This window comes from Synchiropus splendidus, chromosome 16, assembly GCF_027744825.2.
Source record: "Synchiropus splendidus isolate RoL2022-P1 chromosome 16, RoL_Sspl_1.0, whole genome shotgun sequence".
In the NCBI taxonomy this organism is placed as follows: Eukaryota; Metazoa; Chordata; class Actinopteri; order Syngnathiformes; family Callionymidae; genus Synchiropus; species Synchiropus splendidus.
In genome coordinates this window covers 4,990,666-5,062,754 of record NC_071349.1, presented here as the reverse complement: position 1 = coordinate 5,062,754, position 72,089 = coordinate 4,990,666, and the positions used below count along the sequence as shown (strand labels likewise).

Here is a 72,089-nt window from a genome sequence, read left to right as displayed (position 1 = left end):
AGTTATGGCCGTATACTCAGTGAACTTAGGCAGCAGTACTCAGCCAATGACTCGGCTGCAGTATGGAGAGGGCTCAAGGTGGTCACAAACCACAGGCCGCGTGAGCCACTCTGAACAACCTCACTCTTGCGCAGGACTTGAACGACTATTATTGTCGTTTCGAGCTGCCGTTTTGCCTGCACCTCGTGGATTCTCCAGCCCAGTCTCCTTGTGACATAACCAAGAAGCAGAACCTTTGGAAAGCTGCAGGTCCGGACACAGTTTCCCCTGCCATCCTGAAGCATTGTGCCATGGACATTGTGTTCATGGACATCTTCAATGCATCCTTGGAGTCCTGTCAACTTCCTGTCCCAAAGAAACCTTGGATCACACGACTGAACGACTACTGACCGCTGCCAGTGAAATGAAGTGTCATGAACTGTCATGAAGTCTTTTGAGCACCTGCTTCTATCCCACCTGAAATGTATCACTGCCTCCGTCCTGTACGCAATGCAGTTTGTCTACAAAACCAACAGATCTGTAGATGATACAGGTAACCAATCCGATGAACAGATGGAGATGAGTTGGCTTACAGGAGGGAGGTAGACTGGCTGGTGTCCTGGTGCAGTCACAACAACCTGTAGCTGAATGCCCAGAATACAGTGGAGATGATCATGGACCTCAGGAGAGTCAGAGTTTCTCCTTCCCTCCTCAGGATGGCTGAGTCGCCCATTTCCATTGTGGACTCCTTCTGCTTTCAGTGGCCATCAGTTCCTTCATCCAGACGGCTGAGCAGGGAGTGTTCTTCTTGCAGCAGCTGAAGAACTGCAACTGCAGACTAAGATGCTGGTGCAGTTCTGCATCGCCTTCATCAAGTCCATCCCACCGTCTCTATCACCGTGTGGTACAAAAGCGCCACCTCTAATCAGTTGGCTGTGAGTCTGGCGTTGCTCGTTTCAGACGAAACATCATTGTTTAAACTGCCTCAGCTTGATCAGCTGCAACAAAAACCTGCACCACCCTGGCACTTCAAGGACCGGAGTGTTTCTTATGATGATTCCAAGTTTGTGACCACTCCAGTGGGAATCTCTGTCTTGAACGTGGTGCTGTTTGAAATGTTTGGGAGTGTCCTCTGCAGCAAGACCTTGTAAAGGTCAGGATAGCTTGAATTGGTGTTGATGGGATGTCCCATGGGTGACTATTGGAAGGGAAATGAATTGAATAATTTATGCAGATTGTTCATGTTTAAGCACTGCAATCATCACCAAAAAGTTAGTGCCAGGGGGCAAACAATTTGGTTTTCCAATGTAGATTTTTGTTGTCAGTCTTAGCCACAGCAAAAATACAGACTTTCAGACTTTTATTGTTTTTCTCTCTCTCCTTCCCTACTCCTAAAAATAATTTCTCTCAAATATACTGACTTCATTGTTGACTGTGTTTTATGTGGTACCTGGAAAGTGAAGCATCCGGACCCACTGCTGCGCTTGTGCAGCATTGCAAAGATTTTGATCATGAATTTAGAAATTCTCTTTTAAATTTGCAAATAAAGATACATTCTCGACAAATTTACATTTCAATCACCCCAAAACTAGTGATGTGCACAGCTTCCACAGAGAGCTATGTCCAGATGGAATTGGATTGGATTGGAAATAGTGGTTTTGTATTGTCTGTATGAGGTATAGACATCGTTTAGTTGTTCCCACAATGCCCTCCCTACGACAAGAAAAAAAATGATGCTGGACTGTGAGATGAGACTGTAAGTAATGAAGGAAGCAAAGATTCTGACAACCAAACATGAGGTAGATTGTCATCACGGAAGTCACAACTGTATTTAATCATATTGACAGAGACCAAGCAGATGGATATTGGTGCCAACTTGCAGGTCCCAACCTGAATTCCTCGCTGTTTTCGCAATGAATCTTTGTTTTCTGAAAAGGAGTATTCCAAGAATGAGGATACATTAAGTGTCAAATAACATGTTGTTTTATGCTCAGTGTTTCTGATTCTACTAATAAATAAGTTGTCACTGGAAGATAAATAAATGCGGTACGCATCTTTGCAGTTGTCCTGATGACAGCGGTGGTGCTATCTGCAGTGCAAACAGCGGGGTGTGTGTTTTCAATTGGCTTCTCTCAACAGAACATTCCACAGCCAAACAGCTTAACCACAATACAACTTCTTTTCATGAGATGAAACAAAGGAGGTTTGTGCTGTCTGTCTTCTCGGGGCAGATGAAGCGCCTCAGGCATATACTCTGCATGTCTGACGCACTGTTATTGTTTAAACAAGTATATACGAAATACTTGTAGATATGAATAACTGGAGAGGGGACTATCAGGATTAATGATAAAATCAAACTTAGGTTACACTCTGTATTGAGGTCTCATCCATATTGCATCATTTGTACATTCATTACATTGCAACATGTCTGTCTTTGTGCTTAACAGTGGCTAGAAAATATTAAAAATAATAATAATAAAAATCCATGGAATCAATTCTATAGGGATTAGCTCTGGATTATGGATCAAGTGAATTTACAAACATTTGGGAAAACACACATCAATAGGGAAGGGTTGCAGTAATGAACTTTCTTGTTATTGAATGTTGTTAACCATAAACATTTTAGCTTTGGAAGCTTTGTTAACTTTATTAATTATGTTGAAACTGTTGATAGAGGTTGTCAGTATAAATGCCATCAGTGCTCTTTGCGGACTAGGACATGAGACGCTGACTGCGGGGACTACACTACTTTAGGATGTACTGCCAGACAGCCACCTATATTTTTTTTGGCATCATTTTTTTTGGTACAATCTTACTACTTAGGCAAAAAGTGTATGAGGCTGACGGAATACTTCTAAATTTGATCTTATGTACTTCTTGTTAGGCCTCTCATGGATGTGTCATGAATTTAGATATGTACTAAAACACTAGCAACATATCAAGTCCATCCATATTGCCATTCCCTTAGGAAACAAATTACCATTATGCTGTTGAACAAAATGAAGCAAACACTGAATCAGACTTTGACTACCTCTATTGAGATCTTATTTTACCAAGGAAATTCATAAATATATTGTCTTGAATTGAAGTCTCTTGACAGGCAACAGCATTTCGGAATTGGTGAGCTCCGTTCATTACTAGGAGTCAAAGCATGGTAGTCTAGGCAATAAGACCTTTGCTACTCACATATATCCTGTACTTTGGACACCAGAAGTAGCATCATTCTCCCAGTTTACTACATTTGAATGTGTTCTAGTCAGTCATGATCAATGCCCCGGACCACCCATCATCTCTCTGACCACCCCTGTGGTTCTCAATAAACGTTCCAAAAATTTAAGTATTATTGATTGGATATCTTTTTTTTGGTAGTTTTTAATGTGGCTAAGTGATAGAACCTTAGTCCCACATTGGCACCTGCAGACAAAAAATGTCTATGATCTCCATGGCTCACTTCAAAAGGATTTTCTTTCTTTCTTTTTTTGAGATTGGGAGCCATGAAATAATCCAGGAATTGCCTCTGGTGGGTGAGCTGCATGTCATCCTGATGAACATTGCGGATTAAGAAGTCATGTGAAAACAGTAAGCTTCTGAAGGCAACCCCTGACATGCGCCTGCAGAATAAAACCATTGTTCAACCATCACTAGAATCTGCTGTGACACTTTTTAGCTGCCAAGCTGAGACACATAGACAAGAGTTCACTGCCCCTGCTGATATGTGTAAGTGATCCTGGAGTACAAAAAAACAACCGAGCCTGAAAAGACAAGGTGTTTCCCAACTGCACGTCCTTGACAGATAAGCATTGTTTAAATTTGGCACGTGAATTGTTTCCAACTTCAGCGACTGCTTTTTTATGACGCATCAATTGCAAGTGACAAGTCAAGACAGCCATTTTGTGTCGCAAACATGAGAATACCTGTAAAAGGAATGAAATGGTAATTTACACTGATATTCTTTGTCAATTTAATCAGGATGCATCGACACTCTGGAATGTTGATTTTACTGAAGGAGAGGCACTTATCACCCTCCTCACTAGTCAGGTTACTGTTGCAAATAGACTTCCTCTTCCCCAGACAACACTAGCTCTTCAGGGGAAAATTTGAGGTGTTCCGAGTGTAGTGGAGGTATTTCCTGTACAGCATGTTCTAGGTAAAAGACTGCACTAAGCGCTGTATTAATATTACGCTAGTTAATCACTTGGTCATGACAGTAATGGATTTTGGGGAAGATTTGTGTTCGATTTTCATCTTGATGTCGGAACATGTGTCCGCATGTGACATTGTTTGGAAATAATGTGGCCAAAATGTCCTGGGCTACACAGGATAATAAACTTGAAAAATACTTTGATATCTTGATATTCATATGATAGGACATCAATAGCTTCTCGATGCTTTGCTCTCAGATGCCTGAGCGATTATATAAGTATTCTAACGCTCATGTGATTGATTGAATTTACATTTGTCCTCAATCTCAACCATTTCTCGATGCACCTGGGAGAAAACACCTGTCCTAATTGTAACAGACGTTTTGATCATCTCTTCTGAGAGGTGTCCATGTGGCATCCCAACAAGATGCAAGAGTCACTTTAAGGTCCCCTTTAACATGAATTTTTAGATATCCGAATTATGTTGATCAACAAATGAATAAAAATTATCCACATGAAACCTCTTTTGTGTTTTCCATTCAGTATCTCAGTTCACAGATATGTGAATTAGTAACTGGCAAACTTCACTTTGACTAAAGTAGGACACTTTTTATAGTGGTAACTGAAAATGCTGCATTATCAAGGACATCTTTCCAAGGTCTTTTGTATTACTTTTTGCACTTTATAATATTTCTTTGTGTATGTTGTGTACAGAGCAGGTTACGAACATCATTTTCCTTGGGATTTTTAAAGTTTTCTGATTCTGATGACTCTGATTTCTGATCTCCAAATACCCGCCCCTCAGGGATTGGAAACACCCTAAAACGTCTCGGTTCAGAGGTCTTAAAAGATGGCTTACTGTACCTTGTATGTAACATTTAGAATTGTTGAATAACAAACTTGACGGGGCAATTTACAAAGTTCCTTGACAGCAGTGACCCTGCCATAAGCACAAAATCTGGTCGAATGGAACACATCACATGAAAGAAATCAAAGAAAACTTTCGAGTGAAATAAATAGATAATATATATTTCTCAAGACACAACAGAGAGATGATTAATTCGAAAAAAAAAAAAAAAAAAAGGAAAGTTGTGCTATATGATTATTGATGCGACAATGCAACCTTTCAGCCATCCGAATGACATCAGCCACACTGTCACTCTTGGGCCATTTTAGCATCAGTAGTGCTCATGCTGTGCTGTCCAGTCAAGTCCTGCCTTGGATGTGGACCTTGTCCTCGTCTGGAGTCAAGCCAAAGTTAGAGAAACTCAGATGGATTGGACATATGGCGACGAGAGGCAGGCGACAAGTCGGATGACCAATATCAGAAATGCAAGTACATGTTTAAACAAGAAGAAGAAGACACCCAATGAGATTCATGATTGATGTTGAAAGAGGACATGGGGAGGATCGCTGTGGCTACAGTCAAGACAGGTAAGGTGGAGGAAGCTGACTTGCTGTGGTAACACGTTCCGTTCATGTGAATGATGACGCTGAGGTAAATGAGGAGAAACCCAACAAATTGTTTAGCTGATATTAAAAGGAAAAAAAAGACAGACATCTCACTTGTTCCTGTCAGGATTGATTTTTGGCAAATCTACTCAGTGCTTCAGCTCATATTATGATCCTTGGCAAGTCTGTGTTTTCATGAGTATTTCATTATTTCGTTGACTGGCTACAAAGACACCTTTTTTTTGCGGAAGCAAACATAGCTAGCAATCAAGCTAAATACAAATGTAAACATATCCAAGTAGATTAAAACCTGCCTTGTCGCCAAAACTGAAGCCCTGTTTGTTCAACTTCCTCCAAAAATGATTATCACAATATTGCAGTACAGTTTCTCCGTGTTTCACCACAGACAGGTGAAGAAGTGACCATTCCAGGGACAGTGTGAATGAGCTGCAAATCTGGGGTTGGTGTGACCAAAAAAGCAGGTGAATCAAACTAGTTTCTCAAGCTCAACCTGACTTACTTCAGGAATGCAGGACATGGCATGTGCCCAGTCAGCCAGATTCCACTCTTCCTCATGGCTTACCTATGACACCAATCCTAAATGTAATTCCCTGTTGCCTGTGAGATTATCTGTCACTGGTCACATTAGGACACAACTAATCTAATCCATGACACTTTTTGTTTCAGCTCTTTTCAAAAATGAAAACGCAAACTCTCCTAATGAGTTTTCTGTTTTTGAGTCGACCACGGCAGTTCTTGTCTTTGAGGGACCCAAAAGTCACTGACAACTCTCTGGAGTATGCAGAATGAATCAATCAGTTCGTTGGTTTGGTTGAATGACAACTCTAAGTAAGTGGACAACGTGAGCCTTTGTGACGTGACAGAAGTCCTGTTTGGCACCCCATCAAAATGCATGCAAAATTCAGTATCAGACTGTAACCAGAATCACAAGGCGTATCCATACATGACAACTTTGTTTTTGATACACTGAATGAAAACAAAGTATTTCTTCTTTGTGTAATGGTTGAATCGATGTCTCAATTTTTTCTTTTTCTTTTTTTTTGCATTTACTTTCCAATGTAGCCTTTTTTATGATTCTCAACTCACATCCAATAGAGGTCAATGATGAGGCATTAAGCTGTAATTCCATTAATTCCAAGGTCACTTTCCCGAGATCACCAAGGTTTGTTTTCATATTTGTATCTATGGGGTTCACATGAGCATGAAAGCGCAACACAATGTGCAAAGCAGATGTAAAACTGCTTGAGTGACTTTAAAGACTTAGGAGATATGTCTACAGGACAGGAACAAATGTCAAAAACATTTTTCCTTCCTTAACTATATTTGTGTATTTGGCAACATGTCGTCTCACTGGTTCAGTCATGGTGAGTTAATGACTAGACAAAAAGTAAGGTGTGTTTTGCTTTATTTGACTGATGACTGTCTGGTGGCTGGAGAATGTCGCGATGGTGGGAGCTTGTGAGTTCACTGGCCAAACCTGGGATCAAAGTGTCTAGCACTGTGTTCGAGATAGCAGTGGAGAAGGAAGTAAAGCGAATCATTGCAAACTAAAATCAGGCACGCATCCATGAACTTCCAGCTTTCCTGCATGACCCTCCTCACCACCCTTGATCATTTTAATGAAGTGTCAGGTGAATCAATTGCAATGAAAGATGTTCAACAAATAAATAACTATAAAAAGTACAATGAAATATCAGGAAACTTAAAATTTACAGAGTTCCAAATCCGCAATGACTGCAAACAGTCCAAACTCTCAGCTGTCCACAAGTGAAAAAACTTCCCCCAAACATAACATAGCACATGAGGTGAGCTAAAGAAAACACAGTTATGGTAACTCTTCCACAGGAGGCTGAGCTTTGTTGGATTTTCAACAAACTTGATTCATTCAGAAACTCTGGGTGAAATAAATGCACAAGAATGTGAGGGGATTTCTTTATGGTTGCCCAAGTTACTGTTGGCGGGAGATCAAACCATGCGGAGGCCCTTCATCACGTTGTTCCTCCCTGCTGCTCTTCTTTAGATAAACTCCACCTCTGCAGGCAGAGTGCTACACTGTTCCTGGGAGTTTTGATATTCTTGTTTTTATTAAAACTCATATCGAAAGGAGTTTCTGTGTTGGTCAGTTCTGAGAGGTCAGTTTGGAGCACGTCAGTCACCACCATTAAACCAATCAAAAAACACCGGAAAGGCATTAAAGCAGCTCTACATATTTCAACAATAGTTGTAATTGTTGCCACCACTGGTACAAGAGTGTAATTCCATACTGTCATAAAAGGGGTCTCAGTCATGCCCCACAGTGCTCATCAGTGAACAAGGAAACTGGACTGCGAAACTACGAATCCCAGCTGGCAATATACACAACCTCAAAGTCAACCATATACTGCACAATACTTGCAACAGGAATTCTTGAAATGGTATGGTATTCAACCCTGGCCTGAATACAAATGGTGGAGGAAAGAGAGGCAGAGGAAGATGGTCTGAGGACTTGGGAGCTCAAACAACAACACCGCCTAATTTACTTAATGGCTTGTGTGACTCATTTGCAGCCTCAAGGTGGAGTGGTGCCAGTGTACACGATCCCAGACTGCTGAAGGAACTGCTGCGGAGGGGCTCACGACAAGAACCGAGTGGCAGCAATACGTGTTTTTCACAAGAACTGCAACTGCCATTAAGTCGGTCAAATTGTTCCCAGTTGCTTTTCAAAATATCATTCAGCTGATGGAAATATTGTCCACCATCGCCAAACTCTCTGTGCTGCCCTGATACCAGCCTCGGTCCATCGTCCTAAAACCTTACTCCTAGAATACCAAATCTTGGCACCTTCATTTGATCCTAACAGAAAAAAGAAGGCTCCAGTTAAAAAGTGATTTCCAAAACTGAAGCTCATCCCGGAACAGCAAAGCTCCTCACTTCCATTTCACAGAGACATTAAGCCAACCATATTCATGTCTCGGTGCAAGTTTACTGGGCCATAATCGCATGCAGTTTAACCAATCATGTGCAGGAGAAACAAACAGCACCAGACTGACAATAAACAGATTATAGTCTTCAGACATCTCATTGGTGAAAAGGCGACCGGTTGGAACAAAAAAACCGATTGGAGAAGCCTGGTGTATTAAGTGATAACACACGTTTTTTTTTCATCTTTATGTTGTTGTCACTGTGCATTAAGTTTTTTTTAATGTTGTGCTGGTAAGGGAGGGACCTACATATGTGCAAAATAGACAAGTTACAGGTTGTGTACAGGTGGATCAAGGTGCCATAGTCAGGTTGTTGAAATCACACGAGGAAGTGCATCTGCAAAGCATTTTACACGTTGCACAGTTGAACAGCCTCAGCATAAAGGCCAGTCAGCACTGTTTGTGAGTTCCCAGTGACTGTCATAACAGTGGATCTTAATTAATAAAATTTAGTTTTGGACATATAGTTTTGTTTTTGGAAACCGGAGGCCCCAGACCGAAATTTCGTTGTGATAATATAGTGATATGTTTTTGTGCAATGACAATAAAGAAAGTCTAAGTCTAAGTCTAATTCTTAATAGAGAACACCATCTCTTTTCTCTTGCCTCTTTGAGTCGCTAACTACAGAGATCTGATGTATCTGTAGCAGATGCTATACCTTTAATTGCAGCAAACTACAGAATGAAAACAATTAAAAATATGCAACCTTTCAGTACACAGAGAAGAGGAGGGAGTACATCTGGAGAAGTGCGCTTTGATCAAAATTTAAACACAAGCACAGTAAATTTCACCTTTATTATTTGGTTTCCTCATTCCGATGGCCAAGAATCTCTAAAATTTCCTGCCAGAAAATGAATGCAAACTATTCGGATGACTCCTGAAACATGAAGCCATCCAAAACATTTTGCAGTGAACTAAACTGACCCATTTGGAATCCGTTTTGGAATGCGTGAGTTTCGGATGGTAACTGTTATTTCAACGTTACTACCTGAAGGGGGTGGACTAGCCAACCTGGACACGTTTTTTTGGTATGCCTTGCTTGAGGTGCTAAGGGGTGTAGAAAAGGCTGCCTGTGACACACCCACAGACGCCACTCAACGGACGAGAGTGAGCAAGAAATATCAAAGCTGAGTTGTAACGGCAGACGTTAGCGTGGGTGATTTATAGACTGAAATACTCTCTCGGTGAATTCCTCTTCAGATTGAGTGGAGCTGTGTGTGTGTGTGGCTTGATGCGGACACTAATATTAATTTATAAATACAAATACAATACAAATTATTGGAGTCTTGTCCATCGGTACCCCAAAACACTTGAATTAATGCTTTCTCCGCTTAACTTTTGAGCAGAGCGGTTTCTCCTGTAAGTCTCCAGACATCCACACATCGCAACAGTGAGCTTTAGCTCCTCATTAAATCAATGAACAACTGACATATTTGGTAAATAGGTGATATATTTCTTTAATGCAAATCCAATCCTTTTTGGAGGTCAGATGCGTCCTCTTACTTCCTATCCAGCCAAGTGTGTGGGTATAATCAAGTGGACAGACTGTTGCACCATTATTTATATTTCAATAATTACAAACTTTCAATGTCTTGAACCAATTGGGGCTCAAACTACTAGAAAAAATGAAGTGAGCGAAGGGCTAGTGAGCCAGACATTGCAGCAGTATCCCCTTCTCAAATGCAACATTGGCATTATTGAATCAGTCACATTTATGATTTTCAAACAATAGAAACGTCAACTCTGTTTCTTGCACGAACCAGCATGTCAAAATGATTGTTTTTAGCCATTTTATTTATATATGTGAACTAAATGATCTGATTGATTTTGCACACCATCACATGATCAGTTTCGTACTACATCGCACTGTTCTCCAGTGTTGCCATTAGCCACAACCCGAGCAAGAATGCTAACAACTCTGCCGCTGAAACAATAAATGAAGCAGCCCAATGTCATGATGTCATCACCCACTGCCCTGCTCACCAAAAAGAGCACTGAACTGGATGGAGACACAAGGCTCGCCTTGGGGGAAAGGGATCCGACCCATACAGACCACTCGGTATAAATGCGCCTCTAGAATGCAATGGAGACAAATGCGATGGAGAAAATGAACTACTATTGTAATCCACTATTATAAGCTCAACATGATTTCTGACCACCAGATGGTGTTTTCTGATTCAATCTTAGCATGACTATGCTAGTTTTGACCCCAAATCCTCACACAACAGCAGCACTCCAGCCTGAACACTTCCAGTCAATTTTAGGGGATCATCCAACAATGTCTGTGTTTATTATGTAGACACTCACTGTTCCTGAAGAAACTGAGTGAGAACCAGAAGCCTTTTCATTACAATACAGGTTCAGTAGTGTCTGGTGATGACAGACAAATGGCCTGTAGCACTCCCAAGAAAACACAGGCAGCCAACTGCGGACACTGATGCTTTCAGAATGAGTGATGAGGATGGAACGATATGGTGCAGTTGTAAGTACACAGCAGAGAAAAGGATCAGTCATCTCCCTGCATACCCAGCAATAATCCCCTCTGATCTCACCTAGGAACACAATTTTAAATAACCTAGAGTGCTAGACCACCAGATATTCAGAATGCTCTAATACTATAAAGACATGAGATATTTTTGGGAACCTAATCGCATAAAAGTACTGCCATTTTTTGTACAGCTCTACAAGACAAAGCACATCACTTATCAAACTCACCTGCTTTGATTTTATTTTGTGTCCATTTTTTTTTTTTACAAAATGCCACTGTTCTTGATGTGTAACTGCTGTCCTATATGACAGACTAGATAGTCAACATTCAATATCAAATATGATAAAGTACAAAAAATTAACAGAGCATAAAACTTTTTTTTTACTCACTCGTATTTTGGATATAGTGCAAGAAAACCTATTGATTTGGAGTTGTCTTTTGTTAAAATTCACTTGATAATTTATTGAAGTGTTGTATATGTAATGTGTTGCGCCATATAAGTCACAATTTCCTCTTTCTTGTTTTGGCTGTATTTGTTTGATGTTTTATGTTTGTTTTGTTCTCTAGATGTTTGCTGGTGGGTTGGCCCTCCACCATTATCTTCGAATGACTGCTGCAAGGAGCAAGATTTGAGTAGAGGGGAGACAAAAGCCATAAGGAACTATGACTTTTGAACAGATAATGATCACTATGGGTGTCAGTTTAGATAAGGCAATGATAAAAGCATAGACGACGTGGGCTTTTGTTTTTTTATGTTTAATGTTTTAAGAGGTATATCCCTTTTTTTAAAAACTCCCCTTAAATGTTTATCCTTTCTTAAGAATCCTTTTTAAGTGAGACTTGATTTTTGTCCATTTCAGGTCACCGAAGATCAAGCTTGCCTGTTTCAGCTGATCAAGCTGAAATAATAGACAAATTGTCCTGATCTACGTCTGCATTCTAATGCGTTGTGCCGGTCGGCACTTTCTCATGACAGCTGGAAGCAGAATAATACAATTTTATTCATGATTTATTTAAAACGTGCCTTTAACATGTGTTGAGCGATTGCGTCTGAAGTGATGTGTCGGGCATCTTATACCTAGAATCCAGAATATTCGGTTCCTCTTTGGGACTTCTGAGGTTGGTTTTGTGATTTTTCTCTCAAGCCAATGTTTATCTGAAGCAATCGGGCACCAAGTTATTTTTTTTCCTTTTTTTAAGTATGGTCATTTGTCCGGTGCAGGATTGAAAAAGGTCACCAAAAAAACTGTGGCGAGCTACAGTTCTGAATTGAATCAGTCTCAGGCAGAGGCTTCTTCTGGTTTTAATAGCAACTCGTACGTGCGCTTGTGTGTGTCTTCTTCACCCACTTCCACTACAAGGTACTTGCTTCTATCCTTTTCACAGTCATACAGTACCTCCCAAATCAGACTGCCGCTTTCGCCCAACTTTTGCCGTCACCATCAAGCTACTCAGCAACTAGCAACTTCAATTTTGAGTTGCCGCACCTTTCAGACAGCTGTCCTCTTTATGCAATAAATTAGCAAATAAAAACAACAAACATTTTCACGAATTATAGTTTGTTAATTTAGTAAACAGATGACTGAATGAGATTCAGTTATTTTTATTTTAATTTCAGTATACAAAAACATTTTCATAATTCTAGTTTCCCTTTTTTTTCCGTTATCTTTTCGTCGGTTGGAAAATGATGCTGCTCAAGGTCCATTATGCTAAAGCAGGCTGCGTGATAGCTCTGGTGAATCCGTCACAACCGATGACCATGTTGATAGCATTGCACCACAAACATTTACACCCTCTCATCGGACAAAGTGCCGACCCAGTTTGCAAAGGAGACTGCTGTGTGTGTAATTTCTTTAGTCTTTTGTGACTTTGATCACGGCTGTGATCGTCCTATGTTCTCACGATAAATGCATCCTCTCCCTGCCAACCCTTTGTCCATGTGTCTCCCCCAGTGCCATGTACAAGAACACCTTTTCCAATTCTGAGGAAGTGTACTGGTAATTGTGGACACAATGACTGTTGAAGCAGGGCTTTTTTTCACGGCAAACATACTTATGGACGGCACGTTTGAGCCGGTGTGACTGCACCCTGATCCTGCGCACAGTCGGGCTAAATGGAGATGACAAACAAAAAACTGGTCCTCTACATTTTTGCCACTATATCTGAAAAATTGCTTAAATAATGGTGGAGCGTTGTTGATGTTTTTCAGGCTTGCATCCACTGCCAATTGAATGGACACATTCAGAAATGTATTGCATTCTAGTTGTTAAGGAAACTGAACAAGGAAACAAATTATCACCTTATTTGGAATGTAAGATGTGTGGAACGCTATGTTTATTTTTCTGCCAAAGCCATGGGGGAGGTCTGGCATAACCGCTATACAGATACGTATCTGTACAGTGTGTCTCTATATAACCCAAAGGGTGTTAAATGTCCACCCCAAAAGACAGATGTTGTATGTGTTTAATTTTTTGGTGTAGAAAGAGCAAGGTTAAAAATAGCAAACATCAAGACAAGACTATAATATCGCTCAGCTGATGACGAATGTCCTGGAGCCATGATTCTTTATGCATCCGAACCAACCATGTAAGGGACAATCCTCAGGTTGCTTGTCAAGGAAACAAAAAACAACCCCGTCAAATTCTATGAGATACATTTTGCCATTTGGGGGCCCTCCTTTTTGTTATTTAATATCTTTGAAATCCTAGATTTGACCATGAACTCCACAAGTTACATGAAATTGTACTCTGGCTCAATCAAAGTCAACAGATTCCCAGGGAACTGAACCAAAATCCACAAGAACAAAGTTTGGTTACACACCTGTGAAGACCTTAAGCCCAAAACACAACATTCCATGAGTTTTGGGGTGTTTGAGAAAAGATTAAAGTGAATTTCAGTTACAAATCCTGTCATCCATCTAAAGTCCTGGCACCCTGTCACGCTGATCCATTCCTTCACTTCCTCTTCCTTTCATGCTCGGGGTCAGAGGTGCTCTCTGTTTACAGTGAGACTTAAAAAAAATCCTGACATGTTTCATCGTCTCTTGTTTATAGGAATAGTTCAGGTCTGACTCTGTATGTGTGTGGGGGGAGGTGATGAGTAGATACGGTGTCTGATACACTCTTTTAGACTTTTATCATGAGCAGTTCACAGTGGTGCACTGAGAGGTTCATTGTCACTAGTGAAAATATTTCAAGATGTCAGGGAAGCACACACGCATGTATCTCCTGCCTGTGCTTCCTAAAAACCTTGTTCAATTCTGAACTGGGACCAACATTAAGTTTATATTTATGATGTTTGGAAAATACAGTTGTTTGTTCAGAGTAATGGCACAAATGAGTTTTGCTTTACTAAATACTTGAGACTTGACATCATCCGTCGTTGACAACTGGCTGATTGACCATATTCCTCTCCATTTACAACATTAGGTCGAGTCAATTTGCTAAGACAACTGTGCCTTGAAGGCAACAATTTACCAGTCACCAACATTCAAAGTCAAATTCATGGTCATTTTTACTTCAGTTTCTGAACTGATTTTCTGAATCGAAATGGCCACATTTTCATGCAGAGTGTTGCAATAGCTTGGATAAGTCACTCAATTGCAGCTCTTTGACCCGGTTTGCTTGCAGAGAACTGAATTATTAACCTCCGGTACGAGAGGTGGCACCATAATAATAATAATATATATACTTTTTAATCCGTAATATGCATTCTGCCTCAAAGGATTGACTGTAATGTCCTCGGGCTGCAGTAATCAGAGGGATTTCTCCTCAGTTGAGGTCAAAATGTTCAGTTAAGCTTGAGGGTGTCATGAATTGTACAAAGATCAAATAGCCAAATCACCTGTTGTGTTTCTTGTTTTCTTCTCCCTACCTGTTCATCACTCACTACTGAAATAAAAACGAAACGTGGAAACGCTGCCAAAGAGAGCAGGAAGACACTTAGGAAACCAAGCACAGGTTTGATGTTCAGACTGTGCTTTCAAACACTGTAGGGGGGGAGTGCAGAGTAACCAAGGCAGATCAGTTTGATTTCCCAAACGTTCATAATTAAACGTTTTTTATTTGAGCAGGCAGCAGGGAACACCAAGTCTTATGTTTTCCTACTGGCAATTGTGTTTGTGGAACCAAATATTGGAAACTTTGATACTGAATCCCCTGGTGTATGTTAACTTTGGCAGCAACCAAAGGATTCTGGGGATGCTTTTCCTGCACATTTGTGCCTCCACTGTCCACCACCCACCATCTAGGGTCATGGAGTTCCCTGCAGCCACTGCTCCCCGTGTTGAGCAGGATGGGGAAGCATAGCGAGCACATTGTAATGCATCTTGGCGTGAAGACTTATTTCAAGTGTCTCTGGTGGTTTTCTCTGAAAACATTTCAATAAGGGAGTCATTTTGGTGTGGCCTGCCCTCTCTGGTTGATCTTTGCTTTGACATCACTTATACGTTGCAGAGCTTCTTACCTCAGCCTTTTAACACCTCAAGATAGAATCCAGGCTGTGTTGCATGTCTTCCGAATGACACTGTCAACTTAGAGGCTCCCCCTCTTCACAGAAGAAAAGCAGTGTTCAGACTACTGTAGAAACAATGGCCTGGGTAAAGCTCCTTTGGCTGATCTCCGTGCAACACAGGATGAGTCCTGGCTGGATGGGAATGTGAGCTTCAGGCCGCACAGGAGGAGAGGCAGTGTCAGCAAACAAGGGCCCGAGCAAATAAGCCACACATACTGTATGTTATGAAGTTCTCTTTTTACGTCTGCATGTGCTTTATTGGCAGTGAAGGTCCAGCACTAGAGAGACACCAATTCTGGTGGATACTGACCTCAATCCACTGAACTTGTGTGTAATCATGGATAATGTTTTGTAGAATTTTTTTGACAATATCTCACATTTATCCTTGTTTAAAAACAATAGACTAGTTACTTTACTGATTACTTGAATTTAAAAGTAACTAAGTTAGATTACAAGTTACTTGTCAAGTTACATTTGGCAGCTGACTATAGCTCTCATTGACTAAACAACATCCTTTATGTCAATTTTGAGGTTGGAGTTCTTTGGGTTCCAGTGTTTTTCCATGTCCATCCCTTTTTTTAAGCACAATCTCAGTTATGTGCATGTACAGTCGATGATTTACTTTGTCGCAGTCTAACCCATTGGAGCGAAAACCACACACAAAACTCAACAAGAAAGAAAAACAAAACAAAGTGATATATTGTCATTTATATAATAAAATGTAGGGAATGTCCCATTAATTTTATTATTATTTAACTTTTTTTTTTTTTTTTTTCACTATAAGGCAGACGTTTAAGTCTCTGTGTGTCACGTCTCCTGTGGCCACCTGGAGACAATAGTTGCCCTTAAGTGGCTGCTGTGACTCGCCTCTGTGCTCTGTCGCACTGGAGGATGATTTTATTTCTGACTTTCGGGAGAAAATGCAGCATCAATACATGACATCAGACCCGTTTCTTCCTCCACGAAAGAAAAAAAAATCTTTGAAAGTCTAAAAATCTATCATAAGTGTTGACCTATGAAGAGGATAAAAAAAAAACAGGTACATAGTTTTTTGGGTCCGCACTTTGGACACATTTGCGAGGCTCCTTTATTTCACTCTCTTTCTGTGGAAACTGCTGGGTTAATACCATCATCTATAGCATCATCGACAAACGTGCATCTCTCTCTCCTCACGCCACTATTATTTACTGCCATGTAGCTGCCTGCGTGTTGAAAACATCACTGACTTGTCCCGCACATGAAGTCATGCCCAAAGATGCAGTTGTAGAAAGCGAATGATAATATTTTGCTTCCCGACAATGGCAACAATAGTAGCACACGGTGACTTTGATAAGTAACTCTAATTTGATTACTTTGTTTGAAATGTGTTAGATTACTCAACTGAAAAAGGTTGCGCCATAAGAGCAGCGTGTAACACGTTAACTAACCATGATATCACATGCTTGGTAAAGTTCAAAGCCGGAGCACATGGTGAACTGAGGCATGGTCCAACTGAAGATGTTCACTGTCAGGATATATACATAACATGAAAACTAACAGGCAGGAACCAGCATTCTCACCAGAGCTACTGAATTATGCCGAATAGCTCCAAGAGTCAGATATGTCTCAACTGCTTCCAAAATTCACACTGGCTTTAATAATTTATTTATTATTTAAACATATTTCGTAATTTGTGATTACCACAGTAATGCAGAATAATCATGAGCTGTTGAATGGCATTCAAACTAGGAATGGACAATGATTTTATTGTTTTTATAACAGTTACAATTATGGATTCAGAATCAGAATCAGAATCTAATTTATATAAATTTATATAAAATTTAATAAAAATAAATCAATCAATCAATAAATTGACAAAGGCTGTTCACGAATTCGACAGTCTGATGGCTGAGGGGAAGAAGCTGTTCGTGTGACAGGAGGTTCTGGTCTGGATCGACTGCAGTCTCCTGCCAACGAAATGAAATGAAAACATCATCATGAGAGAATTATTTAGGTCTCCCCAGCCACTCTCATTCTGTCCCACTACACTGCAAACACCACACCATGCCGCACCCCTGGGATGTGTGGCTAGGGTAAATTGCACGGATGGAACCCTTCTGCGGAAGGCTAAGAGAGCGAAGAGAGATCTCAACCTTATGTTTACACAGATTGGTGGGAGCTAGTATAACACACACGTTTTGTGTGGACATGGTCCTCTGTACAATGCCAGCATCATTTTTATTGTCAGAACCTCACAGGATTAAGGCCCATTCATCTTCCCTTTATATATGAAAATGTACCCGTCCTTTTCAAATGATGTTAAATGATGTTAGCGCCACATATACACATTTAAACATGCACGTTACTCATTACTTCACATTCACAACACTTAAAAAAAATAAAAAGCAGTGTAATAATAATACACATTAAAAACTCCTGTGTCGGATGTGAAGCCCACATTAGTCACGTGACGCAGCGCAGGGCATGTGAAAAAGGTAATGGCTGCAATTGATGACGATGCAGGTGTGGGATTCTTATTGTGGATATATTGTCATTATTGTTCCTTTTTAGCTGTAAAAGACCAGAGAAATATTGAAGTGGCGTGCAAGCTATGTGGAGGCTTGAAAACACTGTGCACGTCCAAAAAGAGCAATTCCATCTGGGGAAAAATCTTCAGAAAGTACACACATCAACCAGGCTCGTGCAACAAGAGCCTGAAGCAGACGCTGCTAATGTTCGCTCGCCTGACACCACAGGAGAGGCCACTGCAGCCAAACAGTTGCACAGCCTTTTTCTCTGAAGAAGGTGAACACACTAGTAGCAAGGTATGTTGTGGAAGTTGTCACTGCAGCTCATGTTTCCAGTTGGTATAGTAGTGTTGCTGTTGAGATGATCACCAGGATTGTTCTGTTCCTGCTACTACTAAGTGGTCTGTAAAAGAGTTGTTTTGTTTTGCACTGCTAAAAGTAGAGTTTGAAATCTAAATGATTACAATAAATATGCTCATCACAATATTGTCATTCTTTCATTTGAACTCACACTGCCATTGCACCTTTAGGTCACTAAGTGGCGACTTAGTAATGGGATTGCACTTGAAGTGTTTAGGGCTTATAGATGTATAGAGAGCCTGACTGTCTAGTTTCGCAGGCCTCACAAATAAGGATAATTCTGTCCCAATGTTGCTTGTTCCCGACCCAGCCCGATGATCGTCACTGTTATAATATGATTATGTTTGACCTCCGCTATAATATAGTTTTTAAAAACTTACTTTTGCTTGTAACTAGTTCCTTTGAAAGTAATAAGTAACTTAAAGTAACAAAGTTATTTTTGAATGAGGTAACTAGTAACTGTAACTAAGATGCTAATTTAAAGTAACTTGCCCAACACTGGCAATGATAATGTCCCGCTTGTAGTGAAGTAGATCCAACATTGTGGAAAGTGGTGGTAGTTGAGGCTGTCATATATGTACTGTACTGTATATCGTGACTTGCGGCATTGTTATGGCTTCTTCGTGTTAAAGCTACATATCGATTGTTAACACCAACACTGCCCTCATGGTTTGTGCTGGTACTGCTCGGTTTCGCCCTTATTTGCAAGCTTTGTGGAAAAGCTTAGCAATATTGATAAAATGAATACAGAGCATGGACAGAAGGTGTTGTCCGTATCCGGATCTGTATGCAACATGGGCAAATCACCATCACGTTTCGAGACAAAACATGAGCGAGAACACAGCGTTAATGTTCAACTGCGTTACTGAAATGTGTCTCCAAAATCAATCTTTCATCACGTCTATTAACATGTATCTAACGTTGTACATAGGTCAACCTGCTCATCTAACTAGGCAGGCATTTTTCATTTATACTTTTCTTTCACATTTTGCAGGAGAAAAGGTGAGCAACAGATCAGAGTATTTTAACATATTCTCATTAAGATTAGATAGTAAATAAGAAACACTATGCTAAAACTATGAGTGAAAGTTGGACTGCAAAATAAGCTTCATTGTTGCATTACAGCATATTTTTTGATAAGATATATTGTTTGTGCAAATATATTTCACTGGATGTGAATTTTGACTGTATTAATAAATCCAACAATTACAATTCACAACTATCTTTTGTTCCTCTGACCTCCTTGATGTTTATTTGAATGTTATTCAAAATCGCTACACATTCTTCCAACCTATTCTCCATGTACAACAATACAACATATAAAAACACAATTTGCTCCCATGTTTGCAGATGTATGTTTTAACCTTGGTTAATTTTTTTTGTGACAAGGTTGACATCTTTTATCATGAGAAGTGTGTGCTGCAATCCTGAGCCGCCAAAGGCACCAAGTTGGTATGAGGAATATATATATATATATATATATATGATGAGCCATCCTAAATTGCAATGTATGGCTCAGTAACTGTAACTACAACAAACGTACAGACACTTCAACTTTTCGCACAATTGAAACCTGGTGTCCAACTAATGTGACCACCTGCTTTTACAGCAGTAATAAGTTCTCACTCAGGACACGTCACCCTGTCCAGGTAGAGAAAACAAGAAACCGACTGAGTGAGAGCCAACTCCGACAGCTAGTGATGGGCTGGTGAGGTGATGTGAAAAGTAGAATGAGCAGTTACTGCACCTTAAGAAGACAGTAGCTCTCTGAGTGCAGGTATATGATTTTCAGAACTGATGGAATTCATCTTCAAGGCCCAAATGTGTATTGCAATGTCTAAGCTTTACAAGGTTTTGTTTTGTTTTGCTTTTGAAATGCAGTTTTCACATTCAATTGCAACCAACTCAAAGCAAAGCAGTTGTATCTATCTCCATAGATGTTCGTACTTTGAGAAAATCAAATGTCTCTGGACCTGGATTAAATGGTCAGTCCCACAAAGACCACCGTCACGACGCTGATCTGCTCCATTTTAGTCTGAAGTACACGCTAACATCTTAGCATGAGTGCTTGCAGCCGAGAGTCCTAGCCATGCATTTGAGTCAAGTTGGATTTTGATTCGGGTTTGAAATTCCCTCAAAGATCCAGTGATCACGCTTCTGAACGCCTCCATGATCCCTTCAAGAAATGTGGATGGCCCATGTTCTATTAAAACTGAATCGGAAATGCTACAAATCACGTCATTGTGATTAAAAATACGTATAATATCAATTTTGGAACGAAATATCATAGCACCACTGGCGACACATACTGATTTTTGACAGCCCACACAAGACAGGAAAAAATGTATTGTGGAACTGGATGTCTGGATGGCTTCCAGTGTTACTGACAGAGGCGGGACCAAGTCATTGTTTTGCAAGCAACAATTAAGTCTCAAATGAAAAGAGATTAAAGACACCGGATGGGACGGTCGCAAAAGGCCAGAGCTTCAGGGATCTAACAGGATATGGAGACAAAAACGAAGGTGCGACACCGTTTTCGAGACCAGTGGTAGGAGACCTTGTTGGGATCACTGAGGAAAGGAAATTACTGATCTGAGAACTGTGAGTTATCAGAATTATGCGGAAAAAGCCACCCAAACCAAGCACTGTCTGAAACAAATTCCACGGAAGAAAGCACAACGTGCTCGGCAGGGAGTCAGCAATATTGGCACAACTACAAATCAGGTCGGAAGAAATGAATGATATGGAGGAAGAATGGTGAGAATTTAATATGGCAGTGATAAAGACTTAACTCTAAAGTCAGCCAGAGGAAATAAGCTGACAAACTTGACAAAGCTAGGGAATTGTCAAAATAAAGGCAGCTCTTGAAATAATATTCATCGGAGATGAGGAGTGTGACAGACTTGTGAGTTACACATTCAAAAACCTTCTGAAGTCTCAGAAAATGATCAAGGAACAGGGTCAAAAAGATTTATGACTCATTTGCATGTTTAAATGATCAGTATCAATCTACACTTAAGTATACTTGCAGGACTCTGGAGATCCAAATGGTCTGCAGTACGAGGCACCTTATCCTGTCTGGGAAAAGAAAATATAAAAAACCGGACAGAAATTATAAGAATTGTTCTTCTCTCTGCTCCTTTTTGATCCCTCAGCTCAAGTCAATAATGAAAGAGTCATTGTTGTAGGTATGTTTGATGTGGATTGGAATGAATATCCATACATTCAAGTCAAGACAGCTAAAGTCCAAGTCAAACCCCAAGTCATAGACTGACAACTCTCAAATCACTTCCAAGTCCTACCGTTCAAATTTCATATTCTTCCACTTACACATGATCATGAGAAAAATCTGCATGAATTTATTGAGAACATTCTTCATACACAACCGAAAACAGTCAAATAGAATTATTAGAATATAAAATAAAAAAGAACAGTGCAATATGCAGCAATGCATTTACATAATATTACCTTTTCCACAAGTCTGTCATTTGTGCATGACAAGGAAGCAAAGACAGAAGTAGTTACCTCTGGTATCACTGGTGCTTACCACCATGCTGTTTGACAGTTCCACTCTGCTAGATTCCCTGCAGTTTGGTTGATGTCTAAAAAAATTGGAAACAGTTTCTCCGGAGTTGTTTTAGTCACCACAGTGACCAGCCAAGGGAGATTTTTCTTATGCACTTATCCACTTTCAAGTTAATATTTGTTTTCGGAACATCTCCAATAAGCAATTTTGTTGTGAAAGTTCTTTTGCAGATGGAGGCAAAGCTCCCGCATCCACAACATAGTTATAGATGGAGTAGTGGTCATTCTATGCAGTCGGCTTCCTGTCACAGATTTGCTTCCCTCTGTAAATTTTTCCATAAACATAGTTCAACTGCTGTGTTGATGCAACTTCTGCAGTATTTTTGGACAAACAATGAAGATCATAATTTTGAAGGAATGTTGGAGTTTTTCTCCCACTGTGGAGGCGATCCATGATCCTATAGTGGAGACTCCCGGAACTGAACTACAAATCGACAGGGACACGACAAGAGTGTGTCTAGGACCTGCGTAGTATTGTAGCATACATTTGTTAGCTGCCAATAACTGTATGCTTCTGTGTGAAATGAAATTGTGCACTTATATTATAACAGTTGGCTGTGGCCAGTTTTAATATACAATAATTAGGTGGCTTGGCAGAACCTGCGCCTGCAATTACTGTACACCCAACAGTGGAGAAAATGCTTCAGAATTCATATCACTATTTTGGAGTGCAGATTTCACATGTAACACTTAAACATGTGGTGCAAATGAAACCCCTGTCAATCAAGTTTTTCTTACTTGAGGCCTATATAACCAACTTTTCCCTTCAAATGTCAACGTTGTAATTTGTACTAACCATGTCTGGTGCCATCAAAGTTCCCTGCAGTGAATGGCAGTGCATTTCTATAAGTGCAGCCTGCCTGTTTAATTCCACTGTGATGTAATAGTTGGAGGATGTTTATTGCGCATTCAACTGTGCATGTCGACTATTTTGCAAGCACAGGTCAACACTCTGACTGAGGTCAAAACGTGAACTTTGAAGAAAGGTTTGACAACATAATCAGCAAATCACCATTACAGAGATTACACCTACTTATTCAATATGAAACACTCAATCCTTGGTGGATTTCCAAGACATATTTTGGAGGTGTGGGCTAAAACGTCTTTATCTTTATCAAAGCTGTTCGTTCCCTTCATTTACAGTCTTAGTGTTCGGTAACAACATGGAAAGCTTTTACACGAGGCTGTAGCTTGCTCCTTAAAAAATAAATACAAAGAAGGAAAAAAAAGAAGTATATTTTGAATTTATTAATATATATTTTAATAAGGATATAACCTTAGTACACTTGAGATCACCACAGCAATCTCTACCAATTTCTGAAGCCCTAATGGAATCTACAATATAGTTCCCGAACTCTTGGGAGTCAAGACCGTCAACATCAGGTTCTGATATGGAGGCTGCTGGGCAAGCTGCCAGCTGGACCGGCCAGAAGCCTTACAGTTTTTGATGGGGTGGAGGCAGCCTATGGGGCATTACAGAATGCACCAGAATGAAATAATGGCAGTGTCATGCTTGCGCACTTATTAGAATCGGGTTTCCCATGAGCTCAGTGAAAACCTGTCCTCTTATTGTTGGAGCTTAATGCAACAAATGAAGCAAACTATTTTGGACTAAGTGTGGGGCTTTCAGGGCTTTTACTTGACTATGTACTTCACTCTATGCCAAGTTTTTTTTTTATTTAACATTTATATGCCTCTGTGACTTTCTGTTGTGCTGGGAACTACATTTTAGTTACTGTATACATTTACTGTATATTGATGCCTCGTATGTCATTTACATTGTAGTGCAAAAAAATTAAAAGGCTGCATCGATCTGTACATGGTTTGAAAATGTTTCTCAAGACCACAACTCGTGGAGTGAATCAGATTATGAGAAAGGTCGTAATGGATTGAATCATGGTAGTGCCAGCAAGGTCCCCCTGCTCAAGGAAGCACATGTACTGTTCAAACCCATCTGAGGTTTCAATAAGCAACTGGATGATTCAGATGAGGCTTGGGAGACAGTACTATGGTCAGGTGACACTAAAATGGAGCTCTTTGGCATCAACTGGACTTGTCATGTTTGGAGGGAGAAAAACGCTGACTAGGTCCCCAAGAACACCATCCTAACCGACATGCCATGCTTGTTGTTGGCTTTCTTTTGGGCTGTTTTTCAGGTACAGGATGACTTCACCTGGTCGAGGAGAGGATGATGGGGGCTATGTACCAAGAAATCTTGGATGAGAACCTCCTTCTCTCAGCCAGGATATTGAAAATGGGTTGTGGATGGATCTTTCAATGACCCAAAACATACATTTAAGGCAACAAAGGAGTGGCTCAAGAAGAAGCACATTAAGGCCAGGGAGTGGTAAAGTCAGTCTCCAGACCTTAATCCGATAGAGAATCTGTGGAGGGAGCTGAAGCTTCAAGTTGCGAAGGAACAGCCTTGAAATCTTCAGGATTTGGACAGGATCTGCAAAGAGGAGTGGGACAAAATCCCTCCTGGGATCTGCACAAACCTGGTGACCAACTACAAGAAACCAACAAAGGTTTCTCCACCAATCACTAGTCATGTCACAACTAAATGTTTAGAATTAATAGAATGTGATTTTCTGGGATTGTTTTTATAATATTCTGCCTCTCACTGTTAAGATGGACCTACCATAAAAATTAAAGACCGTTCCCTTCTTTGTAAGAGGACCGTGTTCATTAATATTGACCGCTGTGAGTATGCATGTATGCAGTGTCGTTCAACGTCCGAGAGGTGTGTTACTTCATTTTAATAAAATACAAAGCAGTCTTGATTTGGAAATCAAGCATGTTTTTTCATCTTTGTGAAGAGAGCACCAGTGACATAAAGCTCATCATGTGCTGCTTTTAATACACCATATGTTCAGCGATAGCTGAATTTAACAAGAAAAACTGGCTCTTGTGTCAGTTGCTATTTAAAAATTTTGTGTGGCTGTCCTCCTTACAGGAAGTCACCATGAAACTTGAAAAAACAACTGAGACGTTGTTAAGTGTAGAACAAAAGGAACACCATCCCAAGGCTTACCAAACCCAAATTTCTTTTCCGTGATATCCACTCACGGAAGGTGGATCACTTACTGGCAGTTGAATCGATTCTTGTGTCTTAGGATCGGTGTTGATGTTTGGGCATAAGTTCCCCTGATTGTGTCTCCTTGATCTGCATTGTTTCGGGGCAATGGCATCAGCCTGTCAGGTTGAGTTGTTGCTGGTTGACCATCAGCTAATGGAAGCCCAATGATCTGTGCGTTCACCAGTGCTGTCTCCTGTATGGGCCTGATAGATCTGGGGCTTGAGGCCTACACAATGCTCCCTCCATCCTGGAGCCCCCAGTTGCTTTTCACCCATCGATGTGTGCTAGTGCTCTAGTTTGCTTGGTAGCAGCTGTTACGTGGACACATCTTACAATTGGTCTTAAGTTTAGTTTAGAGTCATGATTAAGTTTAGCCATTTGTTCTGGATGGTTAGGCTTAGGGTGAGAGGCTAAAGAAAGCATGATGTCAATTTGTGTCCTCACAAAGTCCTGACAAGGAGATAAACATGAATGCCATTGTTTGTGCTTTTAAATGACAGTAAGCCAGATGTGCAGCCCAAAGACCATCTATCACGTCATTCATGCTATATCCTCCACAACTTCTGTGAGACAGTCAGGGGACTGGCTGTGGACACTATCTGTCTTCTCCAAGAAGTTGGGGTCATGAGTCACAGACCAGCTGTGCTTTCTAGGGCTTTAGAGCAAAGCAGAACACCATTCTGTTTCAATCGAATGGGAATGAGATGTTGCGCAAAGCTCTGTACATATATGTATATATATATATATATATATATATATATATATATATATATATATATATATATATATATATATATATATATATATATATATATATGTCTGTGTGTGTGTGTGCATCAGCATTTACTGTGTTGGAATCACGAGGTCATTTGTGAAAACAGTGCAATGTACAAGACATCTAATTTAATCGCGCATGACTGCTCCAACTTAATTTGCCTGCAAGGCCAGTTCAGCAGAGGAGATATTAATATAGCCCCAGCTTTTTCATAGAGTGGGTTGTTGGGAAATGAGATAAGGCATGACACTCAAATCCAATGCGTCCAAGTCTTTCATAAGAAGCAGAACTTGCTGACTGAGTCCACCAAGCGAGGGGTCAGATAACAAATATTTCCCATCCTGCGGGACACCTCTGAGCAATGCAGCAGAATACTCAATTGTCCCCGTTTACATACAAACGTATTGTGATATATTTCTTATTACTCAACTGGCAGTAACATGGAGCTCCACTGGGGCCCATCTGTGTGCATGAAGACCCTGTTGGGATTGAAAACCTGTTGTTGCTCTTGCAGGCCAGATAGGAAAACTATGTAAAACATTTTGTTCTGGAGGTTTCGCCAGTGTAGAAACCATAACTGATGACAAGGGGGAAGGTGAAGTATCACATAGCTAATGCAGAAAGACAAGCATAAACATCTTGATGCACGTGAATGATTAGCAGGAAGTGGGTCCTCATATTAACTGGTGTGACCAATTCCAATTAACCACGTTGAAGTGGAGGGATTACAGAAATGACTGTGTGGATTATTAGGGATACAGTGAGGAAATCAGACATTGGATGGACTTTTTTTTTTTTAGGATTTTAAGACTTTTTCTTGTGTGTTCAGTGTCACATGTTTTCCTGTATCAGTGAAGAAATAAGAGCCTTACCACTGATAGATGACCAGGATGATGGTTTGGACAGTTTTCAATACTGGTGAGTTTTTAGACCTGAAGGATGTTGAAAGAGTGAAAAAGACCAGCCCCACACAAAACCCATGTTCTGGTGCAAAGCATAACACGTACCGGCCCTTTTCCCCAAACCCGCAGTCATAGTATGTTGCAAGAGTTCGACTGAGATTGTATCGTCTCTTGATCATTTTGGGAACTTGAGGCTGTCCAAACCAACAAGGTGTTGTCTTTGATATGTGTCAGGACAATTCTTTCCAAGTGCTCCATGATCTCCAAGGTCAGTTCAACGTGACTTTATAGGATGTGGCATTGATGATGGAAGACTTCCTGTGAGAAGAACGCTGAAGGAACAAGTTAAAGTGTTAGTGTTAATTCTTTAAAGCTGATCTGTCAGACAGGGTAGGAGTGCGCTAAATCTACTGAACACTGACCTTAATAATAATGAGTTATCTGGAAAAAAAAAAAAGAACAGTTGGAGAACAGTTGCACATGATCCACTTCTATCTATCTATCTATCTAGTTACAGCTTTATTTAGCACAAATCTAAACACAATGACTCACTGAGAGTTTGGTAAAAGAGTATGTCATGATTTTCTTCTCACTCTGATAATGTTGGGAGATAAAAATGAAACAAATTAAGTCATATCAATAAATCTGTAATGAAGCAGAGAGTGCTGTTTTCCTTTTCGTACAGTTTCTACGCTGCTTGTCTGTGTAGTGTGTGTGCGTGTGTGTTCAACTGAGATAGAGAGAGAACTCAAACCCAGTCCCTTTTCATTATATATACAATTGAGCCAAAACTTTGCCGTGCTTAGGTTCAGATAATCATGGTTTCTTAAAAACACTTTTAATGCACAGCGAACACTGAAGGACTTCATGTGAATAAAAAAAAACCCTCTTTTGTGGCAATTTTTCGATCTGCTTTGAACTTTTTCTTTGTTGTCCTTGAACAGCATAGAAGTGGAGGACGTAATGCTGTCAGACAAGAAAGATAGTTTCTGACTCGTTCCTCCTCTGTCCTGAGTGTTTCCGTTTTCATCGTTCTCAACAGCACATCCGTACGAATATATTTTCCCCGAGCTTCTCTCCGACGGGAATCAAAAACGTAAAAAAAACAAACTGAAGCTTGTACCGTGGAACTTGATTCTTCATTATTGAAAGTAACAAACTTTCATGGTCTCAGGAACATCCAGAAATCCAAACTTAACGGTCAAAAACCTATATGTTCACGCCGTACCATCACCACGAACGAATCTTGCGCATGCGCTGTTTTCCCCAAAAGACAATACTGGCCTTCAAATTAAAACCCACATATATAAATATAAAGTACTAAACAACTACCTAACAGTGTAAACAATATCAAATTAAACGCAGCAACTAAACACTTTGGCTCTTACACACAGACACACACACACACACACACACACACACACACACACACACACACACACACACACACACACACACACACACATACATATATACATATTTTTTATTTTTGCTCTCCATTAGCTCCACCAATCATCCAAGGATCATCCCTGCATCATCCTCCATTCATTTTCCTTGACGGAGAAGTCACTGACATCCGGTCCGGTCCAAATGTCATACGTCTTGGCCGATGTCAAAGTTAGAAGGAGAATCGTCTTCAGAGACAACATGGTGTAGAAGCAGTTAAAGGTTCGAATGGAGGTTTACCAACTCCTCAAGAACCACTTGCAATCTCCATCGCGGAATCAGACTCCTGACCGTAGACCTGATACGCCAAACACCAAGGAGGAACCGTTTAATAACTGTCAGTTGATAATGGCGAACACATTTAAGGTTAAAGCCGCACGACCATTGTCCAGCTATTCCTGAAGAAAGGACAAAATCTCTGTAACCGGACAGCTGGTCGGTGAAAGCCCTCTAGCTCTGCACCGGTTTGAAAACACCCGCCACCTGGTGACATAAGCTCTATTAGTTGCCGGCGCACGAACATTCAGCACAGTGACGATGACTGCGTCCGACAAGCCCGAGTCAAGCAGTTTCACCCTCTTACCATCCAGATCTTGAGAAATCATTCCAGAATCTTGTAGGACCCCCCAGCCTGTCTGACCTGATTGTCATGTGATCACCGTTCAGATGTGCTGAGCCACCTTTTCTGGGGGCAGAAGAGGAGAAATGCCTCTCGCCTTTATTGACATATGCCAGGGCCTCGCCTCAAAAGGGCTGCAATATGTTAGGCACCCTCACCGTATTCCCAGTGGAACCAATTCCATAAACCGCAGTGACCGCAGGGGCTGATGGGAAGTGCAGTCCACCAGTCACCATCTGACTCTGCCATCATGTGAGCACTTGGGGAAGTAGCACTGGTAATCCCTGACGCAGGCAGTGCAAAATATAGAATAGTTGAGGGCTAGTTGGGGTTCCAGATGGGAAATCAGGTTCCTCTTCTCCGACTCTGCCCGACTTCTGCCCAGTCTTGCAGAGCCACAGGTTACACGCTGCTATCTTGGCTGCCAGCTGCCAGCGCCATCTACTGAAAAGCGATGGCAGTGACTTGGGCACGTCGCAGCTCTTCACCTTCCACCTTCTCTTTCGGACAGAGCACAACAATGTTCCATAGCACCATAGACAAGCACTCAATGGTGATAAGAAAAGTCACAGGAGACTCAGGCCGAGGCCAGTGCCTTCAGGTGGATTAAGCGAACGTCATTGGAGTGCGAAGCACATATGAAATGGAATTGAAATAGAATTCAATGAGATAGTTATTTGATTCCGGGATGTGTAAAGTTTTCCAAGCGCAATAGCTGATGCTGAATGAACCCAATTCTGTTATTTTTCAAGTTGCAGTTTGTTTGTCCAGGATTTAAAACCAACTTTTTGAGATCAGTCCACTTTGGGACCGTGTTGCTATTCCAGTGACAGAAAGCACCTGTTACAAAGCACAGAGTACGACAGAACTTCAACCAGCTGAGTCCCAGTGAGGACAGAGGTGAACTCTAGTAATGGGCTGATGCAGCTTTTTAGACTTTTTCGAGCGCCACCTACTGAGCTCTGAAAATGAGGACAGTGTTTCATAAACATCGTCAGCCCACCAATACCAAACTAGTCTTTTCCACTCATATATGCCATATATAAACTTCCCAAACTTGTGACATCAGAAGTCATCCAAGTACCACCCTGGGCGATCTTGCATGTAGAGAAAAACACATTCACTAATTCTTTTTTTTTTTGTGAATAAAAATAATGCATGTAAAACAGTTGGGCGTAAACAGATTTTAACTTGAGGCAGGAATCAAATAAAAAAAATCTATTTCACACAGTAAACACGTACACTTAAGTGTGGACATCCGGGAAGCTCCAACAAGGAGCAAACTATATCTGCATGAAGTGCGCAGGACAACATTTTTGTGCTACTTTCCTGAAATTGTTAAAACATTCAGTTTCTTTCCATCACTCTCTGATGAATTTATGATCCCGATAAGGACGGCTCACCCCTTCTACCTGAGGAGACTGACAAGCAATGATGTGAGAATCAGTTCTAACCTCCTTCAACATATGGTTGGTGGAGAGTTTCCCCAGTTCTTGTGGCACTGTGAGCAAAGTCATCCTCCCCACCATCACAGACATATACTCCAGCAGAAGCAGAAGGAAGCACAATGGCATGATAAAAGACTTCACCCACCAACATTGAAGACATTTGCCCAGTCTGACTCACAACAATTAGTGTTGTTCCCAGTTGTTGTTTTCCAGACTTATCAATGCGTGAGCAACATTGTTGCCCTGACCAACCATAATCCAGTGATCACTATTAAAAGAAGTGTTTCTGCAATCCTATGGCCAAAATTGCCAATTCAATTTGATGAGTTGTAAAGTGAGTTGTGACAAAATTCTTTGTTGTTTCATGTGTATGTGACCGTTGAAATGACTTTTAGTGTATCCATCATTTTGAATATATATACACATATATATATATGCAAAGGGGTGCGGTGACGTAGTTCCACGACATAATTATCCATCTCACATCCTTCCAGATTGAAGTTACAATTGGAAACAGGCCCACAGGTTCCACAGTTGCTCCCTCCCTGAATGTCAACAATTTTTTGGGAGGAAGTGAGCCAGCTAGTTATTTCCTGGTCTAAGTCAGCGCACCTCTGCGCAGACAGTCCACTGGAAATGCTAATGTACGCTGCTATGTCTTATCATTGCTGTCTCCATCAGCCGGAAATACACTACTGCTAGATGCCAGTCTCATATTTGTTCATTCTGATTTAGATATCTTTGTTTAAACAGTGGACAGTGGACATTAATGTGGTCAGAGAAATTTAGCATCGCTTGTCCTTTCTTTGTCTATACGGTTTCTAGAAACATATCTCTCGCAACATTGAGTTGCTTTTGTTGCGGTTGGTACACTGAACTAGTGCCTGATCTATCACCAGGTGAAAGTGCAATAGACAGAGGCTGAATGCTGGTGGATGAAATTATTGCTTCCAGAGTGAATCAGTGTTTATTCGCTGGTCCTTTTCTCCATCATCCCCATCCCATTCAGTTAACATTCCTTACAATGACAGAGCTAGCCTCTTCATAAGCTTGTTCAGGCCTGGATTGACTGTGACACGGCTGCTATGCTGTATGAGATAGGATTTCTATTAGAATTCATCAAATTTTCTCTCACATGAAGTGTACTCGCCCTTACATATTGACCTGACAAGAGCAGAACAAAGGTGTTTCCATGTTATGAGGTCATCAAACTTGTCTTTTACACAACTTTTTGCACTAGTTACACCTCTTCACCTCTTCCTCATTGGCATCCAGGTTCCCATGCCTTGTGTCAGAATGTCCTCAATTCTATGCTATGAATTGGAATCTCTATTATCTACTTATGTGGGTTGTCATTCCTTGTTCTCTTTTTCTCAAGGTTTGTATAGTTTTACATTTCTGTGAGTGTGTTCTGACTCCTTGCACTCAACACACAAACAATTGATTTATTTTAGGTTCCTCCCAGATCTAATGATTTTGTGTTTTTTCAGCCGCTAATGTCTCATCTTCAATTTCTCTCGCTGAAAAAGACCCATTGTGTTGGTTGCATAAATATTGCTGTCTGCACATAAATAGGCAACCTGCACAGAAAACTTAATGGCCCAGAATTGGAGATACATGTCGTACTGTCTGTTCATTGAAAAGACTTGATTCCTTCACAGATGCTGTATCTCTTCATGGGCACTTTTTCTGTATAAGCACAGATTATTTTGTTCCTGTTATACGGTATACCAACAATATTTAAAAGTAATCTGTGAATCCATTCAGAAAAACTGCAGTTGAAATGATTCCACAGTGGGAAGTTGGTAGCACCCCAACCTCAGATGCAAACAGGTGTGTTGCACTCTTAGATGTCTGAGCTCTGGCTGCTGTAAAGAGACTCTGGACTCCAATGGCCTTCCTGGGGGGAGAATCCAACATCTTTGAAACTCCAGAGTCGTGCCTGCTTCGGTCTGGACCCCAATTTCTCTATCAATTGCATCAACAGTCAAAACAGAGAACATATGTTCTTTTGGTTTCCAATCACTTAGTAGAAGATGAAGGTTTGGGATGTTGACAAGGCAGCAGCAAGTGGCTTTGCTGGACCAGGCACACCTTTCTGCGACCATTACGAAATTAGCTCCACATGATTGTGGAACTTGGTTTCAGTTAAATCAAACGCTCATTTTTATATTTCAATTTATAGAGTAAATGTGTGAGCCATGACAATACTTCAGGGCACTACTGTCTGAGCAGTAAACCCTGATCAGTTACATTAAGGCTGCCTTTATAGGTTTTGTGAAACTTGCTCGACAAAGTACGCAGCTGGGCCATTTCCCCATGTATGTGGTGAGATTTCTCTTGATCTCCATTGCGAAGAAAGCTCATTAAAGTGAACACTAATGGTTCCACTAGGGGAGTAACTTGGCTCACAGTGTTTCAGAGGTTAGAAGGCAAAGAAACACACCGTTCTGACACATGAGCTCATTCGGGACGGTAAATGTGAATTTTCCTTTCCATACTTAGCCTACAATTTTCCCATGCCTTCACAACTCCCCTAAGAAGCCATTTAAGTATTATATATACCACTTTCATTTCATCAGATTTACTCTAATAATTACTGTACAGTTGACAGCAAACTGTTCTCACTGTGCTTCATGAAGATTTATTAACCAACCTCTCCTTTTAAATCTCTTTTTTACTGTATATGCACCGCTCACCTGTAAATAAAAGCACATGAGCAAGAATGCTAGCAGTAATCCCCTCAGGGACTCGGTCTGAGCCTGACATTAAATGAAGTCCTTTGTCATCAGTAAGAACTTTTATCAATGCTTTATATTCCTGATTTTACACATATTCAACCCAAGGATCGAATCTAGATGCAGGCAAATGTCTTTTTTAACAAGTCTAGATTGAAGTGTTCAAAACACAGGCTGCAACAACTACAAAATAATTGAAAAAAATAAAATAATTTGAATTGTTGATTCATTTATATTGAATTGTCTTGATTTTCTTATGGATTTTCATAGCATTTTCAGAAGTTTGGATTGGGATAATCTAGAATGAATTCACTTTCCCAACATATTACTATCCCAATATATTTTGCGATGGGATAGAGCAGTGATTCTTAACCATAGGGCCAGGGCCCATGGTTGCACCAGAAGAAATGTAATATGATGCAAAGAAAGAATGTAATTACGGTCATATTACAGAAGTTAAACATTTTCTTATTTGTTCATAAACAGATACTTTTATGTGTTGTGCTTTGCAGTCTACACAGCCTCAAAGACTCCAAAATTGGTCATGGAGCACAGTGGAGAAATGTCCTTTTTTGCAGTTGCACGTGGAATTTATTGTGGTAAAATAAACACAGTCACAGGGAGAACATGCAAAGTCCAAGCAGAAAGGCCATTGGTCCAAGCTGGGAATTGAACCTACATCCTTCTTGCTGCAAGGAAAGGGTAAGTGGTACTGATACCAATACTTGATAAAATAAATATAAAAACTCAGATTGTTTTCTCATTTTCCATTTTATTCGGTCTATAAAGTATTTTTTTGTATCCTTGACACACATTTTTTAAAAAAATTTATTATTACTATTCTGCAAATTGTCCCCGACCATTTTTTTCAGTTTAATTACATTAATTACATTTAATTTAATTACAACATTATTTTTGTCTATATTAATTAAGATAGACACCTCTTTCTTGTTACTTTTAAAAGCAAAACAAATACTTAACATGGCTCTCAAACATGGCTTTATAAGTCCTCCATACATTCATCTTTATTTTGTCATATTGTGCATAATTTCTTCTCACCTTAATGGCATATCCTAGAAAACTCCAAAACATGTTCAACATATCAATGTTCAACTCGTTTCCCTTTTTTTCGTTTTGCTAAGCATTTCTTCTTCCATTCCTCTTCTTTCCAACTTCCAATTGGTTCTCACGCATTCTTTCACTTTCTTTATATACTCTTGTAATTCTTTATACTCCACAAATCCATGTAAACCAGTCTCTCTTTTCGTCTCACATACATACATTTTTTCCGCATTCTTATCAAATTTACTTGCTACCAAATGATTGAATATTCTGTTGTGTCTTAGAAGATAATGTAGTTGTTCGCATTCTATTTTATTAGATCTCCTTCCTCCCAAACTCTTCCACTTCTTGGCCTTATTATTTTCATTTTCAGTATACCAGATATAATGTACCAGAATTTCATTTTAATTTCTTTTATATTAAAGTCTTTTCCCCCATTCTCCTAAAGATTATATCTTCTTTGTTTTCTTTTTGCATTCTGTTTTAATTTTATTTCTCCACTCTACTGGCATACTACTTTTTTACATTTTCCATTAGTGCCACCGCACTCGCCTGCCTTATTTCTTGTCCCTTCCCGTCCACCTCACCTGTCAACCTGAACACATGAAACCGGGCACATACTCATATATTGGTCATATATTCACACAAATGATGTTCCATCATCATTTATCGTTTTATTCATATTTTTTAATGTATCACATTCATATAATCTATCTTTTCTAAAATCATCCCCTATGCTTCCATTACTTCCCTGCATAACTCATCCATTCTGCTCATCAAATCTTTCCTTAAGATTATACATTTCCCAGAATTTTCACGTCCACACACTTTTCTTATTTTGCTCTCAAAATAATACCCCCATTCTTGTTTTTCTTCTTTATCTAAATATGTGAACATTTTTTTAATTCGAAGAGGCATCTTTTTTCTTTCTCAGCTCCACAATTTTAACCCATCCTCATTATATTAATTTTCTAAAATTTCTTTACAAATTCTGGATTCTTTCCCTCCCCAAACAAATTCTCTAATTAAGCTTTATATTCCCTTTATTTCCTCTCTACATTATGTAAACAATTTGGCTCATTATTAAAGCACGTAACCAGAGAGGATCACACTCCGTGAACAAACGTTTACATTTTTTTTTTACACTGCATTACATGCCTGTTCTTTCTGAGGCCGTTTGGTCGGACAGACTGCGGTCTGAGGCAGGTTTTCCAGAAATCTTTCTTTGAGACCTGCAAATGTACTGTACTGACGCTCCCCCTCCCACATATTGTGCTCCAGTTCGTGTTGAATGAAAAAGTTTCTTTGCTGAAACGTATATGACATTGTAGTTACGATTACAATCCTAATTCCAATGTCAGACCACAATATCATATATATATAAAAAAAAAAAACACTTCCCTCAGGCAATAAAGGAGAAAAATACACAAAGTCAAAGTCACTCTTCTGTTTTATTATTTTTGTTTTATATTTTATTTTACTAAAATAGAACACGCAGACATATATACATATGTTACAACAGAATAAAAACATAAATAAAAGAAAATGAATAAGAACAATAATCATAAATAAATTTAAAAAATATATTTGAGGAGGCAGAAGTGGAAAGGGGAAAAGCAGTCTCGTACATCAATAACAGTGAAATATCAATATCTGGCTACAGAAATTAGTCTAAAGAGAGGGAGTCATGTGAGCTGAAATAGGAAAGAAGAGGTTGCCATTTACTGAAAACTTTCCAGTGTCACCCTTAATTGTACGCTTGATTTTTTTCTAACTTTAAGAAAAACATGGTGTCTTGGAGCAATTGAGTACTACATGGTGGCTTGTCGATTTCCAATGAAGAAGTCATACTAGTAAAGAAGTAAAAGCTATCACATCCAGAGGATCAGATGTAAATTGTCTAGGCTTTTCGGGAAGATCAAAAATAGTTACTTGAGGTGAAAATGCACATATTACAGATAATATGTTGGACGTTGTTTCAAAGTAATTTTCCGAAAGCGTCACGGTGAAGAATACCAGGTGAGGTATTGCACTTTGACCTTTGACTTTTCAGACTTTGGACAGATGAATCCTATAAAACACCTTAAACTGAGTGTGAGTCGGGCACATGACTAACTATTATACACCCTGCTGAATGTTGCTTTCCACCATTCATCTTTCAATCCTGATTTGACTTTCAAAAATTCATCCAATGGTGGAATGATGGAAGGTTAAGCTCATTGGATAGGTCTGTGAAGGGACGAAATAGGACATCTTTAAATACATTTTGAAAGAACTGCAGAAGTGCAGGTTGGAAAAGGTGCTTCCTTCAAAAGGGAGCTGAAACTGACGTCTTGGTTAATTTGAAATGTCTTATAAATTGCACCCAAACGTAGATATTACTGTGGGTTTTTCAGTGAAATGAAATGAGATGAGTTGTAGGGGATGGACCAGTAAGCAGTGAAAGAAGGGATGAGGAGACGCATGATTCGATTACAGAAAACACCAGTGCAGAGATTCAAACTTAGACCAAAAAGATATTTTATTAATGTGTGAAGGGGATCGGGGAAAAAACAACAGCAATATATTGTTGCACTCTCTATCGCAATAGATTATCAATACCTTCACCTTTACCTTCTTCTGCCGCTTATCCGGAGTCGGGTCGCGGAGGCAGCATTAGGAGCAAGGAAGCCCAAACTTCCGCACAAACTACCTCCAGCTCATCCCGGAGGATCCCAGGCCAGACCGGAGACATAATCTCTCCAGCGAGTCCTGGGTCTTCCCTGGGGTCTCCTCCCAGTAGGACATGCCCAGAACACCTTCCCAGGGAGGTGTCCAGGGGGCATCCGGATCAGATGCCCGAGCCACCTCAACTGGTTCCTCTCGATGTGGAGGAGCAGCGGCTCCACCCCGAGCTCCTCCCGGATGACCGAACTCCTCACCCTATCTCTAAGGGTGCGCCCAGCCACCCTGCGGAGGAAACTCATCTCAGCCGCTTGTATCTGCGATCTCATCCTTTCGGTCATTACCCAAAGCTCGTGACCATAGGTGAGGGAGGTAGATCGATCGGTAAATCGAGAGCTTCATCTTGTGACTCAGCTCCCTCTTCACCACAATGGTCCGATAGAGCGACCACATCACTGCTGCCGCTGCACCAACCTGTCTATCAATCTCACGCTCTACTTTTCTCACACTCGAGAACAAGATCCCGAGATACTTAAACTCCACCACTTGGGGCAAGAACTCTCCACCGACCCAGAGAGAGCAAACCACCTTATTCCGGTCGAGAACCATCGCCTCAGACTTGGAGGTGCTAATTATCAATACACTGACGGCAAATATCAATATTTTATGACAACACACATAGTGGATTACCCAGCATTTTCAGTTGTTCAAATTTAAAATCTGTATTTCCTGTTCAAGATACATAACCTCGTTTGTCTGTTGTCCGCTCGGAATCTTGTTTTCATAGACGCCTAATAGTCACGCTCCATCTTGAAATAGATTGGCCAGGTGAGGAGCATGAAACTGTGCCGCCTCCTGTCACATGATGAACACCGGCACTGCTAATAGCTATTGTTGTTACACCAGACCCGGCAAGTTTGAGAAGGAAACATGAAGGATAATGAGAAGAGCACGAGACCAGGATTACAACGAGGACACGGACTGAAAGATAGAATCATACGATGAATTTGAGATGTTAAAACCATTAAATAAACTCCATGAAGATGATCGACATCTGCCTGTATACCTTGATAGACATAAGCTAACCGTTGAATTTGAGTCATTATTTGGTAAATCATGTTGGGAACACAAAAAAAACAACCGTCATAAAACCTTCAACAAACTCAAAATCAAGCCTTGGTGAGTGTAGAGATGTGGGCTACTTTGACGTTAGTGAGTGGAATTACAAATGAAACAGCAACGCGCTTGCTTTGACTCAAACTTTTATTCAAACTTTTCAGTCAAATATGCTGTGAACACTGCAACATGTCGAGTGATTGCGACAAGATGTTTTGAAGTCTGGTAGCTAAGCTGTACGGCACATTGCTGTTACTTCAGAAACTGAAGTCACTGCCTTTTCCTCTATCAATGAAACATGTGCTATCCATGCTTTAAATCCTCCACTATTATTCCTGTTACAAAGAAAGCTAGGACTACAGACCGGTGGCACTGACATCTGTGGTCATGAAGTCCTTTGGTTTTGTCCCACCTGAAACCCATCACTGCTCCCGTCCTGGACTCACGCTACAGAGTCAACAAATCTGTGGACGATGCAGTAAACCAGGCCCTTTATTTTGTTCTGGAGCATCTGTAGTCCCCAGGAACCTATGCCAGGATCCTGTTTGTGGACTTCATCACTGCTTTTAATACGATTCTCCCATCTCTGCTTGAAGACAAGCTTCACCAGTTCAACGTGCCCGACTCCCTCTGCAGGTGGATTACGGACTTCCTGACCAGCTGTACTCAGTGCGTGCAGCTAGGGGCAACTGTCTCCAACACTTGGAACCTCAACATCAGGTCTCCTCATGGCTCTCCATGGCTCTTCTCCCTGTACACCAACTACTGCACCTCCAGGAACCAGTCCGTGACACCACCATCGTCGGGCTCATCTCAGATGGAGATGAGTCAGGTTACAGGAGGGAGGTGGACTGGTTTCGTGTCCTAGTGCAGCCACTACAACCTGGAGCTGAACGCGCAGTAGACAGTGGAATATGATCATGGACTTGAGGAGACTCACTGCTCCTCCGTCCCCTCTCATGTTGACTGGTTAGCCTATTCCCATTGTGGACTCCTTCTGCTTCCTGGGAACCACCATCACCGAGGACCTTGAGTGGGAGCCAACCATCAGGTTTACAAGTATCACATAAATATTGAATAACAAACCTACAACTATCAGGTGTCTTCCATTTTGACCAGATAGCACTTCAGAAACTGAGAATTGGATCGATTTTCTAATTAATATGGCAACCATTCCAGCCTTGGAATTAAAAAATTCTCAGAGACCCAGGGACACTTCGATAATGTTCATGTTTGTTGGCTGCAGAAAAACAATGTCATCCTTCAAACGCTTCAGAAGAAACAACACTCTTCAGGAATCACTCTTTTCAGGAATCCCAAGCCCTTTAATATTCCAGTTAATAAACCTTTTCCTGATGTAAGTTCAGGAACTGAGTGACTTCTTAGACTAGTGGTCATAAATTAATAAGACAAAATTTAGACATGAACCATGTAACTAAAAACTATATAAATAAAAAGGTTTGTTTGTGTATCTTTTCTTTAGTGTTATCAGATAGTGAGTCAATCTGCTCAGGCAGGTGATCAGGCAGGACGGATAGAAGCGTTTTGTTTAAAAACGTGAACACAACACTTTCGAACAACCCAATGCACCTACAGCAGTCTCGTCCTGTATGACGGAAAACCAAACTGTCCAAACCTAACGCACTGCTGCACACCCAGAACTAGTAAAATATATATAAAAAAGAAAACCCAACATATTAACTGTTCACTTCGTCGAACATTCCCCTCTAACATCAAGATTAAACTTTTGTTTTACGTTACGTACATTGTCCAGTCCGGAAAAACAGAAATCCTCATACTGTACTTCATCCTTGTTGCGCTACTGTGTTCTGGCATGTCATAAAATAGCCATCCAGTCAGTGTGCACAGAGATCCCTCCTTTCTGTGCACGTCTGATTGAATGCGCGAAACAGCAGAGGTGCTTTCTGACTTTACCGCTTGTGGTTTGGATTTGACAGAGACAAGGTTGGCATTCAGTGCCATCTGAAGTTCAGTTTTAAATTTAGCTGCCATTTTGGTCCGTAGACCTGTCAGCAACTGTTCTTTAAATTTAGATGTCTTATCCATCCTCCACTGAAATCCTGCTCCATTGTCTCGGGAAGGAGTGTCATGGCAAAGTGGAAACCGGACTGTAATACAGGCCTCTGTTGTTGAGGATGGCTTGGCCGCCGTCTTTGGCTTAGGTGACATTTATCTTTCGCAAACTGTGAAACAAGAGTCAAGGGGAAATGCTATCACCAGAAATCTTTAAAAAAAAAAAGTGTGCAAAAAAAGAATTGTTGTTAAGAAGGGCGCGGGAGCTCGCTAAAGTGTAACTTACTCCATTCGAGGAATAACTAGAAGTTTCAAAAACAAAGCTTTCCATTTGCTACTTGTGTTCGAGGCCAGAATCTTCTTTTTATTGTCAACAGCGGCTTCACTGGACTTCACTTCACCACTATCTCTCTTGTCATAATTTCTTTTTCTAATTGCTGTCTTTTATATTTCTCCACTCAAATCTCAAAGCTGCCATCTTCCCACATCGTCCTGTAACTTCTTTTTCCATTTCGGATGTCCATCTCCTTCACATTATCTTCTGCAACTCCCTGTGAGTTCCTCCTTATAGTCCAACTGTTCCATTGCTTTTGGTGATGATTCATAAAACCTCTCAACTACCTATATATCCCCAAGGCACAGAGAATAAAGAAAGTCCAAAATCAAATGTCTCTGGTCTTACTGAAACAATCTGCAGCCGGCCGCAGGTCTCCCTACTGAGCTCCTCTGACACAGCCTTCCTCACCAAATGTCAGCAAGGTGGCAGTGGTAACCACTATTTAATTACATGCGACATAAAAAAATAAATATATAAAAATAAAAAAGTCATTTTTAGTGCATCTGGGATGCTCAGGCAGGGGATCAGGTGGGACTGTTGAAGTATTTGTAATGGTTGCCAAGCAGTGGCAGCTGTCAGCATGAGCTTGGTGCCATTGTGTCGTCATTACCCTGCTATAGGAAGGTGAGAAGGCCATTTACCATGTGGAAGTCATTTTCATCACGACCCGGTTTCACCTTCCTGGCCCTCCTCACTTCTGCTCTATAACTGTACAAGAGGCTGTAGGAAGCGATGGGGTTCCTTCCCTTTGTGCATGAGAAGGAGGAAGCCTGGTGTGGACCAGTCAGTCCCTGATGACTCCGGATCTGTCACCTTACCACTCGTCCATCCTGCCACCCTCCAGCTCACCCTGCCAGTGGAAAACCATAAATGTGTCAGTGACCATGTCCAGGTCGACTGTGTGAAGCATGCCCCCATGTTGCCTCCGATTATTCCCGCTGAATCATTTTGAGAGGACAGTAGCAGTGAATGACATTTCCCTGAGGCCCAGATAAGACATAAGTAAGGTCATTCAGACCGAAACATCTACAGGAAAGTATTAGTTGTTTAGTGTTAAAGCATTAGCTTTAAGCATTAGCTGTTACTCGCCTGCCAGCCATGACCGCCAGTTAGGCAAAGGTGAGCAAAACATGTTGATGCAAAGTATGCTTGAACAAAGAACAGAGAAACATATATCACAAAAATATGCTTTATTTCACCACGATAACATCTCACTTAGTGGAAATAGAGAAGTTGCTCGATGCCTGGTATGGGTGACACCTACTGTGCCCAGGTCTGCACTATAGGAAGTGTGGAAAAAGCCAGGAGGGAGCAGAAATAACCTTGTGCATTAGTGTCATAGAGAGGAGGCATCAGGTCTGGTGTAACAGCAGAGAATATGAATGAAAAATCGGGTGTCTTTGGCTACTTTTCAAACTGTTGTGGTTCATCTTTTTTTTGTTTTATTTCAGACATGTACAGCGTTCAGAATGCAGCCCTATCCAAATGTAAAAGTGCAGAATTTGCAATGTCAATGGCCAGTCGAGGACAAAAGTGTCTCATAAGCCCGAGCGCAGCCGTCACGTAGGCCATCCCCAGCTGTGTTTGTGTGTGTCTGATCCTGGCTACTCAGAGAGCTGCTGACAGACTGATGAGTTCCTGGACACACAAAAAATAGGTGAGTAGCTTGCATCCGCTAAATATGTCCCCTTCCTCTGACCAGCAGCTTTTCTTATGGATGATTGCCCATATATACAGGAAACACAATGCAGTCCTTTGGTTCTAAAACTGATCAAGTGAATAGACATGGCCAAATAGACATTTGGATATATACATCCATATGCAAGGTCAGATGAACCTCTGGCCTAACTTTATGTACAATTACAAATTTGAGATGTGTTTTAATTGTTTAATTTTTTCATAGCAAAAATTATATAACAGCCATTACAGATGTTCCTTGTGATTGAGGACGAACATCAAAATGATGTTGAGTTCAGTGAAATGCACATATCACACATTCTACACGTCTGTATGTTCCTGCACCTTTACTATTGAATGGCACGACCAGATCCTCTACGCACAGGGCAAAAATAAAAGTTACACCTGGGCCGCTGCAGCACATGTGGAAACAGCTCACTATAGGATTCTCTCATCCAGACTGAAAGACAACACATGGAAGCTTTTTACATCTTATACTTTTAAAAATCACGTACTCATACTCACCTCATTTCTTTCCAACCCAGACTAGCGGAGGCAATACATTCTCACTCCTAAGGCACCACAGAGCCACTACTTTTAAAAGGACTTCTGCATCCGGTTGACGCCGAAGTCAGCCTTCCATATTGCATACTGCGTGTATGTGTTTGGTTTCTCCTCTCCTGTGGGACATTCCAAAATAAAGGGTAGATGATCGGAAGCTCTCATCACTCCGTAAACTTGATATTCCTAGAAACGGGTCAAATGAATGCCTGATGCATTGTCATGCAAATAAGTCATGCATTCTAAATATTTTCACTGAAGATTGTTTTGTTAGTTGAAAACAACCCACGTGACCACTGAGCAGCTTTATGTTGGCTGAGGACACGTCACCATCAGATGCAATGGAGACGGTGCTCTGAGTCACCATTACAGTGCACATGGCACTGGCCTTCTTGTGGTGAGCAGTCCTGGAGAAGAAAACAGGAATCGGACCGGCCAGTGTGAACAACGATTAGATTAGATTCGATAGGTTGCAATCTGATTCCAGGATTTCTGTTACATGTAAACAAATAGATATGAATGTGTGAAAGGATATAAAAGTAGATGTGGTTGCACCTAAGTTCAAAGCCACAAACTGAAATTGTCAAACTGAGCAAGTACGTAAGCTTCACCGAACACTGTCACACTGAACGTTACACAAATATGCAAATGACATGCAGACTCAGCGCAAACCCCACCCCTTCCAACCCGCTTATAATCCCCTCTGCCTCCTGCCCTCCCCTCCACGCTAAAACAGTGCCACCTTGAAGAGGACTCAAAAGACGAACATTGGGATTTAAAAAAAATCTTGGCTGAAAAAAAGAATATAGCCATCGAAAAAATAATATTGACTAAAAAATATAATATAGGAATTGAGAAACAGAATATTGGCTCAAACATTTTTGTCTTGAAGTAGAAAACTAGAATGGAATTCAAATTTAAAAAAGGAAATATGTCTATATTTATTTTTTCAGCCAATATTCTTATTTTTCAATGCCTATATTCTTTTTTTCAGCCAATGTTAGCTGTCCCTGGTCTAGGCCCATAATATACTGAATAAACACACAATCTGTTAAATTCTATTCAAAAGCATCCAACAAACAACTGTGTTTTCTTAATACTTTTATTTACAAATTAATATTTTTGGAAATAAATTCAATAAATCCAGTGATATATGTAAAAATAGAATCAATATTTGGATTAAAGTGCAAAAATACATTTTCTGGTATCATGTATTTGTACAAAAAATAAAATTGGAATGCAACAGTACAACAAGGTCTTGCTTTGGTAACATGGCTTTTATAACTTGCATAAGGATTACTTTAAGTCTTTGGTCAAGGCATCCTGGTGGCTCTCTGTTGATCAAGTCCTCATCACTTCCTTTGGTTCATTTGGGTTTGCCAGTCCTCCATGAGGCATTAGAAATCACCAGAAATCTGCTGGTGTTTAACCTACGATTGTTGAGATGAGAGTTCTTTGGTCATGGTTTTTGGCTCCAGGTCAGTCTCATTTTTCCAGTGTCTCTTCCCTGCAGGTGGGGCAACTCACTTGATCTTGGCTTGCTTCAGTTCCTTAACCTGCATGTGTAATGTTTTGTGGACTGCCAGAGTCCTGGACTGGCAGAAGCCCTTGCCACACTCCTGACACTTGAAGGGCTTCTCCTTGGAGTGGATGTACCTGCATTGCAACACAAGATATCATTAGAGATTAAAATGACTGAATCACTGCTCCATGAACAATCAAAACCACTTTGATATCACGGTTTTGATCCCTTGATGCAAAATTAACTCAACTGTAGCAACATATTTATTTGCTGAGGCCACATAACGTCCAACCCATCCCTACTCCCATGACGTAATACATGTCTGTGGAATATTATTAGTCCAATCCAATTAATATTTTGACTTTTTAGTTATCTCACAATATTAGAATTTTAATCTGTCCCAATATGATTAATTCACCATAACACCTGCACTTCAAAAATGAATGGAAACAGACATCCAACATAGTAAGTTTCTTTGAATACAAGCTTCTTCAATACCTCTAATGTTTAAGATGTTGAATTCTTGTAGTATGTTATGTCAGCGCCACATCATGACTTTGTACCATCTTAAGTTAATGCTGTTTTGTTTTTTGTTTTTTTCTACTGAAACTCTGATTCAGTTTTTGTGTTGTCGGAATGATGGTAGATCAAATAAGTGTTCTTTTTTGTAAAGTCAACAAGATTTTTGTGCAGGAATTTGCTCCGACCCAACTGTCACATACAGCTTCTTGAACCAGGTGTCTGAAGACTCAATTGAGTTGATCAGCTGCTGCTTGTTTCAGCTGACTCCTGACTGGTAAAACTCTGTGTGCTTGAATGGTTGGAACAAAAATCAACATCTACTGTGGCCATTCCCTGGTATAGGTTGCATAGATAAGCAAGACTGTTTCGTGAAAAACGGCTAAATCTATACCAAAGGTGCAGAAGACTGATCCCGACCTCATAATCTCTACTTGATGTATTTTTAAGGTGAATAATTACATTTTCAATTTGTGAAAATATTTGTATTTGTCAAAATAAATGTATATCTGTGAGACATGGGGTTCAAATATCTTTTAAAATCCACATTTTAAAAACACTGAGAGGAGCATGATCGGGCCCCTTTAAGAAACAGCAATTTGTGTGGAAATGAATTTGTGTTATCATTATTTGTTTTTGAAAATGTTCTCTTTTCATTGCAATGCCACTCAAACACACCTGCAATATGACCTGTAATTACTTCAAACATTCATCCAGAATTTGTCTTCCGCACTGAGAACAACTGCTGTAGTCTCTGCTCTTTGGATAGTGGCACTTTTCTGCTCCTTCTGCCAAAAAGTGGCTCTTGTAGATGTATATACGATAGATTACAGGGCACACGCCAACAAACGGTACACTCTAGGGATGGCAGACAACTTATCGTACACAATATACCACCAAAAGCAGGAAACTTTTGACAATGACACGGGTCGACTCTGAGTCTGAGTCAACCCGGCATCAGTTAGGGGCCATCAACAAATTCAAATTCATCAACAAAACGGTCAAAGTATTAGTGAAATCCTCACGAAGGCAATAAAAAACATTTTAGGATAGAGAATTGTGAATTGTGTGGTTTTTCATCGCACTAAACAAAGGACTGACAGTTTGTATAATGATTATGATAATAGAATATTACTAAATTAATTTATTATTTATTTCTCCACATTATTTCTTCAATAGCAGGAAATTTGTCCACACTTAAGTAAACTGTTAAGAGACATGAGATGCTGCTGGCAGACAGCTCAATTTCACCCTTAAATAAAACTGGCAGAGCAATCTGTCAGTCATGACCGGGCTCTACGGGGGATGTGAAACACTGAATTTCTCATCTCTACACTTAAGTATAAGTATAAGTATTATAATTAAACATAAACAAATGATGATGTTGGAGACAAAGTCCTCTAATAGGTTTCACCATAAAACTGTATTGAGAGAGACTGTAGTGTGTCCAACACATGGAATAGAATGAAAATGCGTTTTATCGAGGTAATTATCATTGTCACTGAAATGACATTTATCCAGATAATTTTTTGTCCATATTGCCCATTCCTAGTACACTCCAATAATTTACAAAGGAAATGAAAAACCCTTTGGATGTGAGGGCATTCAAAGAAATGACACAGAAATTTTAAGATGACGCTACAGAAGAAACTTCAATGATCTGGAGCGACAGACTGACAGTAACACACTACACAACATAGAAGACATGCCTCAGACACAAGAGGAAGTCATATGTACTGACATCAACGCAACGTTGACCGAGCAAAATAAAGAGAAAAAACTACACGCTGTAACATACAGCCAAATAAGGAAAAGTCAAAATAAATGTCCTCGCATACCAAACGGCACAAAATTGTGAACTATTTGGAGGCGAACGTTGACTACAAGAATAGGACTGGAATCACGGACGTGATCGCAAAATTGGCTGATGCAATTTACATAGTTGAATTTAATATGATGACCTTGATAAATTGTTTTTGTGTGGAAAAGGGATGTCTATTTAATGAAAGGTGGTTAGGAGGGAGGCTACTCTCGAAGGGGTAGTTGTATTTATCCACAGTGGCGGCTCATTCCTCTGTGGCAATTCATATAGGTAAGAGCTTGATTATACACACAGCGTCATCATATTCTTAGTAGTTATTCGCATTCAAACGTTGTCTTTCTGATCGTTGTCTTTGTAGTGTTTTGCTTATACAGAACCCAGTGATGGGATATCAACAGAATCAAGCGCGCCACCATTAGATGCTGAATGTTTTGGTGTGTAACATGGTAACAACAAGAGTTTCGATTGGTTGGATACGTGCAAACGAAATTTTGGAAAAATGAACCTCTGTCCAAAAATATAAAAGTCGCAATTTCACTGCTGGTATGAAAACAGCAGAATCTGGAAAAAAATAAAATAAAATAACGTGAGAAATATTCACACGAAAAATATGTGTCTGGTGTCTTCTGTACCTGGTGTCAATACAATATAATACAATAACTGTTCTTTAATTTGTCTCTCTAAAATGTACAATGAAATGATGCACACACTACGGGTAAGGCACCTGAGGCAATGTAGGCAAACAGTGTCCATGAAATGACAGTCTGCCCTCACTTCTCAACATTTGTTTCTAGAGTACGGCACCAACTGAACTTTGCAAATGACATTATCACTGCATTTCATGTTAAAATGCAGTGATAATGTCTCAACAAGGTGCCTCCTGCGCCAGTTTTATTTTTTTAAATTAACAACAGGTTCATTTTGGTTCATTTTTTCGTAAAATCTTCAGAAGTTCAGAAGCAAATAGCGCAAACAGCTATATCACTGGCTCAGATGCTTATAAAGTAGGGAAAATACAGCTCATCAGGTCACTACCATGCAGATCAGAACATTTTGTGCGTAGTTTGTAAGGTCGTATGTGAACTATGTTGCAACTACAGAGAGCAGTGTGACTGACATGTTGGCATGTAAATCAGAACACCACAAAAGACGATCCAATACCCTGGAGGAAAATGCTTCAACATGAATTAAACAACCAGGTAAAATGAACAGTCAGTCTTTGTTTCACTGCTTCTGTTTTCAAATTTGCACAATGCTGTCTGCTTCTGATGTGCACTTGACTGTTGGCGGGTTCTATAATTGCAGTAAAAATTTATTGTGTTGTTCACTTCCAGATTTACAGTGTAAACTCAAGGTGTTTGACTACGTATCATTATACCAGATGAATTTATGAGAATAAAGTGATCAATGTTTCCAGTTATGTGAACCATCATAACATTGTGGGAATTTGGATGCTCAGATCTGTCTGCTGTTACATACACAAAAACACAGTTACACACGGATAATTTTGAATCACTCATTCATGTCTATTGACTGTGGATCATTGGTGAAAAAAGTACTTAACTTCAGCATAAAATAGTTTGTGGATTTAATGTCACTAGACTCACCTGTGGTCTCTGAGATGGTCCTGCCTTCGGAAAGCTTTGTGGCAGATGTCGCAAGTGTATGGCCTCTCATCGGTGTGTGTCCTCTCATGGATCAACAGGTTGTAGGACTTTGTAAAATGACGGCCACAGAACTTGCACACAAACTCTTTCTTGGTCTTGGATGGCAGCCGGCCACGGCTGGACTTGCGCTCAGGCGAAGACAGTTTAGACACCTCCAGAAGACAACCAAGGCTGGCAGATGATGGTTGGTGAGATGATGCCTGTGCCGCAGCTGCAGCGGCTGCAGCAACTCCAGCCAAGCTAAGATCTTCAGCTTGTAGGGGATCTTCCTGGGTGGCTGCTGTCGCCAGGTTGGCAAAGTCAAAACGAGGCTTGTTCTTGGAATTCTGCAAAAGTACTGTTGAGTCCTGCTTCGGCTGTAGCAGATGGGGGAAGATAGGGAATGATGCCATCGTGGAGAACCCAACAGGGAGTTTGGAGAGGCGAGGCAGAGTGAGTGGTGGGTAGCCAAGAGTCCACTGATGGAGGTGGATGGCGTGTAAGGCACTGAAGCTGTAGATGTTGGGGAAGTGATCAGCTGGCAGCTGGAGGCCTGTGGAGCTCTGGAGAAGTGAGTAGTTTGCTAGCTGGAGAGAGGGATGCAGCGGTACAGGAGCTGGCAGAGTCTTACTGCCCATGGCTGCCACACAAGATCAGTCTGCAAAAGACCAAAAACATAACTTGATTCATGAGTCACTCACACCATTTTTTTTCTCTCATCTCTCAGACACTTTTTGCTTTGAGTTAGCAGTGTAAGCAGGTATACTGAGTGTAAGGAGTACCATCCCATGGCAAACCCAACCTCTGTCAATTTTTCACCACATTGGAATATGCATCAGAAAGCAGAACATGTACTTGAACGTGTCATAGGCTAATTTTACTGTCAACGTACATTACATTACTCTTGTGAGAATGAGTTGACAAAACATACGAGCAATGCCCTTCTAGGTAATAACACTGTTGTTGACCAATTTTAGCAATTCACATTAGTATTTTGCCAAGCTTGAGTTTGGACTGAGTGAATATGGTGCTGCTCACATAGCCATATTCTTTGCGAAGAAATGGCACGGATGAGGCACAGGACATACTGAGATAAGTTGAAGGTTGGAGATATGAGAGAATAATGGTAGAATAATGAGGACTTTAATAAATGTTAGTATGATAACTTATCATACACAGAGTTTGGTGGTCTTCAGTTCATGATCGTAGTTTTAAAGTTAGTTTAACCCAACATGCTGTGAAGATTCTTTCAATCATGTCATTTAAGTTTGCATCTTGCACATGAACGGGAAAATGATGTACAGGGAAGCGCGTTAAAATTAAATACGCCATTTAAAGCTCCAACACTTGACAGAGAACAGAGTTTTCCAGGCTCATGAAAGTGAGACTGCTGGTTCTTTAGCAGCAGGCTGTTAGTGCAGCTGACATTTAGCAACATCCTGTGGTCCGAGCGTAAAATTGGGAATGCTAAGCCAATTGCCCGAGAAATAATCATTTATTTCTCCGAGCTAGATTAGCAGCCTTTTTCAGGTGTCATTTGTGCGGAGGCGGAAACGCCGTTTTGGAGTCGGGTGCAGGAGTCCCGCTACAAGTGCCAGTATGTAAGTGTTTGCGTATAACGTTTTTTAGTTGTCCTTCTGATAGAATAGTTGCAGCATTCAGCAAGGTTTTTTTTTTTCAGTTTTTGCCTTCTTGAAGAGGTATATTAAAATGTGTCAGAATTAAAATGACAATTTACAAATTCATTGTCAATCCATGTGATCGGTATCAGTTATCGGTGGTGATCCGCACTCTGGCTAATCGGTATCGTGATCGGCAGCATAAAGTCTGATCGGAGCATCCCTCATCACACTAGTCAAAGGACTGACAGTTTGTATCATGATATCGATTGTACATGAACCTAGACAAGAATTTCATTTTTAAATGATTTGTCGCAGAGACACAACAAAAAAGGCATGATGCATAAAATGAAGCAAACCGTCTTGTTTCTAGTGTCCCATGCCATCTCTGCAGATGATCTCACACCTCAACCTGATCCCAATACACCTTCAACTGACACTGCTAGTAAGGCTTGGCTTCTGTTTTTTTATTTTATTATCTGATCATTAGTGCTGCATGAGGATGGTTGACTTCCTTTCAACCTGCACCCACACAAAGAGAGTACAGCAGCAGCTGCAGCAGCTCTGGGGGTCATCATCTTTCATTTTTAACTTCTTTATGAATTGCCAGTCTTAAAATAGTCTTAAAACAGCCAGCTCAGAGAGTGTCAATCACATGACTGTAAAATGAAATCACGTGAAATATTCAACTAAAACATTTCTTACTTACTGACACTAACTGCTGCTGAACTGAACCGTCAGTATCTGACCCACACTGTGCTACATAGTGAGACTTTCAGCTAGGGGGGGGCGTCTGGGCATCTGCAAAACATGAAAAAATGGACGTCTGATTCTCAACCATAGCTTGGATGCCAGATTATATATATATATATATATATGTATATGCCGGTATATGATGGCATCTGGCGCCAAGCTACGGTCGAGAATCAGGCGTCCACTTTTTCATGTTTTGCAGATGCCCCCCTAACACTCACAATATCATTACTAACAATCACCTTCTCCACGTTGAGCAGTGTCCACGAGTCATTCCACTGTAGACACAGTGTAGAGCCAAAGTTTATAAGGGAAGCTCAATGCAATATGGGCATTCACAATTCACTTGCAGACCAAGAAAGTGTGCTCACTCACACTATAAGAGATACCATGAAGAGGATCGCACATACACAGACACATTTTTGTTTTTTGTTTGGAAATGGAAAGGTAGGGGCACGTTAATAGTCAGCTCACATTGTCATTCCTCCTTCATCACCCTCCTTTTTCCTGGCAAAGCGTGCAATATGTACCAGAAGTCTATGAGATATGAAGATCAGATCTCAGCTTTAGGGCTAATATCAAATGTATAAATGTATGATACGTCGTCAGTTAACTAGGGCTTAATCCTGTTCAGGGTTGCGGGGAGAGTTGGAGCCTATCCCAGTAGTCACTGGGTGAGAGGCGGGAATATACCCTGGACAGGTCACCAGTCTATTGCAGGGCACACACACCATTCATGCGCACAATTGACCTAGTGAGCATGTCTTTGAGCTGTGGGAGGCTCTGGGTAAATAAATAAAACATCTTTTTTTTTTCTTTGTGTGTGAATGTATATGACTTCTTTTGTTAAAAAGAAACATTCCTTTTTTGTTTCGTTTTAAGCCTTTTCTTTAAATAAGAAAATGAAAAAAAAACAATGCTATCTCTTATGCATTCTCTCTGATGCAACACCACATGTACATAGTTGACATGCTATTATGACAACATAAACATGATACATCAAGCCACCACTCTCGCCTGTGTGGTAAATGTGTCAGTGAGGGCACACATACTAATCAATTTACAGCGTGAACACACATGCAGAAGCCTCAGACAGAAAGACAGCACTGTGAGTGTATGCGAGTGGGTGTTTCCTGTTCCCAGCAACAAGCCCGGGGCTGTCAGACTGCGATCAGTACTGAAGGAGCGAGATACCTGCAGCTGTTGGATCAGGTTTGATGAGCAGAAATAGACAACAATGTATCTTTGTTTGCAGCTGACACTGATGGACAGGACTGGAACCCGCAACACTGCCATTGACTTAACTGGTTTCCTCACTCTTGTACGGCTCAAATATCACAGCCCAGTAATGCTGTACACATAGCATTAAGAACACATGCTTCAAATTAGTGTAGAGCCCCCTTTGTTTCTTTTTCTCTTGTGTTCATGTCTGCAGTGGTTTACCAAACGAAGATTGGCGATGAACTGGTTACTAATAACGAACGGCCTATGAACCTTGACGCGCGCTCAACTATCCATAAGAGTTTTTTTTTTTTTTTATGAGTTTCACACACATCCTCTGCCAGTATTCCGCCCAAATTCTTTTCTTTGCTTCCTCATGCATCTCAGCTACAACGAAAGAAATGTTTTGTGAATCTTTCCATCATCTTATCCTACGATGTGACCTCTCTAAATTTTCCTGAGTCTTGACGCATGGCCTCCTCCCAGTTGGACATGCCTCACGTGGGAGTTGTCCAAGAGCCATTCAAACTCAACGGCCAAATCACCTCACGTAACCTTACTCCTTACAGTCACTTTGCCCGTAACATCTCAAGAGTCCCCGTTTTTTTTTACCTGTAAGTATATATATATATATATAAAACATTTCACTTAATAGGTTGCACTAGCGGTGGGATGGTAAATGGTAATCGGAAAAAAAAAAGAAAATGCAACATAATACATTGCCCTACACTAGAATAGTTAGATATAGTCACAAACAGTGACAAGTAATAAATAAAAAAAATGACATTAATAATAATAATAAAATAGAATACATTTTTTTAAATAAAAAAAATGTAGCTGTGAAAACATATGCCTCACTTCATACATTCATTTGGATATACATATATATATTTTAACGGCAATATTCCATTAGTATTATTTGTATTATCGTATAACTCCAATGTCAAATTAAACATATCTGATGTCATGTCATCTGTTAAAATCAAAACAAATCATTTCCAGTTCTGAAATTCAGATGTTTTACAGAATTGTTGAATTTATTTTTCAATTTCACCCCACTCTTTTATCCTTAACACTTCCCTTTCAAATAGTTCTGGGAAATAAGAAAGACGATGAGTGAAAAAAAGAAGAAGAGAGCCAGTGTTAAGAACACAGAGCACTGTTTCCTCCGTGGCTGCAGCTTCGTTACCAATTTTTTTTCGTTACCAAATTGTTTTTGTTCGGATGACTGCTTTGCATTGTTCAATTTTATGCCACGTTTCCTTGTACTCCTAATATATATTTATTTCCAGTTATTCAGTGTGTTTATCAAATTTGAACAATGACCAAAATATATACTGTGTTGCAATTCTTATGAAGTTAATAATGCTGAAATGTTTTCTTTTTTTTTTTTTTTTTTGGTATTAATGTATTTATTTATCTCTGTGTTAAAAGTAAAATAAATAAATAAATAGCTGTTTTGCTGTTTGAAAGCTTCGCTCATATGATTTTATTAAACAGAATTTAGCATTTTCGCTTTAGCTGAAGCAACCCATTAATAAATTCTACATTTATCAAAGCACTAAATTTAACTAAAAAGATCAGAACTGTTTGATGCACTATTATTATCTTCTTATTTCACATCATAAATCTGTATTATGGTTGGAAGAGTAATGAAACAATAACTATGTACTTCGTGCATGAAGAGTCATCGCCCAATAACTTTTTTTTTTAACATAATGTTTCTCCCTTTGTAGCCAGAACCCTATACTGGTTGCATTTATTAAAAACGTAATGGTTGTTCATGATCAAGTCAAGTCACAACATGTAGGACAAAATAAGCGTAGAAAGGATGATCTTCTTCCGTGTCAGTGACCCTGCAGACAATTTTTCCCATATATATATATATATATATATATATATATATATATATATATATATATATTAGAACAATAATAACTTTGGATTATTTGCCCATTTTTTTACAGCTCGTTTTGCTGCCGAGCTAGCTGTTGAGTTTGAAGAACAGTATGTTAGAAATGTAAAGTTATTGTGGCAGTACTGCCAGGAATCCTACTTCATAAACACATTGTGATTTTAATGGAAATTTGTGGCTTGATGTTAAAAATTATTTTCCTCACCTTTGAACTACCATTCACTCCATAACATAAATCGAACACACAAAGACTAAACGCTGCTCTGCCATAGGTGCTGGGTAAACAGTGATGTTGTGGATCACAGTCAGGGTTCCAGTCATGAGGAGCAGCTGAGCTCGAATCTTCTGTAGCTGCACCTCTCTGATCATCCAGCAGAAGTCATTGACTTTTACTCTGCCGGCTCCTCTCACCTTTAACCCTTTCATGTCTGCCTACCAGGGACCCAAACACTTCGCCACGCAGCCATGTGGCCTCCTCAGCTCAGGGCCCCTACTGTTAGATCTTGCGCTTCAGAGAAGATAAGCAGACTGAGTCTTGCACCTAAGTGTGACTGCGAGCAGGTTCACACACACATGACATTGATGATGGTGTGAACAAGTGTTCATGTGAAAAATGTAAAATCAATGTATTAATCATACATTCAACACACTCCAATTAACCAGAAACATTTGGAGAAGAAATGTTACTTGAAAACAAACTGCAAAACATTTTGAAGTTCATTGGAATTGGAGAATACAAAATCGATTTATTTTCAAATGATTTGTCCAGCTCAATTAAACAATATGTTGTTCATAATGTGCAATGTAATTTACAATGGCTGGCGGGAAGGACGAGCTTTGATTCAGTTCTGTGACACCGAATATCAATTGGTGACACAAATAACAGTGTTGAAAATAAAAAAAGATACGTAGAGAATGGAACAGTATCATAATCAAACGTATTTCTGCGCAACACTCAATCAAATAATGACATAAGAATAATCACATTCTCACCTCAACAAGTTTGGAATTTAACCTCGATCACCCGTGTCCAGCTTTTTGTCTCTTTAGTCTTCACTGTGCCTGCATGAACACATTTACCTTTAAGCGTTTGTGTATTGTATGTGTTATCATTTCAAATGTGGACACGAGCGCGTGACAGGCGCGCTGATCTCGGAGTACGCTCACCTTCTCTGTTTGACAGTTTAACCAATTATAAGTAAGAGTAAAATATAAAACTGTGATTTACTGGGTCTTTACACATGATAAGCCCATAGATATAAACATACAAATTCACTTCGACATGAGGTTAATGTTCAGTACCAAGAGTCGTCTTCGCCATCGGCACGTCAGTGAGAGAAATCGCGTTTGACACTTCCACACAAAATGTTAAGTGACAAAAAATGAAAGTACTATAGAGTATAAATTGCTTTCTAAAACTTTCTGCCGTCATCGTACATTGCGTAGAGTTTCTAAAATTTTCAAAGAATAGTCAGTAAAAACAACGAAATCACCTGGATGTTTTGTGTCGGAATGATATTGGAGTCCTACCTGCGGTGGCGAGGTTTTTTTTGTTTTGTTTTTTTGTGACAACGGGAGTCCTATCGAAGTTTCGCTGCCTTTTCACCAGAGCGGCTGCGTACCTCCTGCTGCCGGCGACCGTCGGCTCCACTGGGATGAAGTCGCTGGTGAGCCGTGGCTGTAGGCGTGCGTGCGTGCGTGCGTGCGAGGCCGCCGTCTGCTCTTCCTTGTTACTGCAGCGATCGGATCCATCTCCGTCTCTTTATGGAAGCACAAATTGCGACTCCTCCTGGCGTCGCTCAGCCAGCCCACAGCCAACACCCGCACACACACACAACTGTTTCATTGAGTGAGCTCGGGGCGTCATGTCCGGGGTCACAACGAGTGGGGGCGCACTTGTACCTGGGCTCAAAAAAAGAAAGTTTGAACTGGCTGATAGAAACCAGGTTTGTGAGTAGATGCTAATCAGTAATAACCTAGGAAAATCGAACCTTAAAAAAAAAAAAAAAAACAGTACCACAGTGAACATTTGTATTTGCAAGAGTAAAACAAAAATACTATGATGAAGTATTGTTTTATTATCATGGATATTTTTTTTGTTTCTTTTCTAATTAACTCTAACTAATCCTTTTACATATGTTTTTCCAGACAGAGTCGGTACAACAGTGCAGCATGGGTCATTTTCAGCTTTGGCAACATGGCATAACGGAGAGCCTGCGCTTTTCCAAGAGAGTTTTCCTGCACAAAATGCAAGATAAATTTGTCTTTTCTGATTGGATTCACATTGTGTGGGGACCACTAAGTGACATAATGTTTTCCCCAATCTCTCACCCTAAATCTAACCATCCAAAACAAATGACTAACCTTAACCAAGACTTAACCAAGAAACCAAATGATGAATGACCGAGTTATTTTAAAGTTTTAAACCTCATATTGAGGCTTAAACCACAAAGCAAAATGTCCTCAGTAGTAGTCTTAAAGAATTGGTCCCCAGAAGTATACAAGTATACAACACATGCATGCACACGCACGCTCCTCCAGGTCCAGTTTTACGAGAACATGATTTCCTGGTTTTTGGAATTGGCATTAACATCATAGCACTGATAGCAATATTGATCACACACACGGCAATCTCAAGCACCACTCTGTTGTGATATGTTGTGATATTAGAATTTGAAAACAGATTGATTTGTGCATCTGTTAGTGATCTCCGTAAGTAGTCCTGGTGTCAAGCATTTTCCAAGCTTTTGTCCGACAATTCACTGCATAAAATCATGCTCATAAATGTTGCCTTCAATTACACACTTGAAAGTTACATTTTTTTAGTACAGAAAGCAAAAACGCCTTCCCAAAAAAACAGGCCTACTATGTTACAGACGATTTATTTATTTGTTTTAATAATTTATCCCTCTGTGATGCAGAGCACAGCCAGTATAACATCATTATAAATCAATACAGTGGATTGCATTAAACAATAAAATGCAATGCAAGAAAAAAGTGTGGAATACATCATGGCTCAGTCTCAAGCTAAAACATGAACAAATAATGTACATAACTGCTTGATAAACAACAAAAATGTCATCAATAACTCTTATGAGAGAAAGCAATGAACACAGAGCTCCATAATTCTCCTCATGGCATATGGGGTTTCATTTTCACTACTGTGGATGACTTGGCATGCTCCAAGTCGGGGAAAGCAAAGACATCACACATGTCCTCATTCGACTTAAATGAATGGTGCGTTGTCACAGTACTGAGAAGTACAACTGCCTTTAGGGTGTCAGGCAGTGAAATATGTTCTGTCTTTGCCTGTCATTGCCATCACATGTACAGTATGTCGCTACAGTTACCACCCTAGCCGACTGAATATTCAGTTTCAAGCAAAAACATAAGCCATGTCGGTATAGCAAGAGCATCCTCTGAATTTGATCCTCATCAATACAGTGTCAGTGGGCTTAGAATCAGCCAGGAGCCGATAGGAATGCGTAAAACCTGCCCTCTACTGGAAAGAGTAACATAACAGCAAGAGAAGCACCCAAGTGATTCGCGGAGTCAGCCAGCGTACTGAGACAGTATAAAGACGGACTCAGGCTTATGAGCCAACCAAAGGGGCTCACACACATGCGCACACATGCTGTGTACATTCCAATTTTGCATTTCACCTTCTGACTGTTTTCATAGCCTGGATAAGAAAAGAACATGACATTGGCTTGCATATCATTACACCACAGGCCCCACTAACCCTACTCCGAAATGCTGTTTACAGATCAGCCACATACACTGAAACAGCTGTTTACAGCTATTCAGATGCAGTCCTATATACGCGGCAGCAAAAGAGAGACACTTGACACAAATTCAGACACAAATACAAGACACACCTCTGGAAGGCAAACTGATATGGCCGTGCCCTCACTTCTCCCTCACACATGGAATCTCTTTACTAGACAATTCCTTCTAAAATTCTGGATGCATTCTTTTTCTGGGTCACTCCCCTCATCCCTTTTAATGAATAACGTCTAAAACAAAAAACATCCATGATCAGGAGAGGAGGTGACTTATTTGGCGTCTGGCATTAAAATTCTGTGCATTCTTGACTGGCCTGCTTTGACTGTGGACAAAGAGCTCACTATTTAGAAGCACAGAAATTATGAAAATACAGCAGAAGCAGTTCTGACAGGAAGGAGTGACATGTTTGAGTCAATGTAGCAGAGTGTGGATTTATTAATTGTGTATGGTGGACAAACAAATAAAAAAAAAAACCCAACAACTGCATACTCCTCAAGAACAGCTTGCCACTTTGTCACATCTTCCTGTGTTCATACTATCCGGCCCATGTCTCAAATGCTTATTTGATCACTTGTGGTGTCAAGTACCGTATTTTCCGGACTATAAGCCGCTACTTTTTTCTCACGGTCTGAACCCCGCGGCTTATAAAACGATGCGGCTAATATATGGCTGTTCTGATGAGGCACCGCCTGCGGTTTGTGATGCGTCCGCTCCTCCCTCCCGACTCGCCGCTCGCTCGGCAACGGCGTGTCTAATGCGGAAGCTTTTTTCAGTCTGTCATGTCAAGTTTGCATCCTGCAGCACATGCACTTTAAAAGGCGTCAACGCCACGAATTCAATACGATATTTAAAACACCAGCACTTGACGGAGCACAGAGAGTTTTCTGGTGCTCATGAAAGTGAAACTGCAGGAACGCGAAGCATATTGCCCGAGAAATAATCATTAATTTCACCGCACCAGATGAGCAGCCTTTCTCAGGTGTCGTTTTAAGACGGAATCAACCGCGGCCAAATCCGCTGCAGTCTTGTGTATGTCAGATGCAGCGTTCGCGGTCCACCACCTGAATCTGAAACTTTTGCAACCGTCCAGAGTGAGAACTTTCATGAGAGAGGTTGAAGACAGCTGCTTCAGCTGAGTGCTCTCCCTGTCTCTCGGAGCACCCCGAATTTTTAGAGTCTAATGAGCATGCTCTTTGCTGGCAAAAATATTGAGCCTCATCACATCAAACCGATGACATCACAGGCGTTTTATTTACCTTTAAAGCACTCAAATTGCGCTGTTTTCGCCCGTGTGACCGCAGCTCTGCTAACAGAGACGATCTGGAGGGTGAAAACAGCACTTTCTGAACACTTTAATTGTAAATAAGATGTGAGGAGTTCATGACTGGAGTTCAGAACATTGGCAAGATTGTTTCATGAGTCAGTCTCGACACTGGACCCCGTTTTCAAAACTAGTACTAGAGGATCGCTAGAAGTGATTCTCAACGGTGCACCCGCGGCTTATAGACTGGTGCGGCTTATGTATGAAAAAAATCCATTTTCCTTCTTAGATTTGGTGGGTGCGGCGAATATTCCGGTTCGCTCTATAGTCCGGAAAATACGGTATATCAAGTGCGATTTTCTTTCACCTGATGACCTTGTGTCTGTGCTGCCGACTCAGCTGTTATGTTGATGCTTCAGAGAAAAGTTTCACTTGAAACTTTCGAACCTTCAAAATGCGGAACACACCGACAAAGGAAATGATAGATCACTGGGGTTTCAAGAACATATAACTGACAGAAAAATTACTGTAGAGAAGACACTTCACAGTCTACACACAGCCTACTTAGTCTAAATGACTGACAGTAACACACAACACAACATAAGGGACATGACACAGACACAAAACTCACACAAACAATCGTTCGAGAAATTGGGTCAGAGGGAAGAACAGGGAGAAAATAATTTTGTTTTTTTTAGATTTGTTTTTTTTTCTGTCGGTCATTTTCATACCAGAGATTTTGATTTACTGCCAAGAATGTAAAAGATACATTGCTGAACATGATCATAAGTTGTTAGAATGTTTCGAAACATGAATGATCAGAAAATAAATTTAGGGAAATGTTTCTGTTGCATCTCTATTCTGCTGCAAAAACTGTGACATAGCAGATGATTTTAACATGCATGTGTTGTACATAGTCAGGGGTGTCAATTTTCATACTAAAGCCAAGTATATTCACGATCAATAGCAAATTATTCTGTTCCAAATGTAACTTAAAGGAAGATTTTATCTACATATCATAAATGATTTAGTAAATGATTGTTTTCCTCATGCAAAAAATTAGTTTACTCCAACAACCCAACATAACAGATGCTGTCAAGAACATTCAACAACTTTTTGAAAGAACTAGGGCTGGAGTGTTTTTGGAGAGAGTTTGAAATCTAACCTTAATGTATATTCATGTTCCTCAAGTACTCACAAGTCTTATCCATCTATTGACTATTAAAGAATGTGGTTATAGTGATCCCCCTGGAACTGCAACCTTATCGTGGTGGGGGAGTTTGTGTACCTTGAATGATCCTAGGAGCTATGTTGTCGGGGGCGTTATGCTCCTGGTAGGGTCTCCCATGGCAAACAGGTCCTAGGTGACGGGTCAGACTAAGAGCAGTTCAGAAGCCCCGATGACAAAACCAAAAACATCAAGGACCGTGACGTCGCCCGGCATGGCGCAGCCGGGGCCCCACCCTGGAGCCAGGCCTGGGGTTGGGGCTCGAATGCGAGCGCCTGGTGGCCGGGCCTCTGCCCATGGGGCCCGGCCGGGCCAAGCCCGAACGAATGACATGGGCCGTCCCTCCTGCGGACCCACCACCCACAGAGGGAGTCATAGGGGTCGGGTGCATAGAGAACTAGGTAGCAGTCGAGGCCGGGGGGCCCGACGACCTGGTTCGTGTGGACATTCTCTGGCTCTTGGGACATGGAATGTCACTTCGCTGGGGGGGAAAGAGCCTGAGCTTGTGCAGGAGGTTGAGAGGTACCGGCTAGATATAGTCGGGCTCTCCTCCACGCACAGCCTGGGCTCTGGAACCCAACTCCTTGAGAAAGGCTGGACCCTCTACTTTTCTGGAGTTGTCCGCGGGGAGAGGCGGCGGGCTGGCGTAGGCTTGCTCATAGCCCCGCAGCTCTGCAGCTTCGTGTTGGGGTTTACCCCGGTGAACGAGAGGGTCGCGTCCCTACGCCTACGGGTTGGGGACAGGTGTCTCACAGCGGTTGCGGCTTACGGGCCGAACAGCAGTGTAGACTACCCGGCTTTCTTGGAGTCACTGGGAGGGGTACTCGACAGTGCCCCAACCGGGGACTCCATTGTTCTACTGGGAGACTTCAACGCCCACGTGGGCAATGACAGCAAGACCTGGAGGGGCGTGATTGGGAAGAACGGCCTACCCGATCTGAACCCGAGCGGTGTTCTATTACTGGACTTCTGTGCCACCCACAGTTTGTCCATAACGAACACCATGTTTGAGCACAAGGGTGTCCATAAGTGCTCATGGCACCAGGACACCCTTGGCCGGAGGTCTATGATAGACTTTGTGATCGTGTCATCTGACCTTCGGCCACGTGTCTCGGACACTCGGGTGAAGAGAGGGGCAGAGCTGTCAACCGATCACCACCTGGTGGTGAGTGCGATCCGCTGGCAGGGGAGGAAGCCGGTCAGACCGGGCAGGCCCAAACGTATTGTGAGGGTCTGCTGGGAACGCCTGGCGGAACCCACTGTCAGTGGGGTCTTTAACTCCCACCTTCGGGAGAGTTTCTCCCAGATCCCGAGGGAGGTAGGTGACATGGAGTCTGAGTGGTCCATGTTCTCCTCCTCCATTGTCAGTGCGGCTGCACGCAGTTGTGGTCGCAAGGTCTCCGGTGCCTGTCGCGGCGGCAATCCCCGAACCCGGTGGTGGACACCGAAAGTAAGGGATGCCGTCAGGCTGAAGAAGGAGTCCTATCGGGTCTTGATGGCCTGTGGGACTCCTGAGGCAGCTGACGTGTACCGGCAGGCCAGGCGTGCCGCTTCCCGTGCAGTCTTGGAGGCAAAAACTCGGGTCTGGGAGGAGTTCGGAGAGGCCATGGAGGAGGACTATTGGTCGGCCTCGAAGAAGTTCTGGCAAACCGTCCGTCGACTCAGAAGGGGGAAGCAGTGCCTCACCAGTGCTGTTTACAGCGAGGGTGGGAGACTGCTGACCTCGACTGGTGATGTTGTCGGGCGGTGGAAAGAATACTTCGAGGGTCTCCTCAATCCCGTCGTCACGTCTTCCACTCAGGAAGCGGGGACTGAGGACTCGGATGGCTCTCTCATCACCCGGGCCGAAGTCACCGAGGTTGTTCGTAAGCTCCTCGGTGGTAGGGCCCCGGGAGTGGATGAGATCCGTCCGGAGTATCTGAAATCCCTGGATGTTGTAGGGCTGTCGTGGCTGACACGTCTCTGCAACATCGCGTGGCAGTCGAGGACAGTGCCTCTGGATTGGCAGACCGGGGTGGTGGTCCCCCTGTTTAAGAAAGGGGACCGGAGGGTGTGTTCCAACTATAGGGGGATCACACTCCTCAGCCTCCCTGGAAAAGTCTATTCCAGGGTACTAGAGAGGAGACTTCGGCCAATAGTCGAACCTCTGACCCAGGAGGAACAGTGTGGTTTTCGTCCCGGTCGTGGAACACTGGACCAGCTCTATACCCTCCACCGGGTGCTCGAGGGTTCATGGGAGTTCGCCCAACCAGTCCACATGTGCTTTGTGGATTTGGAGAAGGCGTTCGACCGTGTCCCTCGCGATGTCCTGTGGGGGGTGCTCCGGGAATATGGGGTGCGGGACCCTCTGCTAGGGGCTGTCCGCTCCTTGTATGACCGGAGCAGGAGCATGGTTCGCATTGCCGGCAGGAAATCAGACCTGTTCCCGGTGCATGTTGGTCTCCGCCAGGGCTGCCCTTTGTCACCGGTTCTGTTCATTACTTTTATGGACAGAATTTCTAGGCGTAGCCAGGGGGCGGAGGGGATCCGGTTCGGGAACCACAGAATTTCATCTCTGCTATTTGCGGACGATGTTGTTCTGCTGGCCTCATCGGACCGGGACCTTCAGCATGCGCTGGGTCGGTTTGCAGCCGAGTGTGAAGCGGCCGGGATGAGGATCAGCACCTCCAAGTCTGAGGCCATGGTTCTCGACCGGAACACGGTGGTTTGCTCTCTCCAGGTTGGTGGAGAGGTCTTGCCTCAAGTGGCGGAGTTTAAGTATCTCGGGGTCTTGTTCTCGAGTGAGGGAAAAAGGGAGCGTGAGATTGATAGACGGGTTGGTGCAGCGGCGGCAGTGATGCGGTCGCTGTATCGGACCGTCGTGGTGAAGAGAGAGCTGAGTCACAAGACGAAGCTCTCGATTTACCGATCGATCTACGTTCCCACCCTCACCTATGGTCACGAGCTTTGGGTAGTGACCGAAAGGATGAGATCGCGGATACAAGCGGCTGAGATGAGTTTCCTCCGCAGGGTGGCTGGGCGCACCCTTAGAGATAGGGTGAGGAGCTCGGTCATCCGGGAGGAGCTCGGGGTGGAGCCGCTGCTCCTCCACATCGAGAGGAACCAGCTGAGGTGGCTCGGGCATCTGATCCGGATGCCCCCTGGACGCCTCCCTGGGGAGGTGTTCCGGGCATGTCCTACCGGGAGGAGACCCCGGGGAAGACCCAGGACTCGCTGGAGAGATTATGTCTCCGGTCTGGCCTGGGAACGCCTCGGGATCCCCCGGGAGGAGCTGGAGGAGGTTTGTGCGGACCGGGAAGTTTGGGCTTCCTTGCTCCGAATGCTGCCTCCGCGACCCGACCCCGGATAAGCGGCAGAAGAAGGAAGGAAGGAAGGAAGGAAGGAAGGTTATAGTGATCATGCTGCAGTAACATTATTGTACACTGACTCAAAAATTGGTAATGATCAAAATGGAGATTTCAGCAACCATGGCCTTAGGCTAGGACGTTATATAGGCGAATGCATAGTCATCTTCTCAGAAATCAAACCTCAGCAGGGGTCAGATGGGACACTTTTAAAGCTTTTATCAAAGGCCAGACCATTAGCTTTGCAAGTTCCAAGTCAACAAATTCCCAGCAGAAATGTATTTCATTATAAACTGCAATGAAGCAATACAAATGGAAGCAAATACTGAATGAGAATAAGAACTTCAGGTTCTGAGGAACTGTTGCTAATTTACTTAGACTGACACAAACTTTGTACGATCAAGGTGTAAAACCAGATAAACTTTTAGCCTGGCATATCAGACAATTACAGATTGAGAGAGCAGAAACATCAATAAAAATAGATCATGATGAAACCAATGAAAGGTTTGCCTACTTTTGTTAAACAAAAAACTTGAATCAGCATAATCAAAGGACAATTTTAGATGGCCTTGATACACTTTCAATGGATATCTACAAGAATTCCATAGTTCAATTATTGCCACTATTGCTTGATATGAGTCATTCCAAAAGAGAACCTTGCCACCATCACTTCGCGAAGCCATGATCATATTACTCTCAAAGCCAGCAAAACTTTATTATACAGGGGTTGGACAAAATAATGGAAACACCTTAAAAAAGCTTTAAGGTGTTTCCATTATTTTGTTCAACACCTGCAAGTGTGAAAACCCTGGCCAACCAGTCCACTCTGTGCAGATCAATATAGGTTTATTGCGGATCGTGAAGGATTTCATAATGTGAGAAGAGTACTGCATATACTTTATAGTTGAAGAGAGAAACCAGACATGGCCTTTCTATCACTCGATGCTGAAAAAGTATTTAATAGTGTTATTGAGAGACATTGAGTAGCCATACCTCTTCAATATACTATATCTGTTCAATAAACACTTTTTTGTTTTTGGAGAGGTATTCACGAAAAGGGTAAGGTAGCACCTTGGGCTTTCGACGTCAGTGACTGGAATTGTTGTCATTGAAACAGATCACCACATTGCTTTATATGCGGATGATACAATGTTTTTTCTCATTTGGAGAAATCCACTAAATTCATTTGGAAATGTCTCAAGATATAAATCTCAGGATGTAAAGTCAATAATTCTAAATAATCGCTGATGATGTAACACTCAAAAGAAAAGGCTTACTTTTTACTCAACCAAAATGTCTTTTCCAAGTAGTTGACCAGTTTACACATAAAAAAAACAAATAAATAAAAATAAAAATAGAATAAAATATTGTGTTAAAAAAAACAAATCAGTAATCTTAGAATAACCTCAGAGGCACAGATTGCACAAAATCATGCTACATGCGTAACACTGCAAACGCATGGCATAAAGAACAGCAACAACAACTATGGAGAAAACACTCAGGTAGGATGCTGATGTTTTGGACTGACGAGGAAGTGAGTCTTTGGCTGCAAGTGATTTCAGTCATTTCATGATACAGCATCGCATCTTGCTGGAGATTGAAGTTATAGTGCGATACGATGGAACTTCATCCAGTGGTATGAGAAAACTGCTGACAATAGCAAACAACTAATCATTTTTTGTGTGTGATATCTTTTGATGAGCCCACACCTAAAATGGTCTTCCATCGTAGCACCGCTGTCATTTGGAAAAAAACACTCTTTCATAATCCCACATTGAATTATTTTCTGTCAAGTCCCTCAGGAAGGTCATGATTTACAAATCGATGTCATCCGGTGTGTATTCAGTGGAAAAGCAAATTGTTCATGGGTTCAACAAAGTCATACACAGGGAATATAACTCAAAGCAATGTCTTATTGCCTGAGGAAAGTTTGGATTGCAGTGATATCCAGAAGCTGCTCCTGAACCCTCAGTTGGCCACTGTCATCAAATCCAGAAGGTTCCAATCTAACCATATCCCCCAAATATCATGCACTGAAGCATGTGTGAGATCGTCATATTTCACCTCCGTACAGTTCTAACTTCAGTGTTTTTGGTAAAGTGAAATAAAGTTTTGATTCATAGTTTTACAAAAGCTTTCATTAGCTCGATCAAATAAACACATTTTTACAAAACAAAAACGATGTTGAGTAGGAAACTACACATAAGCATAAAAGCAAGCAGTGTCTTCAGGTCAGGTCTCAAAATTCACACTCACTGAAATGTCTGCAATTGATCACGCTGAAACTCCTATGAAGAAAATGGTTTGTTTCAAAGATATAAAATAGCATTACTGATATGAATGTGTTAGCAATTGTTTGATTCATTAGTTTGTGTGGTCATTCGTTCAACCCATTCTCGTAATATATTGACGATCATCAAGACGAATGCGTTAAAGTGGACACAAAAGTTGCGTAGATCGTGGTTGGCCAAGTAGTCAGAGGCTAAGAACCACAGTGTTTTACTGTGCTGCTGAAAAGAGCCACATCCTACAAATATGTACACTAAGGCTGTAGGGCTCACCTGAACAGCTGGGCACGTGACTTTGCGGCAGTATAGCATGTGTGGTGAGATTTATGTTTCAAAGTTAAAGTCAAAGTCTTGGAACAATAATTTGAAATTTCACCAGAATAGCTCTTACATCATGTTATTTCCTGTATAAATGATTATCTCAACAGCCGGTTCGACGGCTCATTTGGTGAAGAGGTGCATGAAACTGATGAAAGAGCCACATGCGGCTCGGGAGCCGCGGGTTGGCCGGGCCTGCCATAGATGATTGTTATTGTATTCTGCATTAGGAGTAATAATTTATTGATTATTTTGTAAATGCAGCAAGTGATAATGAATTGCTTTTTGTAGTGTTCTATAGGTTTGTTTGGATTGCAAATATAGACAAGGTTTTTGGTCACAAGCAAGCCTGTTTACAAGGAAATCCTGTGTAACAACATGAACCAAAAGATAAATGATACCTCACACTCTTGAAGGGATCAGCAATTACTGTATCCAACAGTCTACACTTAAGTTTACTCACAGGTATCTAGCAATCAACATGGTCTTCATACGCAAAATATATAACTGTCTGAGAAAAGAAAATACATAAAAAGGAGCATACATTTTAAGATCCATTTCGATGCCTCACTGAGATGAAATAGCTGTTGCTGTATGTTTGATGTAGGACTGAACTGGTCTACTACGACAAATTTCCCTCCTCAATTTAAGAAGCAGCAACCAAAAGGTCCTAACTAAGCAAAAATGTCCTCAAAAGGAGGTGTTTTACCAAGAATTGGTCCTCAATCGCAGTCTCTCACTCACTCTCTGGATGTAGTCCATATGCTCCCTGGCATCGACTATTCATCTTGCACAAGTACTTTCTAAGGCCAGGTCTTGTAAATGTTTGATAACTCTGACATGGGAAAGGCAGCTGAGAACTCTAAAGCACTGACATGTGCTTCACATTTTCTTCTTCCTCTTGTGAAAAAAAGGAATCAATGCAAGACTTCTATTTCTGGTGGGAAAGGAGAAATATGAAAATTCTTCTCAGCATTCTGTACCGAAGAGATCCATTTTTTTTAGGAGTGTCCGTCACACCCTCTACGAGTGAATACAGGGAACCGTGGATCTCAGTGCTGCTGATGGATAAATCTGACAGTTTGTGAGAGAAAACAGAACAGTGAGACTACTTTTACTTTGCTCATAGAAAGCCTGTAGTGAAGAAGTTGGAAATAGAGTGTCTCTGGAGAGCAATCACAAAATAAAAGACAACATCAAACATTCAGGCTTGAAGTACTTAGATCTCCTTCAGTATCCTCAACCCTCACTATTGGATAACTCCTTGTTCTGCACTGAAAAGAGAAATATTTATGCACCACCCAGCAGGGGGCAGCTACCCCCTCCCTATCAAGGAAGGGCCTCCAACAAACTGCCCATTTTCTACAGCTTCAGCTTGAGCTTTTTCTGAGAGAGTCATGCTGCATTCAAGTTGTCCTTGGAACTGGGAAATTCCCACCTCTGTCCTCAAGATGACATCTCCAGACGTCAGATTTCCCAGTGGGAAAGTGAAAGAATTCTAACCAACCCATGTTCGCAATCACAAGCGCTATATGCAGATGTCAATTGACACCGAAGCAGCGACACAAGCAGTCAGATCAAAGATGATCTCACTTTATCTAGAAGTTGCGAGTTGAGAGCAGAGTTGAACCAGCACCCACGTTTGTTTTTTTAAAGCAAAATGTTTCCAGGTGTTCCAGGTGCGTGCCATTAGAGAAGCACCCACTGCTCTCGATTGGTTGGAACAAAACTTGCACTTACAGCAGTATCTTTGTGGATCATTTGAGACCTCATACATACTCTTGTTTATCAAACATAAGACGACCCATTGTGACACACCAGTAAGTAATCTGTGTTGATAAATCCCATCTGTTTGTAAGCAACATGCTTGTGCATGGATCGGTTTATTTGCATTCAGACACGCCTAAAATGAAATGTATATGGTCACACCAATCTCTTTAAGAATGTTTGAATGATTTTTTTTCCCGCTCATCCAAAGCAAGGCGATAAATAGGAATTTCTTGGATACCTAAATTGAGTTACTTGTGGAAGAGATCAAAACAAACAAACTGTTTGGATCACTGAATGTCAGCATTGACAACAAAACCAAAACTGCTGCGTGGGAAACTAAAAAAAAAGGGTTTGATGTCAAATTCAGTGCTAAAAAAAAACACATAACAACTTAGATGCGATATCTGCAACTGGAAGAGGGAAACCAACTTCCTGGCATGGACACTTTGTCACTTTATGACACATATTACTGGCATCACTGGGCGCACTGGTGTCTGACAGAGATACGGACACACTTCCAATAGGACCAGCTGTGCCATCGACCAAATGAAAAAAAATGGGGCAGAGGTGTATGAAAACCTCCATTTATGTCAATTTAGTTGAATTAAATTGAATGTGACATTAATGTGACGAAACCCAAGTCAGTCTTGCCTGCAGCCAGGAGCCGTGAGCTGCGGAAGAGCCGTGGGAGTTGGAGGAATCCGGAGCAGCCAGGGCCAGTGGAAACCCATTCGTAACTTACAAGAGGTTGGAGGGTGCTGATGGTGGAAGTGGAACGTGACACTTCCAAATTCATGAATGAAATTTAAGATCACCATCCCACTTTACCGGAATTAAAGAGTCACTGAAACTGATTGCTGCATGTGCAACGCAAGTGCATGGTCAATAAAATATAAGAATAAATGCTGATTGATGTTGAGATCATTTTCCAACCCAGTCACACATTTAATCTGAAGCACACAAAAAGCTATGATAACATTGCAGACCGTATGAAACCCATATTGGTGTGTCCCCCACGCGTAGACAGGCAAAGCCATGAACAGGCCTATTGCATGTTCGACCATATTTCCTCACTGTTCCTGGGGTACCTGGGCCGGTTGCAGTGCTGCTCCTCTGGGGTGCTGGGGTTGGCTATGGCCGTCATCAGCCTGTCTAGATATTCTAATAAAACGCAGGAAACCAAGAAAATAATTTCCCACTCCAAGCCATCCTCATCAGCTCCTGCGCAGAGGTACACACCCATGGAGCCGTTCTGTACTGTGACTGAGTCGTAATGTGTTCCACTAGGCCACCATGCAACAACTTTCAACAGACACATAGTGGCATCGCAGATCACCTGTACATTAACTGAATGCAACTGAATTTGTTGTGTGTGTGATGGCGCTCCTTTTATAACTATGTGAAACAAATATATGGAGAAACGTTTTCATCACAGCTACCGTAAATTCCGGACTATAAGCTGCTACTTTTTTCTCGCGGTCTGAACCCCGCGGCTTATAACACGATGCGGCTAATAAATGGATTTTTACAGGGATATTCCAATCAATCGGCCACAGATTATGAAAGGCTGAACTCGTTGTGATCTGTGAATACCGACCACTGCCTGTCATTGCCGGTCACAAAATCCGATCACATGTGACAGCAGCCGTTCTGAAGAGGCACCGCCCGCAGTTTGTGATGCGTCCGCTCCTCCCGTCCGACTCGCCACTCGCTTGGCAACAGCGTGTCTAATGCGGAAGCTTTGTTCAGTCTGTCATGTCAAGTTTGCATCCTGCAGCACATGCACTTTAAAAGGCGTCAACGCCACGAATTCAATACGATATTTAAAACACCAGCACTTGACGGAGCACAGAGAGTTTTCTGGTGCTCATGAAAGTGAAACTGCAAGAACCAGCGGTCACTCGCGACACTCGCCGGTCTGAGCGTGACGTTCAGAACGCGAAGCATATTGCCCAAGGAATATATTAATTTCACCGCGCCAGATGAGCAGCCTTTCTCAGGTGTCGTTTTAAGCCGGAATCAACCGTGGCCGAATCCGCTGCAGTCTTGTGTGTGTCAGACGCAGCGTTTGCGGTCCATCACCTGAATCTGAAACGTTTGCAACCGTCCAGAGTGAGAACTTTCATGAAAGAGGTTGAAGACAGCTGCTTCAGCTGAGTGCTCTCCCTGTCTCTCGGAGCATCCCGAGTTTTTAGAGTCTAATGAGCAAGCTCTTTGCTGGCAAAAATATTGAGCTTCGTCACATCAAATCGATGACATCACAGGCGTTTTATTTACCTTTAAAGCGCTCAATTTCGCTTTTCACCCGCGTGTCCGCAGCTCTGCTAACAGAGACGATCTACTGGAGGGTGAAAACAGCGCTTTCTGAACACTTTAAATGTAAATAAGATGTGAGGAGTTCATGACTGGAGTTCAGAACATTGTCAAGATTGTTTCATGAGTCAGTCTCGACACTGGTCAAAACTAGTACTAGAGGATCGCTAGAAGTGATTCTCATGCATTTTCTGTGGCGCAGACAGCAACGGTGCACCCGCGGCTTATAGACTGGTGCGGCTTATGTATGAAAAAAATCCATTTTCCTTCTTAGATTTGGTGGGTGCGGCTAATATTCTGGTGCGCTCTGTAGTCCGGAAAATACGGTACTCGAGTCAACTTGAGTTAATAAAAAAAAAAAAACAGGGAAAAAATAGACTGATGCACTCTCTTCAGTCTTCAGTATTTTTCCAGAACATTTATCCTATTTATTTATTTATATTTTTGGAACATAACAGTTGTCAAACTTAGGCCAAGCGGCCAGCAGTGAGAAGGCCGGACCTGGCGAAACTTCATTTCCCCGCTTCATTTTTCGTCAGTGTCAATGCTGGACCCAGTTTTAAAGATGATGTTGATATACACAGACCATCAACCTTTCCCAGTAGGTAAATGTCGTATATCTGTGTATCAAAAGACTAAACTACACCTGGACACCGGGTTGCCTATTCGGTCAATATTAACTGGGCATTGGGGAAACCGTGACCGTCACATGCTTGATCAAGACCCACAGATGACTCAGAGTCTCCACCAAACTAGGACCATTTGATCCAACTTGGGACGCAGCAGATCAGCTGCCACTCAGGCCTCCAACCAAGAGCACCAAGGTGGCTCTTTCTGTCACATTTGATTTCATTGACGTGGCCAGTGAACATCTCCATGCTCCAGCTCCTGTAGGTTTCACTCTTCCATCCAGGTGTCTAAGCTAACATTTGAGCCCAATGGGTAATTTCCTCCATTATTGTAATCAATGAGCTAATAATTGACATAGGAAAAGAGATGTGTTCCTGCGCTGAACAACTTTAAACACTGACAGCAGTTCAATTTTGCACTATTAGGCAAATTGTCCTAAGCTGAGGCAGATTGTTGGGGGGGTTGGCTCAGATGACAGTCACCACTTCCTTAGAGAATGGATGGGCACGTTCTTGTAGATGCAGAGGATAATGTTGCAGATAAAGAAGTCTGTCTGGGATTTTAGGAGCCGACATTTGCTCTACATTGTTATGATTAATATGTCATTTTATCTCCAAATCAACAGCGTACAAGAACTATTCCTTAACTCAGCAAGATAAACAGATCCTGATCAAGTTTCTGTGTGGTTGAAATGCATACAATCATGATTCTCACTTATTCAGTTACCAGAACACATGTTTTCATTTAATGAGTGTTCTGCGTATTATTTATTTCCATGTCCTGGCATGTAATATAGCGTGGAAACGAAGAAGCTGAAAATCACAAAAATCTACGGCATGGACTTTCCGGAACAAAGTAGGACCATATTGAACTTTAGCTCTGTGCTGCATGCATTTCATGAGAATGCTTCATGACACTCCACATTGCCTCTATTTTAATGCATTCATGCTGCGGTATTTCATCATGTTAAATTCACAATTTAGTAGTTTCAAATTAAAATGGAGAAAACAAGTACATTTAGCAGCTGAGCTAACTTTTATTAAGCTGTGTAATGGCAGAATTAATTGAATTACATTTTACAGGGGAACCCAAATGTGCTGACAGTGTTGGGCAGATGACACGTCACCTTAAATGATGGTGTCTGTATTTGAGAACTGTGTTCATCCATTTCTGACCGGTTTATTTCTAAAAATAAAGTCTGCACATAACGTTACACCTATGTGATCCGTTTGCCTCTTGACGTCACGAAGCGTGATCATTTGACCATGTAAGTATTATGGGATTAAAGATGCGGCACTTGCTGTAAACTGAGCCGCTCACTGACTTCACAGCAACTTGTTGTCACCCAAGTCTTAATATTGTCTTGAGAGATGACGACGGGGTGGTGGAGGACTGTGTATTTGACCATCCTAAATACAGAAAATCTGTCAATAAAACTGCACGGCTGCAGTGGAGTCTCTCACCGGCAGCCGCATCTGCAGACTAAAGCTGCTAACACAGTGAGGAGCATTTGACCGACAATCCATTATTCAAACACACGTCAGCATACATGTTCACTCTTACACTCGAACAAGTGAAACCCATTCTCAGAAGAGACGCAAAAATACAACATATGACTGTCTCCGAATCCTAAATGTCCCTATGGTGAGATGCTGCAACTAGTTTGTGTG

At 41.3% G+C, this 72,089-nt stretch overlaps 1 protein-coding gene across 5 annotated transcripts; it reads right to left on the bottom strand.

Annotated features, from left to right (window-relative positions):
- Positions 1–43,618: 43,618 nt before the first annotated feature.
- osr1 (odd-skipped related transcription factor 1) lies at positions 43,619–55,234 on the bottom strand. Of its 5 annotated transcripts, XM_053845383.1 has the most exons (5): positions 55,012–55,227; positions 54,475–54,543; positions 47,935–48,631; positions 43,992–44,120; positions 43,619–43,894 (listed from the first exon to the last, which is right to left on the bottom strand). In XM_053845383.1, exons 3-5 carry the CDS (start codon positions 48,609–48,611, stop codon positions 43,831–43,833), a joined length of 870 nt encoding a protein of 289 aa, XP_053701358.1. In that variant the 5' UTR covers positions 48,612–48,631; positions 54,475–54,543; positions 55,012–55,227; the 3' UTR covers positions 43,619–43,830. The 5 variants fall into 5 exon arrangements, with proteins under 5 accessions (XP_053701358.1, XP_053701360.1, XP_053701357.1 ...); XM_053845385.1 differs by lacking the exon at positions 54,475–54,543 and having other exon boundaries at positions 55,104–55,234; XM_053845382.1 differs by lacking the exon at positions 54,475–54,543.
- Between the last annotated feature and the right edge of the window lie 16,855 nt (positions 55,235–72,089).

Bases quoted from the DNA above. Each gene is read 5' to 3' on its own strand.
- osr1 (XM_053845385.1), bottom strand. From the start codon at position 48,611: ATGGGCAGTAAGACTCTGCCAGCTCCTGTACCGCTGCATCCCTCTCTC. The intron at 44,121-47,934 runs GTGAGTCTAGTG...GTTGCAATGCAG, and splicing joins GACCATCTCAGAGACCACAG to GTACATCCACTCCAAGGAGA. The intron at 43,895-43,991 runs GTGAGTTGCCCC...CAACAATCGTAG, and splicing joins CTGAAGCAAGCCAAGATCAA to GTTAAACACCAGCAGATTTC.